The 66,256-nt window shown below is 35.5% G+C and overlaps 5 protein-coding genes and 1 pseudogene across 7 annotated transcripts; 4 read left to right on the forward strand and 2 right to left on the reverse strand.

The window, feature by feature from the left end:
• Nucleotides 1-2,806: 2,806 nt before the first annotated feature.
• On the forward strand, nt 2,807-7,129 carry LOC108328095 (GDSL esterase/lipase CPRD49). Its single transcript, XM_017561890.2, has 7 exons — nt 2,807-2,882; nt 2,982-3,094; nt 4,393-4,470; nt 4,770-4,910; nt 5,622-5,698; nt 5,804-5,953; nt 6,717-7,129. The coding sequence occupies exons 1-7, from the start codon at nt 2,837-2,839 to the stop codon at nt 6,928-6,930; spliced, it is 819 nt and encodes a 272-aa protein (XP_017417379.1). The 5' UTR covers nt 2,807-2,836; the 3' UTR covers nt 6,931-7,129.
• A 9,524-nt stretch (nt 7,130-16,653) lies between these two features.
• LOC108329661 (F-box protein GID2) lies at nt 16,654-18,138 on the reverse strand. 2 transcript variants are annotated; one of them, XM_017563986.2, is made up of 2 exons: nt 17,444-18,126; nt 16,654-17,085 (listed from the first exon to the last, which is right to left on the reverse strand). In XM_017563986.2, exons 1-2 carry the CDS (start codon nt 17,900-17,902, stop codon nt 17,071-17,073), a joined length of 474 nt encoding a protein of 157 aa, XP_017419475.1. In that variant the 5' UTR covers nt 17,903-18,126; the 3' UTR covers nt 16,654-17,070. The 2 variants fall into 2 exon arrangements, with proteins under 2 accessions (XP_017419475.1, XP_017419474.1); XM_017563985.2 differs by lacking the exon at nt 16,654-17,085 and having other exon boundaries at nt 17,138-18,138.
• Nucleotides 18,139-18,320: 182 nt separating this feature from the next.
• Nucleotides 18,321-21,092, forward strand: LOC108329660 (GDSL esterase/lipase WDL1-like; annotated as a pseudogene).
• A 6,015-nt stretch (nt 21,093-27,107) lies between these two features.
• LOC108328280 (DNA replication complex GINS protein PSF3) lies at nt 27,108-31,352 on the forward strand. 2 transcript variants are annotated; one of them, XM_017562116.2, is made up of 8 exons: nt 27,108-27,394; nt 28,507-28,605; nt 28,798-28,866; nt 28,989-29,089; nt 29,528-29,620; nt 30,095-30,234; nt 30,332-30,460; nt 31,175-31,352. In XM_017562116.2, the coding sequence occupies exons 2-7, from the start codon at nt 28,558-28,560 to the stop codon at nt 30,439-30,441; spliced, it is 561 nt and encodes a 186-aa protein (XP_017417605.1). In that variant the 5' UTR covers nt 27,108-27,394; nt 28,507-28,557; the 3' UTR covers nt 30,442-30,460; nt 31,175-31,352. The 2 variants fall into 2 exon arrangements, with proteins under 2 accessions (XP_017417605.1, XP_017417604.1); XM_017562115.2 differs by lacking the exon at nt 31,175-31,352 and having other exon boundaries at nt 30,332-30,751.
• Nucleotides 31,353-33,796: 2,444 nt separating this feature from the next.
• Nucleotides 33,797-34,523, forward strand: LOC108328510 (protein ELF4-LIKE 1). The gene has a single exon (XM_017562387.2). The coding sequence runs from the start codon at nt 33,812-33,814 to the stop codon at nt 34,313-34,315; it is 504 nt and encodes a 167-aa protein (XP_017417876.1). The 5' UTR covers nt 33,797-33,811; the 3' UTR covers nt 34,316-34,523.
• A 587-nt stretch (nt 34,524-35,110) lies between these two features.
• Nucleotides 35,111-37,817, reverse strand: LOC108327701 (peptidyl-prolyl cis-trans isomerase CYP19-4). Its single transcript, XM_017561389.2, has 7 exons — nt 37,590-37,817; nt 37,407-37,485; nt 36,660-36,707; nt 36,531-36,554; nt 36,189-36,371; nt 35,997-36,072; nt 35,111-35,552 (listed from the first exon to the last, which is right to left on the reverse strand). Exons 1-7 carry the CDS (start codon nt 37,725-37,727, stop codon nt 35,414-35,416), a joined length of 687 nt encoding a protein of 228 aa, XP_017416878.1. The 5' UTR covers nt 37,728-37,817; the 3' UTR covers nt 35,111-35,413.
• Nucleotides 37,818-66,256: the final 28,439 nt, after the last annotated feature.

The following is a 66,256-nucleotide window of genomic DNA, read 5'->3' on the forward strand; positions in this document are numbered from 1 at the left end:
TAATATTCTTTGAGTGGAAAAGTATCACGAAATCATTGTTTTATCATTGTAGATATTTTCTTGGATAAAGATTTTAAGTTTTTAAAAATAATATTATTAACATCATTTAACATATATTAGTTTTATAGGTTAAATATGTTTTTATTGTATAAACTATAAAAAAAACTACATTTTAATAATTTTTCAAGAAAATCTACGTGTGTACTAATTGTTACCACGTACGATGACACGTTGGGATCGTCATCTTCCTAACTTAAATATTTATTTGTTTATTCAAGTTTTCTCGAAATCAACCTTAAATATCAAACAATGAGTTTCTGACTTGATCCATTACTTCATTTACTACTATAGTATACATTATATACAAAATTTATTAATTCCTCTTAAAAATATATTTTGGGCTTGATGTCTAACATTTAATAACACTTTCTTCAACCTCTTTACTTTACTAGGATAATTTGGATAATTTTATACTCATAACCCATAAAAAAAAACACAGGCCTATAACCCCTTGTCATTTTTGGGTTTCTTACCTTTTGGAAACCAATGTCACCAAAAAAGGTTACTTTCTATTGAAATTTTTCCTCCAACTAAAGATCATTACGTTACCATTTTAAATCTAAATTTATTAACAAATTTTAAAATTTAAATTATCTATAAATACTTTTGTTGTTAACTAAAGTGTTAATATGATTAATTGATAAATTAAAATTTGTGTTATAAATGAAAATATTTGTTGATAATATATTCGATGATCAATTTCATATGTAATTTGTGATTGTTGTTACCTGTTTATATTTCTGTAGTTAAATCTTGGAATAAAATGAACCGATTAACTTATTTGATGTCATTAATAATTATTAATGGATTTCACAAAAGTCTAATGATTAAGTTTTGGATTTAGATGACTAATGATAATGGAGAAGGTAAAGAGAAGATCTTAAGTGTCTATAACATATTTTATAGATATGAGATGTCATTATGGTAGCCATAAAGGATAACCTACTCACATCCTTTCCATGTCTCTTTTATTGTGCCATTCATTCATTCATTCCTAACCTCCCCACCTAACCTACGAATCATTTTTTTAGAAAACTCAAATTTTGTGAGCAGTGATGCTATTCATTCATCAATGGTTATATATGTATTTCACCTTTAATTTCTTTACACATGGACCCTCTTTCTTTTCCTAACTTCTTTTCTTTAAGTTTTGAGACGTTTGGTGTATCCAATATTTAAACTCAATATGTTCATCGCTTCATTACTTGGATTTGGTGAGAATCTTTAGGATAGGTAAGATATAAGTAATACTAAAAATAATCATAAATATATATTATAAAGTTTCATAACTTTCTTTGTAAAATTCATCCTATATTAATTGCATTTTTCATCCTATATCAAAATTTTAAACACAACTGTAAAATATAATACATTTATTAAAAATATTAAAGAAATTAAAAGTTAAAGTTGAAAAAATAATTAATAATTGGAATCTAAGTATTTAAAACGTTATTATTAAAGTAATGGATTAAACATAATTAGCTTATATTAAAAATATGTGTTTTTGTGATATTAATATATATATATATATATATATATATATATATATTTATATATATATATATATATATATATATATATATATATATATATATATATTAATTGAATATTTACAGCAATTCATTCATGGTTGCTTTTAATTTTCAAAAGAATCCCTTCCTCTTATTAATTTTTATAGTTCTATCCTTTTACCCTCTGTCAATTTGAAATATAAAAGTATTTACATATTTTTATTTTATTTTATATATATTTTTTATTTCTAAAACAGTTACTAATTAATTTTTATAATGTAATTCATAAATTTTTAAATTATACGCCTGATTTGATAAACCATCTTATCATAAGGCTTAGCCAAATAAATTACTAACTCGTAAAATTCGAGTCAATAAAATTTTTTATTAGAAATTAACTATTAGTCAATATCTAAAATTTATAAAGTTTAAAGTAGGTAATATAGTAAATATATAAGTATACAAAAGAATATAATTAAATAAATTTTTATTATAAAATTAAATTTTATATTTTTAGAAAAATATATTATTATATAAATATATTTTAGAACTTTTTAAATGAGTAATTACTAAATATTTCCGTACTTTAAAAGTTATATATGATTCTTTTAAACCACAAGTAATTTGTAAATATTTGTTTTTAATATTAGAATTAAATTATTGGTAAAAGTTTAATAAATCAAAGATTTTGATATTAGGTTAGGAGAACATTTTCAATTCAAAACCTTGAATTAATTTAATAGGTTAAACTCTGACAAGTCAACTGGTTGAACCAGTTTGGTAACTTAATTTCATTAAAAAAAATATTATAATTTAACACGTATTCAATATTTAATATAATTCAACCAAATCTCATCCAACTTAATGGATGTCTAATATAACTTAGTCGAGATTTAAATCAACTCAAATAACCATCCTTTTAGCTTGAAATTCCTCATAATAAAACCTTATTAGCTTATTTTTATGCAATAAAATAAAACAATTCAGTCATATTTGATGACAAAAAAAAACAGACGCCAATATAATGTTAGACGGTATGAGATTATAAAATTTAAAATTTAATCCGTTTTTAATTGATAAATTAGTCTAACCCAATCTATTTTTAACAATGGAACGTAAATGGGATGGATTGTATTGTTCCCTCCTTGCCATCCTAAAATTTTATCATTAATATATTTTTATATTATATATACTTTTCTTTAAGAAAAATGACAAAACCATTTATAACGATAACCAAACAACCTCTTATTTGTTTGGTTTAGAATATGACAAATACAAAGTCTTCCTTGACCCTCCTCCACTCCTGTACAGGTGCAAACACTCATTCCTCTCTTCTATACCCGACTTCTCATATTTTATATCCTTCCCTTCTATTTTTTTTTTCTCTCATTCTTAATCTGAACCTCACAGACATGGTTGCACCTGCCAGACCTCAGTTTGTTCTCTTCGGATCTTCCATCGTTCAGCTTAGTTTCGGCCATGGCGGTTGGGGCGCCCATCTTTCTGACATCTACGCTCGTAAGGTATCTTCCTTCAACTGCATTCATTTATTGTCTTTTCTTTTACCTCTCAGCGCTGCTTTCTTCCATTGTTGCTCCACATTACAACTCCATCATCATCACATGCATCCTTCTATCACATCTATGATATCGTATATGTCATGTCACGTCGTTTTCTCAACGAGCTTAGTGCCACTTTTTTTTCACTTTTCTGTGGAGAGGCGGTTGCTAATTCTTCAATTTAAAACGCTATTACATTCTTGTGCATATTCCGACCACATATACATGATCTGATGCCTCTATAAATTCTTTATGGGAGGCAAGGTTTTAATGAAAATCCTGCCTCTGAAATTTTGGCCTCAACTCTTTTAAGGTTTTTGGGTGTCTGTCATTGCAATTGTGGCTGTATCTCTTTGCAATTTCCTGTAATACAAACCGCAACTGCAGCAGGAATTGAACTTTTTAATCCCTCAATAATGAAAAGTAGCATAAAAAATAATCCTTTGCGCGCCAATTAAAATGAGATTGAGGGGTTAAATTTGTATCTTTTTTTCTAATGTTCATGTCATTTGCTCCAAAGGATGCCAGTTTAGTCACTTATCTTTGACTTTTTTGTCTCATTAATTGAGTATAATATTCCAAACAATGAATTTACTTCAGTGCATAAATTCTTGTTGATTCAAGTGTGGCACCACTATTGACTTGTAAGTATTGCCATCATTGAAAGTATTCCCTCATTTTGTTAGAGGCAATTCGGGCAATGTTCTTTACTTGAACTTATAGGAGAAGGAAATAAGATGAAGTAATGCAGTAAAATGAACCTACCATCTCTGTTTGTTAAAACAAACTTCCAAAAATTAGCTTATGAAAAGGTCCAACACCATCCAAGATTGTTGAGATCCATAAGTTGATGATAACTTGTGTGAGAAGATTGATTTATAGTTTTTCGTTTCGTTTCGTTTCTTTTCTTAGACGTGCTTATGAAAAGTTTATCAAAATTGAGCCCAATGAAATCATTTTGGTTGGCTTCCGTTGTGGTTACAACTGTCTTTGTCCTAGTCATGCATTCGAATTTTTATATTTTACCCTTTTTAAGGGCCTCCTAAACGAAGCTCTGGATGGTTACAAGTAGAAAGCCTGTGCAAAGACTGTATCCAGGCATTTATATTTCATAAGTGTGTAAAGAGGAGATATAAGTATGCACTCTCTTCTGTGCGAGTGTATCCATATCAAGAACCTTTTCTTTGTTTTTCCTTCACTAATGAACTATTCAGAATGGTCATTTTTAGACTATGATGATACAATTTTAATTTTTGGTGTAGGCTGACATAGTGTTGCGAGGATACTACGGATGGAACTCTCGACGTGCCCTCCAAGTGTTGGATCAAGTTTTCCCAAAGGTATTGTACCTAAAAAGAAACCATTCACATGACAGAACTCAATCAAAATTATGCATATCGTGTAGCTATTCTTCACACTATCTGATGTTTGATTGCCTTATGCTTTAGTCTAAAATGGCGTATGGGTCAAAGAACACAGTTTCTTGAAATAATGCACGATCCTTTTCTGGTTCTTGATGTGATTTCCATGTGGGATATGTTGCTAACTTTATGCTCTCTCAATTCATTCTTGAATAATTCCTTTGATGTAGTCTATTATCCTTCCTACGTTATATAATTTGATTTATGGGACTTCCCAGGATGCTGCAACCCAACCTTCTCTTGTGATAGTTTATTTTGGAGGTAATGATTCCATGGGCCCTCATTTGTCTGGCCTAGGCCCTCATGTTCCTCTTCACGAATATATTGAAAACATGAGAAAGATTCTGATTCATATTCAGGTACTTCTGCAGCTATGTTAATCATTTGGTTCTTTTTTCATAAGTGCACACTTCCTTTCAATAGAAACTGATCTGCTCACTTCAAGACACAGAGCTCTACAATCTTGATTTTCTCAATATGAAGGCTACACCATTTTTTTAAAACGTGAAGGTTTAGGAAATAAATTGATATATTGAAGGACCTTTTGTTGACAAACATAATGTAATGCAGATAAGAAAACCAGCCAGCATCACATTGTTTTATATCTTGCCTATTCTTGGTTTTTTAAAGCTGTTTCTCCAATGTTTCTCATAACATAAAATTAACATAAATCAACTATGCATTCGTATTCAGTTATGAAATTTAGTTTTCTTGAGAACGCCGGTTGCTGAATTAAGACGAAGAGGTGTCAAGAAAATATAGTCTGTGGATAATAATGGCCACCCTTTCAAATGGGCTGCTTATTGTTCTATTTCATAGTCTTTTCCACATATTACCAGGTCAAATGAATCGGGTAAAGATGAAAGAGAAAACAACTAAAAGAAAAAGGATATCTTTGAAATATCTGAAAAATGATTTGCAGTTATGCAGGAATGCAGCAGATTGTAACTTCTATACTGAAGAAAAATAGATCTTACGCATGATGTTTTTTGCCTACTGTGATGATCATAAATGCGTTTTTGGAAGTGAAACTATTACTTGTAATTTAATGTGAGAATCTTGACTGTCAGGGTCTTTCTGAAAGGACACGGATCATCGTTCTCAGTTGTCCTCCTGTCAATGAGGAAAAAGTGCGTGGAAACACTAGGTAGCCTGAAGATATTTTTTTTTTCACATTTTCAATGCTGTAGTTTACTTATTCAGATAATTATTAAGTTCCAATCTTATCTTTTTATTTCCATTTCTTAATCAGTGGAGTTCTTAGTGAGCTGGTAAGAACGAATGAATTGTGCCAAAGCTATTCAGAAGCTTGTATTAAGCTATGCAAGGAACTGGATGTCAAAGTTGTTGATCTTTTTAATGCATTACAGAAGAGAGATGACTGGAGGAATGTTTGTTTTACGTAAGTTTCATTACCTCTACGACTTATCTTTTATTTTTCTAAAATATTATGAGATTTCAGAATGGTGTCATATAGAAATCTAATTGTTTAATACCCAAATCCTTTAGTTGCTCTTTCCCGGTATCTTGCTTTCTTTTCAAGATCATTCTGCAATCTTCCATCTTAAAGGCATGTTGACTGATGCTATCTTTTGGTTAATTTGAACTTGCATTTATCTTCAATTCACTGGGCTTTCATGTACATAAAATTTAAACCATTGATGCTTGAAAGATTATATGACATTGAATTGGCTTTTGGATCTTAATAATAAGTGATATTAATGTAGATAAATTTAGATACTCATTAAAAGAAAAATGACATCAAATTAGTCCCTAAATGCTGCCTTTTGTGCATAGAAGGATGATTTCTGTCTTAATTTCCACGACCTGAGGCACTAAATTGATGCACATATCTCTCAGGGAGTTAGGGGCCAAAGTGATGTAAACCAAACATTCTAAGGACCACATGGGTTTTTTTCTCTAGAATTTATATGCACTCCATATTTAGTTTTAAAAAAATCTAAAATAGAGTTAACAATAAAGTCACACCAGTGCTAAAACCAAAGTTCATACAATTCTTCTTTTTATCTCCTTATGCTTGAAATTGTTGCTTGTTCTGATCTCTTGTGAAATATATTAAAGAACATGTGAATGAGAATGATGTAAATAGACTAGTTTACCTAAAAAATATCTATAATTGTTGTCATCTTCAATGAATTTTGCAGTGACGGTATCCATTTAGCAGCGGAGGGAAGCAAAATAGTGGTGAAAGAGATACTGAACGTGGTTAAGGAGGCTGACTGGGAGCCATGCCTCCACTGGAAATCTTTGTCCACTGAATTTGCAGAAGACTCACCATATGATCTGGTTGCTGCTGATGGCAAAACTACATTGAATCCTTCTGAGTGGACTTTTTACAGAGAGATTCAGTGGGATTAGGTTGTTTGCTTATTGACTTTAATAATATCTATTTGCTCTCACCTCCATCCAGGAGTCAACCTGTCTGCCAAATCCTAACAGTATTTAGCAGATTCCTATATTATTTAAGTTTTTTTTATCAGACATCTTGATTGACTATTGGGTGATAGTATTGTCCTATATTTTAGATAATATGTTATTTCATGATGGTTTAGTTGAAGACAAGTTTAATAGAATTAGACATTGGATATGACTATTATATTTGGGGAGGGAAAGAGTAGCCACTTATATTTAATCATAAGAAAAATTGAATGGAACTTTTACAATAACTAGAACTTTTATGCATTGCACAAATATTTCTCAAATTCTAATTGAACATATAAAAAATGTTAAAAATATAGTAGACATATGTGAAAATATTTAATTATAAATTTATACTTACTTTTTAAAAGCAATTATATTTGTCAAAGTAAAAAAGTAAAATAATGGAGACTCCCTTGTTGGACATGTAGGCCTTGTTAGTTTTTTAGAAGTACGACGACTCTATTGCTCTTGACGAATATCTAAGAATGTTCATGAATCAAATGACATTCTACACCTTGAATGATCCCTTCTTCATCTCGTTGAAGGGAGAAGTGTTGGTCTAGTTCAATTTCTTTCCACTCAAATCTATTGATAGCTTTGCCGCCATTCGTTCTAAGTTTGGGACACAATTCATAACAAGCAGTCCACAACACTTAATGTCCATTGTTTTAGTGAAAGTTAGATAGGAAAAGAAGGAATAGCTTCAAGTGTTCATGGAACAGTTTGGAAAGGTGGTGTCAACACTCAATTTCGTCCGGATTGACTAAATATTCTTGTTTTATTGTATTCTCCTCATAAAAGGAAAAATTTTAAAAAAAAAATGTAAATAAAAAATAAAAATAAAATAATAATAAATAAAAAAAAAAAAAGAGAGATGAAAACGTTCGTCCAAACAGTGACCGTTCGTCCTTTTCACTATTCAACCGTTCGTCCGGTATTTCAGCTTGTGAGCGTTCGTCCTCTTTGATCAAGCGTTCATCCTCTACCGTTCGTCCGTACCTGACCATTAACGCTCGTCCTGCATCATGGCGTTCGCTTTTTCCTCTTCGAAACGATCGCCCTCCATGTGCGTTCGGTTTATATTTGTCTTATGAGCGTTCGGTCATCACTTGAACACTCGGTTGCTCACTTGAACGCTCGGTTTCACTTTTGAACGCTCGTCTCATACCGTTCGGTCATTCTTCGCCTCAAGTATTCAAGCTAACGACCGTTCATCCCCTAGTGTTCGTCCCCTTACCCTACATGCAATCCGCGTTCGTCTTTTCTCAGCTTAAAGCGTTCGTCCTGCTCCACTGCGAACGTTCCGTTCCATCTTGTGACTGTTCGACCGTTCGTCCTCTTACCCTTTCTGCCGCTCGTCCATAAGTGACTATTCAACCGTTCGCCCATTCATGCTTGTTGGGACGTTCGGCAATTCTTGTGCTCAACGTTCGGTCTCCACTGTTTGAACGTTCGTTCTTAATGTGGTTTTGTTCTGAGTTTAGCGAGCGTCGAAGCCGAGCGTTCGGTCTGTTTGAGATATCGAGCGTTCGGGTAGTGACTGTGAGCGTTCGGTTTTTCGTTGGTTGACCTTGTGAACGTTCGTTCTTTGCTACGGTTTGCGTTCGGCCTGTATCAGATTGTTTTACCTCGTGAGCGCTTGGTTCGAGCGTTCGTTCATTTAATGTGAAGGTTCGTTCGTTTTCTGTTTGAACGAGCGTCCGAATAGTGGTGGCTGCACTTTAAAAAATGGTCTGAACTTTCCACCGAAGAAAACCACCTCCAGCTGCCACTGTTCGCCATTAACGGTCTGACAAAGCATCCACAGTATGGGTTTCTGGCAATAAAAAAAGACGGAGAATATTTTGCTGGCTTTTCAGAGTTCATGGGGCACCACTTGTTTTTGTCCTCCACGAGGCAGCCCCAAGGACCATCGGATTCTCAATAGAACAGATGATGAACCTTCATCTCCTGGGGCCCCCACACACTCACTAAAAAAGGGATTCCCACCGTATCAGCTGACACTCACCATTACCAACCTTCCCATAATATTCCACTATTCCCACTGTATCAGCGGACACTCACCATTACCAACCTTCCCATAATTTTCCACTATTCCCCACCATATCAAACTCCACTCACCATCACCAACCGCTCACTTCATTGAGTGCTCCACTGAGTCCCACGGTAACAACTTCCACTATCCCCACTTCCCACCTTTCTCCATTGGAAGCTTGCCGACAACTTCATCATCTTCTGCCAATTTAAGGAATGCAACACTGTCATTCGCGAGGGGACCAGGGCCGAACTCCAAACTCTGGACATATATCATCTCCAAACACCCATCATGCTACACTCCTGACCATTCTTCATTCATTACCAAGCACAGGGACCAATTTTCATTCATCAAACACCTGAAATGATGATACCATGACCGAACTTCAAATTCTGGAGGAGTCTTCATCTCCAGGAGCCCATCATCTCCCTTCATGACGGCCAACCCCTATCATCACCTCTCTTTACTTCATTTTGATCTCCAAGTGTTAATGACCACGGCACAAAGCACTGGCTCCTCTCACCCGTAACTATCCCAACCATTTCTTCTTCACAACTCATTCACTACCTTCACTACATTTCCCGTCACAATCCTTATTCCCTCACCCAACCTTTAATCTTCATCCATTCCCAACAACCCAAATACACCCACGGCTACGGGGAATACCTCTATCTTCAACCATAATCCATCTCTTCATCCCTACACCTTCATGCTACTAGTAACTGCCCATCATCCATATCCACCCACTGTACCTATCATCCTTCAAAAACGCCATTGACACATAGCCCATATCACCATCATCAACACTTATACCTTCGAGACGGCCAACATCCATCCTCCATATTCCCACACAGCCAACAACTCACGGGACCTAACACCACTACTGGCCTTCATCTCCTCCCCTCACGCTACTCACCTGATTCACCCGGAACCATCAATAACCACTCGGCCAGAGACAAGACAGATTTTGAGAACCTGAAATATTGAACCAACAGTCATGGGTTGAACCAATTCGTTTTTGCACTCTAATGAACATTGCACCACTGTAACTCACCACCGTGACCGGTCCAACACCGTCATCATCTTCCTCGAAAACCTTCCACCCAAACCGCCAAGTTGCTGCCTCCATGCTTCAACCGCCGCTGTCATCCTAGTCACCGCCACACTATCACCTTGCCTCACTACTCCCAGCCAAACTTCTCCTCCTCTTAAACCGCACCCCCATCTTCATCACATTCCCCATCTAACCCAACACTACAGTGGCAGTCACCGCATGCCATCACCTTCTCAACCCTGTTGCCACCGTGAAACTCCCTATCACTGCCTGCCTCATATCTCCATTCTCCATCACCCATCCTCTTCCCTCTCAACACTTATCATACTCACCAAACCAGACTCAAGCTCCAGCTTCAACCACAATCCATCAACCACCGAGAAAGAGTCCCAGCAAGTAGCTCTCATCCAAGCTTGAAAGAAACTCACCACCATTGCAACTTCCAGAAGTCGGTGCAGCAACTCTCATGCATGCAAACTGTCCAGGAGCTTCTCGGCAGTAGAAACACCGTCCAGTTGGTTATGGGGAAAGGAGCTTTCACTTGGAAGGATGATACGGACAGCAGCTTGGAAAGGAAACACGGTCCAGCCACCAACAACAAGTAGAAGCGTGAGAATCCAGCAGCCACCCTCCGTCCCGTTACAACAGAAGAACTCGCCATTTCTCCAACCTGCATCCTTATACCTCACGGCCAACATCGATCTTCAGTCAATACTCCCTCACGCTACAACACTCCACATTCAGAGGGTGGAGCACCTTATCGAAAAAGGCAAGCTAGCCATGAGGTTAGTAATGCTTCCCACTCCTTGTTCTACTGAGTTTGGTTACTTGTCTTTGAATATGTTGGTTACGTTGCCTTTGAACGTTGTCTCTCTGTCATGTTGTTGCTAAGTTTGCATGGGTTGAGTTTGCATGTATTGTTGTTAAATAGATGTGTTGTGAATATTCGTACCAATCCATTGTTACCGAACAACCATCACACCCAACCTTCTTGACATCCACGGCCACTGTTAATACTTCACGGCCACTGCCTATCTTCACCCATCATCATTTATCCCCGCCAGCAGACTCATCTTCCATTAGCAACCATACACCTCTGGCCTCCATCTCTGCTGAGACTCACTGCTATATCCCTTCCTGATCATCAACCCATCGTCTTCATCTTCATTCACCAGATATCACGGCCTAACCTCGAACATCATTATCCATCCCTTGCTGTACCTCCCCAGATACTTCGACCTTTATCATTCACACACGGCTAACATCCATCAATCTTCATCACCTTCACCCTTACACCTCACAGCCGCGGTCCAGGGGCACTGACTCCACCCTTCTCTCTTCTCATCTGTAACCATCTCAACCATCTTACCCTATTCATTCCTAACCCCTTAACACGGAACCCATCTTCGAGTCATAGTCATTATCATCTCGAATCCTCCATCACCATTGTTCTCTGTCAGCCACCGGTTATCACCACCGGCCACCGTGAGTGTCATCAATATCCCTGTGGCACCTTCACAACCAATGTAACAGTCACCTTTTTGACCTCCCCCTCCACCGTGATCATTTCGCCATCTCAGTCCAACCCAATACCACCGTAAAAACCAACAACCATCACGCTCGCATCAGATCTCCAAACCGCCACTCACAAGCCACCATGGATATCACCCAACTCACCGTTTCTTTTTCAAATCTCCGCCACCCACTCTGCACCGTCGTGAAACCCTGACCTCCCAGCCGTCGTCGTCTTCTCCCTGCCACACTCTCAACCCCAAAGCATCCACCGGCGTCGGCTATCGCCGCCATATTCCCAGCCGTTACCACTCCGCCATCTATGCTTGCCATCCGAATCTTCAGTCAGCCGGTCTCGCGGCCAACACCATCATCCTTATTCACCTGCACACCCCATATGTTCGTCTGGGCCATGGCCCAGTTTGCTGTTGGAATTAAAATTCCATCCTTGCACCCTTATTCATGTTCGGTTTGTTTTCTTGCTTTATTTTTATTATTTAATGTATCCCTTGTACAGTACCCGCCCCTTTGTTTTGTTTATATTTGTTAAACTTGTTTTATCATTTTACATAAAATTTACAAAAAAATGAACAAAAATAAAATAAAAATAAAACAATAAAAAATATATAAAACTTTAAAAAAACATTTAATGTAATAAATCGGTATGAGTACTCGTGCGATCGTACGCATCAGCCTAGTACTTATTGCCCAAATATAAAAAGAATAAAAAGCCGTGTGAGTGCTCGTGCGATCGTACGCATCAGCCTAGTACTCATTACGCAAAACAATAAAAAAGAAAAAGCCGTGTGAGTGCTCGTGCGATCGTACGCATCAGCCTAGTACTCATTACGCAAAACAATAAAAGGAAAAAAGCCGTGTGAGTGCTCGTGCGATCGTACGCATCAGCCTAGTACTCATTACGCAAAAAATATGTTTTAAAGGTTTAGGCACATGTGTGATCACACGCATCGTCCTTGTGCTAATAACCTCTTCATTCTTCTAAATAAAAAATACCAAAAAAATGTAAAATCATCAAAAACTAAAAAAACATCTACTTTTCAAAACAACGATCAATATCGCCTAGGCAGAACTACGTGATCCTTGATTCTCCACCAAAAGTGGAGATACGTAGGAGCAAGGCCAGTCCTTGTCAGGCTCACTCTCCCAAAAATCCAAATCATTTTCCAAACAAATTCTCAAACAATTCTCAAACAAATTTCCAAGCAGTTTCTAAAAGAACTACGTAACCCTGATTTCTCACATGAGAATACGTAGGAGCAAGGTCAATCCTTGTCGGGCCCCAAAAAGCTAAAAAATATTGTTTGTTTCTTTTGAGTTTTATTTTAAGGGAAAGTTAAACATTTTGAAAACCACATCCACATTCGCGCATTTAGTTAAGGGTACTGCCTTAGGGCAGGCGTTGTAGGGTGCTAATACCTTCCCTACACGTAACCGACTCCCGAACCAAGAATCTGGTTCAATTTGACCGTGCCTTATCATTTTATGGTTTTTCCGTAGTTTTCCAGAATAAACTATGGTGGCGACTCCAAAATCTCTTTTCAAAATATTTAGCTAATTTTTTATTGGATCGTCGTCCCGTCGCGATTCCGGTTGCGACAGGTGGCAAGGCATATCCAAAACCTCAGTCATGAGGTGACCATGCATCACATGATGACGACCTTACGACCTGGATCTTTCGTTGATAGCCTTTGCATGAAGCCAACAGAGAACATGGACGAGCTGAGGTAGAGAGTCGCTTGGTTCATGCAGGTGGAAGAGATCTAGGACTTTTGGAGACAGATGAGACAAGAAGCCTTGTCCAGTGATAAGAAGGCATATAAAAAACCACACAGGAAATGGTATGATACCTACTCTAAGGAGCCAACCAAAGGGCCATGCTTTTATTAGTATATTCATCTCAATAGGGCAAGGATCCTCGAAGAAGCTTTGAGTGCCAAGTTGTTGCCTCCTCCCTAGAAGAGGCCTACTCCTTGAAATGTTGATAGCAATAAGCATTGTCTATTTCACAAGAATATGGGACATACAACGTAGGAGCGCACCACCCTACACGACAAGATAGAAGAGTTTATCAAAGCGAATCACCTGAAGAAATATATCAAGATTGAGCGGGAAGAGAGGAGCCCACCTAGCAGGCCCAACCTTGAAAGAAGTTCGCAATGCGAGTCGAGAACAGAACGTCATAAAAAGCCTTTTAGGCGTAAGAGCTTAAGTAGAAGGTGAGATTGTCCGCACAACAATAGTGTCATCGTCAAAATTACATAACATATCTTCTCCTTGGTCGTTCGCTTAATTGGGAATGAATATTGTTTGGCCTTTTCTGATCGACCAGACTCAGAAGAAGTTTATGCTTATCGCTATAGACTACTTTACCAAGTGGGTGAAGGCAGAACCTTTGGCGACCATAACAACTTAGCAAGTGCAAACCTTCGTATGAAAGATCATATGTCGCTTTGATCTTCCCCACACGATCATTACCGACAATGGCTAATAGTTTATCAACAAAAAGTTGGAGGAGTTCTATAATAATTTGTGCATTAAGCATGATACTAGTTTTGTTAAGCATCCTTAGATGAACGACCAAGTTGAAACGCTCAACAAATTTATAGTGGCTGAGCTCAAGTGACATTTAGAAGAGGCAAAAAGAGCTTGGGTAGATGAGCTACCTGAAATTCTATGGGTTTACCAGTGTTCCCTACATGGTACAACTGGAGAAACACCATTCAACTTGACGTATGGTATTGATGTCATGTGTCCCATAAAGGTTAGTTAACCTTCTCTTAAAAGACAAGTAAACGACATAAGTCTTAACGATGCACAACTAAGGGTGAAGTTGGATAACTTAGAAGAGCAAAAGGAAGTGGTCGTCGTCCAGGTAGAAATGTACAAGAGAGTGATAGCACGAAGATACAATACCAAGGTTAAGCTGAGAAGCTTTAACGTAAAAGACCTAGTTTAAAGGAAAACCAATGAAGCTCATAAAAAGTTGGCACATGGTATGTTTGCGTCGAATTGGGAAGGATCTTTCAAAATTATAAAAGATATAAAGAATGGAGCATAACACCTTGAACACCCGAACAACAAGAGCGTCTCCAACACTTGATCACATTTAAAGTTTTATTTGACTTAAAACATTGTAATGTATGATATTTCCTACCACTAGCACTTTTCCATGAAAGTTTTGGTTGATAAGGTTTTAACGAAATATCTTAAGTCTAGTTCTAAATGTTCAAGGAAGAGTTCGCAAAGAACCCTTACCGACGTTCTAATTGCAAACGGTTAAAAAAGAGTTCTGCATACCAATCGCTCTAATTTCCAACAATAAAGGAAGAGTTATGAAAACTACCACTTGAGAATTAGATAACTTCCTCCATATCCACCGGAGAATTAGATAGCTCTTTTTTAGCCGCTTGGCTTGTGCTTATAGTAATCTTGATGTTCAATAACGCACGCACACCTCAAGAGACTAGTTTCTTTCTAAATTGTAATCACAAACTCTAAGTTGTTGGAGCAAGTTTCCACGTTTGAATTCCATGGCTTCATCCCATTGAAGTCATTAGTTGGGCTTCATCCCATTGAAGTCATTAATTGGATCTTTCTTGCCGAGAACTCGGTGCAAAGCAAGTCCTACACGCTGTTGGGACCTTCAGGCTATTTCTCAAAGTATTTAGGGTGACACCTCTGCCTCTCGTTTCCGTTCACACAACATTTATTGTTTATCTACTATTCCCATTTCAATTGTTGAGTGTTGTGCCTCGGTTGCAACAAAAAATCTAAGGCTTTGTTCTTTTGGGTGTATTTGGGGGAGATGATTTGAATGAATTTGAGTGGATTTAAGGGTAATTTTTTAGTTGTTTTTTTGAGTGGATTTGTGGATAATTGAGAGTGGATTTGGAAGTAAAGTTTGTGAGAATTAGTGTAGAATTTGATTGATGTGATAGATTTTAAAAATTAGTTTAATTGGTAAAAATTAAAGATTACCAAAAATGTCCCTAATTATAAAAGTAATATAAAATGTTATTTATAAATGTTATATTTAATTGTAAAAATGTTTATAAAGAGAAAAAAAATTATGAATAATTTATAAAATTAATGTTTAAAAATTATAAAAATTAAATAATCAACTTATTTTTAATAAATTAGAAAATATAATCCATTCTATAACATATTCATATCACGTGAAATTGAGAGTATAAAATACAACAAAAAATATATTTTAAATTTAAATAGTTGAAAGTATATACCTAATTTTATTAAGATGTAGATCTTTTTAAATTATAATATTAAAATAATTATACAAAAAACTGAAAAATAAAATAAAGAGGTGTTAGTTTGGAAAAGGAAATGACCTTGGTCAAACTTCATACCGCTGTAACCGGTTACGACTCTGCTGTAACCAGTTACGTCACCCTCGTCGTTCTGTAACAATTGAAGGACACATACGACTTTTTCGCAACAATCCACTCAAATCTCTTCGATTTTGCGAGTGACCAAAATCGAGGGTATCCCACAAATCCATTCTCGACGATCCATCATTTTCCTCTCAAACGACAACACAGTTTGTAATTCATCACCCGCAATTTCGCTTGAACAGTATTATCTGTTCATGCGAACACAACCTAAATGATGTTTGACCCAACATTAAACACATTTTCCTTTTAGTCTTTCACAGTTTTTCCCATCATATCATGTGTTGCGCTTTTTTTAATGACAACCGAACACAACCAACGCCGTAAGGTCATTATTACAGCTGGAAATTTTAGCTGTAAGGAAAATAATTTTGTTAACCTGTATCGGACACCGGATTGCTTCTGGTCCTAATGCCTAATGAGAAAGGAACATACATAGTTATTCCTGTAAGTATTGTTATCTAGTTGACCAAATTGTCTCATCGCACTCCTCCAACATAAATCGATTTCATCATTTAGATTCCGAATCCTATTTCACTTGTTTACTGCCAGAGTTTTTGTAAACAGTGTAACGTAAACGCCCTTGAAAACATGAAAAGAGCAATAGGTAGGTACAAGCGGAGGAAAAAACATATTCGTCCAAGAGAGCGTGTCTGTCCGTGTTCAGTTCACTGATCTAATACTACAATATCGCTAAAGCATGAAAAAATACAGTGGGAAAAACAAATAATAGGGATCCCCGTAGCGACAAATATCGTCCCTCAAGAAAAAAATTGGCTTTTGCAGAGGCAATAGAAATGCAAACTCATTCGTGTGTCCTTTACCCATTGGGCCGAAGTAAGAGCCAGAAAACATAGGCAGTAGCAGACATTTATTACAGAACAAGAAGACCTCAGCCTCTGTCTCCTTGTGCGTATTCGGAAAAAACACCATCAGGACCGCCAATCACTCATCCTTCCGCTCCTTTCGGCAATTCCCCCAACCTCACCCAAATTCTTGTTCCGCACACTCCCAAATCCTCCCTTTTCCCCTCAGATCCACACCCTAATCTATTCTTCCAACCCCTAAAACAAGAAATTTAAAACACCATCGTAGTCATAATCATGGAGATACAAATACATTCCAATATTCATATATATTATATTATTAATCAAATCAAAGTACATACATACAGGTTACAAAACACATCCAGCTTAGACTAATTGCCTGAATTAAAAGCAGATCTGGCAACTGAAATCTAAAAATCGCACCAAATAAAAGAAAGTGTCGAAAGCCGAAATTAGGTTTAGAAAAGGTAACACATCGAATGGATTACGGATTATAGATTATGGATAGCAGAATAATAAGGAATCATCTGGTTCTGTTATTGAAATTCATCTTCTCGTAGTAGCGAATGGAGAGAAGCGAAAGAGAGAGGTGAACCTCGTCCTTGCCCAAACGTAGGGGCTTCGATCGAATGACCTGGGGGATGGTGGGGCCCCAGGGAGAGGAGGAGCATGATGAAGATGAGGAAGATGTCTGAGGCTTGGAAAGAGGGAAGAGATAAAGCGCGTGGAGGCGACGGAAGCCACCGAGAGCGAGAACTACGGATCGTAGCTGTTGTTCCCCACATCCAGTGTTCGCCCACTGCTTCGTGCAGATCAGTTCCCACAGCCTCTCGTCCTGCGCCGTCTTGTGCCACTGTTTGTTCACACACCCTGCCATCGCTAGGGTCCGCGCGTCCACGTGCTTCAAAACCTCAAACAGCAGGTTGTCGTCGAAACGCCCTAATCCCTCCACGTGATCCTCCTCATCCCCATCTTCTATCACCACCATCTTGGCCTTCTTCATCTTGGTCTCGTCATGGTGGACGGTGGCAGCGGACAGAAGTGGACGCTTCATCGGTGAGAAAAAGAAAGAGAAAGAGGGTTTTGTGGTTTGTGTGTGGGGGTGACAGAAAGTGAGGTGCTTGATGGAGGAGGAGGAAAGGAGAAAAAGAGAAAGAGAATAATTAAATAAATGGAGGTGAGAAGATGACGGTAACGGAATTGAGAGGGTTGGGTTTTAGTGGGAAGAGAAGGGATGGAATAATGGGGCAGGTGAAGTAAAGGTTAAGGTTAGGGGGGTGCACCTGCTTTTGGTGGTTTTCGAAGACGACAAAGAGAAAAATGAATGCGTTTGGATTCTTTTATGTGATGGACAATTTTGTCCTCATCTTTCTGGCCTTGTCTTTATGTTCCCATTCGCCTTCTCAGAGGGGGAATCCATGAACTAATGAAATCAAAGAAAAGTAAAGAAAAGATAGTGGTCGCGGTGGTGGGTGGGTATGAATTAATGTATCCAAGCATTTATATTTCATAAGTGTGTAAATAAGAGATGCAAGTATGCACAGTGTGTCCATATCAAGTACCTTTTTTTTTTGTTTTTCCTTGACTAATGAACTATTGAGAATGGTCATTTTTATACTACGATGATACAAATTTTTTGTGTGTAGACTGACATAGTGTTGCGAGGATACTACGGATGGAGCACTCGACGTGCCCTCCAAGTGCTGGATCAAGTTTTACCAAAGGTATTGTACCTAAAAAGAAACCATTCACATGACAGAACTCAATCAAAATTATGCATATCGTGTAGCTATTCTTCACTTTATCTGATGTTTGATTGCCTTACGCGTTAGTCTAAAATGGTGTATGGGTCAAAGAACACAGTTTCTTGAAATAATGCATGATCCTTTTCTGGTTCTTAATGTGATTTCCATGTGGGATATGTTGCTAACTTTATGCTCTCTCAATTCATTCTTGAATAATTCCTTTGATGTAGCCTATCATCCTTCCTACGTTATATAATTTGATTTATGGGACTTCCCAGGATGCTGCAACCCAACCTTCTCTTGTGATAGTTTATTTTGGAGGTAATGATTCCATGGGCCCTCATTTGTCTGGCCTAGGCCCTCATGTTCCTCTTCACGAATATATTGAAAACATGAGAAAGATTCTGATTCATATTCAGGTACTTCTGCAGCTATGTTAATCATTTGGTTCTTTTTCATAAGTGCACACTTCCTTTCAATAGAAACTGATATCCTCACTTCAAGACACAGAGCTCTAAATCTTGATTTTCTCAATATGAAGGCTACACCATTTATTTTTAAATGTGAAGGTTTAGGAAATAAATTGATATATTGAAGAACCTTTTGTTGACAAACATAATGTAAATCAGATAAGAAAACCAGCCATCATCACATTGTTTTATATCTTGCTTATCCTTGGTTTTCTAAAGCTGGTCCTCCAATCATAACATAAAATTAACATAAATCAACTATGCATTCGTATTCAGTTATGCAATTTAGTTTGCTTAAGAACGCCGGTTGCAGAATTAAGACGAAGAGGTGTCAAGAAAATATAGTCTGTGGACAATAATGGCCACCCTTTGAAATGGACTGCTTCTTGTTCTATTTCATATAATGTCTTTTCCACATATTACCAGATCAAATGAATCGGGTAAAGATGAAAAGAGAAAACAACTAAAAGAAAAAGGATATCTATGAAAAATCTGAAAAATGATTTGCAGTTATGCAGGAATGCAGCAGATTGTAACTTCTATAATTGTAATTTAATGTGAGAATATTGACTGTCAGGGTCTTTCTGAAAGGATACGGATCATTATCTCAGTTGTCCTCCTGTCAATAAGGAAAGAGTGCGTGGAAACACTAGGTAGCCTGAAGATATTTTTTCTTTCACATTTTCAATTCTGTAGCGTACTTATTCAGATAATTACTAAGTTCGATTCTTATTTTTTATTTCCATTTCTTAATCGGTGGAGTTCTTAGTGAGCTGGTAAGAACGAATGAATCGTGCCAAAGCTACTCAGAAGCTTGTATTAAGCTATGCAAGGAACTGGATGTCAAAGTTGTTGATCTTTTTAATGCATTACAGAAGAGAGATGACTGGAGGAATGCTTGTTTTACGTAAGTTTCATTACCTCTACGACTTATCTTTTATTTTTCTAAAATATTATGAGATTTCAGAATGGTGTCATATTGAAATCTAATTGTTCAATACCCAAATCCTTTAGTTGCTCTTTGACAGTATCTTGCTTTCTTTTCAAGATGATTCCTGCAATCTTCCGTCTTAAAGGCATGTTGACTGATGCTATCTTTTGGTTAATTTAAACTTGCATTTATCTTCAATTCTCTGGGTTTTCATGTCCATAAAATTTAAACCATCGATGCTTGAAAGATTAATATGACATTGATTTGGCTTTTGATCTTAATAAATAAGTGATACTAATGTAGTTATGGAAAGTTGGAGATTACATGTCCTCTAAATAAATTGACATAAATTTAGATACTCATTAAAAGAAAAATGACATCAAATTAGTCCCTAAATGCTGCCTTTTGTGCATAGAAGGATGATTTCTGTCTTAATTTCCACGACCTGAGGCACTAAATTGATGCACGTATCTCTCAGGGAGTTAGGGGCCAGAGTGGTGCAAAGCAAACCAAACATTCTAAGGACCACATGGATTTTTTCATATGCACTCCATATTCAGTTTTAGAAAAATCTAAAATAGAGTTAACAATAAAGTCACACCAGATTGTAAAACCAAAGTTCATACGATTCTTCTTTTTATCTCCTAATGCATAAAATTGTTGCTTATTCTGTTCTCTTGTGAAATATATTAAAGAGCATGTGAATGAGAATGATGTAAATACACTAGTTTACCTAAACAATATCCATAATTGTTGTCATCTTCAATGAATTTTGCAGTGATGGTATCCATTGAGCAGCTGAGGGAAGCAAAATAGTGGTGAAAGAGATACTGAGCGTGCTTAAGGAGGCTGACTGGGAGCCATGCCTCCACTGGAAATTTTTGTCCACTGAATTTCACAAGAGACACCATGTGATCTGGTTGCTGCTGATGGCAAAACTAAATTGAATTCTGAGTGGACTTTTTACAGAGAGACTCGGTGGGATTAGGTTGTTCGCTTATTGACTTTAATATTCAGATTCACCTGTCTGCCAAATCCTACAGTATTTAGCAGATTCCTATATCATTTAAAGTTTTTATCAGACATCTTGATTGACTATTTGGTGATAGTATTGTCCTATATTTTAGATAATCTGTTATTTCATGATGGTTCAGTTGAAGACAAGTTTAATAGAATTTAGACATTGGATATGGCTATTATACGTGGGAAGGGAAAAAGTAGCCACTTATATTTAACCATAAGAAAAATTGAATGCAACTTTTACAATAACTAGTACTTTTGATGCATTGCACAAATATTTCTCAAATTTGAATTGAACATATAAGAAGTGTTAAAAATATAGCAGACATCTGTGAAAATATTTAATCATAAATATGTACTTACTTTTTAAAAACAGTTATATCGGCTTTTGCACCAAACTAGGCAAATATGCCATCTTTATTACCAAAATGGGCAAATTTTGACTCAAAATGAAGTCGTGGGGGGCCAAAACGACTTCAATTGAAGAAGTCGTGCCCCCCTGCACGACTTCACCCTGTTCATTTGATCAGGGTTGAAGTCGTGCACCCCAAAAACGACTTTAGGGTATGGTAATCGATTACCACACATGTTGTAATCGATTACCATACCGTTTTTAATAAAAAAAATAAAAAATTTTGAAATCGTAGGGGGGTTCACGACTTCAATAATAGAAGTCGTGCACCCCCAACACAACTTTACTTTCTTATTATTTTTAACTTTTATTAATTAAAATCATTTACAATTTCTAAAAAATATTTTAAAATGTATTTAAAATAATTAAAATTATATCTAATTAATAATAAATAAATTTCAATATTATTAAATAAATAAATTTCATACTTTTAATTATTTTTGTAATTAAATTAAACTTTTTATAAAAGAATTTCAATTAAATAATTTATAACTATAATTATCTAATTAAAAATTCAAAAAAAATTATATTTTATTATAATTTATTGTTTTTAATTTTTATTATTATAGTATATTTTTTTACAAAATTATAATTAATTAATAATAATTTCTTTCATTATAAACTATTTAAATTAATAAATTTTTTAAATATAAACTAATTAAATTAATAAAAAGATTAAATAACTAAAATCTAAAATCGTGGAGGGGGTTAACGACTTCTTTTACTGAAGTCGTGCTCCCCCCACACACTTTCACTTTATTACTTTTTTTAATTTAAAATGATTTATAATTTTTAAATTATATATTTAAACGTATTTAAAATATTAAAAATTTATATAATTAATATTTAAAGTTTCTAAATATTATTAAATAAATAAACTTATTTTGGTTATTAAATTAATCACATTTTTTAAAATTATTTTAATTAAATAATTTATAACTATTATTATTATAATTACATAAATTAAAATGCATAAATAATTTATAATGAAAAAAATTATTATTAATTAATTATAATTTGTAAAAAAATATACTATAATAATTAAAATTAAAAAAATAAATTATAATGAAGTATAAAATTTTTTGAATTTTTAATTAGATAATTATAATAATTATAGTTATAAATTATTTAATTAAAATTCTTTTATAAAAAATTTAATTTAATTACAAAAATGATTAAAAGTATAAAATTTATTTATTTAATAATATTAAAAAACTTTAATTATTAATATTTTTAAATGTATTTAAAATAATTAAAATCATCTTTAATTAATTATATATAATTTAGAATATTTTTAAATGTATTTAAAATAATTAAAATCATCTTTAATTAATTATATATAATTTAAAAGTATAAAGTTTATTTATTTAACAATATTTAGAAACTTTAAATATTAATTATATATAATTTTTAATATTTTAAATACATTTAAATATATAATTTAAAAATTATAAATCATTCTAAATTAAAAAAAGTAATAAAGTGAAAGTGTGTGGGGGAGCACGACTTCAGTACAAGAAGTCGTTAACCCCCTCCACGATTTTAGATTTTAGTTATTTAATCTTTTTATTAATTTAATTAGTTTATATTTAAAAATTTTATTAATTTAAATAGTTTATAATGAAAGAAATTATTATTAATTAATTATAATTTTGTAAAAAAATATACTATAATAATAAAAATTAAAAACAATAAATTATAATAAAATATAATGTTTTTTGAATTTTTAATTAGATAATTATAGTTATAAATTATTTAATTGAAATTCTTTTATAAAAAGTTTAATTTAATTACAAAAATAATTAAAAGTATGAAATTTATTTATTTAATAATATTGAAATTTATTTATTATTAATTAGATATAATTTTAATTATTTTAAATACATTTTAAAATATTTTTTAGAAATTGTAAATGATTTTAATTAATAAAAGTTAAAAATAATAAGAAAGTAAAGTTGTGTTGGGGGTGCACGACTTCTATTATTGAAGTCGTGAACCCCCCCTACGATTTCAAAATTTTTTATTTTTTTTATTAAAAACGGTATGGTAATCGATTACAACATGTGTGGTAATCGATTACCATACCCTAAAGTCGTTTTTGGGGTGCACGACTTCAACCCTGGTCAAATGAACAGGGTGAAGTCGTGCAGGGGGGGCACGACTTCTTCAATTGAAGTCGTTTTGGCCCCCCACGACTTCCCCATTTTCGTAATTTTGGTTGACTTTGCCCATTTCGGTAATATTAAAGGCAAATTTGCCTATTTTGGTGCAAAAGCCCAGTTATATCTGTCAAAGTAAAAAAGTAAAATAGCATTGGTTTTGTTTTGTTGAATGTGATTTAAGTTGTTTGAGTAGCAGGCAAGACAAGACAAGTGCTTGAAAAAATTGAGCATAAGCCATATGTCACCACCACACAACCATACAGAGACTGCACCATTTGAAAATGGTGATGACTGTTGCATGCATGGAGGGGCTACAAATGCCTTGCATAAATAGCTTGGTCTAGGTCTAGACCTTTGTATCCATACCAACTTGATCGTGGTTAAATTCATTGGTGTCTTCCTCATCCAGTTTCTGCAGTCATCATCGGTATGTCTTTCTGTTCCCACCAATGATAATATCCTATTCCATCTGTCTATTTTTTTTTTTAATTGCTTCTTTAGGTGGAGAATTAAACAATAAAAGATAAACAACCAATAAATAAATAAAAAATCATATGAAACAATGAAAAAAATTAAAAAATAAAAAAGATAAAAGAAAATCATAAATTAACTTTAGGCACAAAGATGAAGAAATTTACAGAAAAACTTATGTATAATCAAATTATATGAATTCATATTCTATATATATATATGTAGAATGTCTAGAAGACCTGAATTTGATTAGGGTAAATAATATTTTCCATAGCAATTCTAATTTTTCATCAATAAATTTTGCTAAATCAGTTATTGAAATGCTAAGTAATTCTGTCATATTGATGTACCTTTATATATATTCTAATGACAAAATATAATTTTAGTTTTTTACAGATTAAAATGTTATGATTAACCTTAGCGGTTTCATATTGGAGGAGCATGTTGTTAATTTTTTACACATCATTGGGAATAATGTGAAAAATCATAATGTCATTTTTCTTCTGTCAAGATTGATTGTTAGCATACATTTTTATGTGTTAGATGTAATTTTAACATTGAAGTAAGAGTTTTTAATTAAGACGTGGGGATCATATCTTCAATAATAGTCGATCAGACACAGTGATTGTATTTATATTTTTACAAATTATATGAATGAAACTATCTTTATTTATATTTTTATTTTTTTGAAATATGATTGTCTATACACCATAAATGGAACTCAGATTCGAGTAAGGGTTTCAAGATCTGAAGCTTCCAGATATCGAGGAAGGAAAAACTAACAAACTAAAAATATCATCGCCACATGTGATTTTGATGGACAATATGGACAAGTTGACAAAGATGCATGAGATGGTCGGTATGGACAAGATGAATGGTCTGACGGGATGGACAGATTGATGGAAATGGTTGGGATGGAGCGAGATGACTTGATGGCCGAGATGAATGGGTTGACCGAAACAACAAATGAGTTGAACTTCTTGACCTTCCTTGTCAAGTTTTTCAACCTTCTCCTTTGTTGCCAACCTTGACTCCATTTCTTAACAATGCTTTCAACAAACTATGAACATGAACCATGCACACACACTTGCCACACAAATTCTGGAACTCACCTGGTTTTAGCAAACACCAAATTATCTCCAAAGTTTCCAATAAAGACCACAACACATAATGAGACCAAGCTATGTTCGAGGAAACACCATAACATAGTTCCCCACCATCACTGCTCAACTAATAATATACAACAATTTACCAACCAACTATTTAACGGCGTATCCAATGCACAAGTTCAAGACTTACTTATGCTTGGTTAATAATTAAAAGTTGTATGATCACCTTTAAAGTAAGGGATATCTCTATACTTCGACAATCTCTCTACTACATGCGAAAAAGAACCATGTATATTAAAAATAGATGTGGTCGTTGACACGTGGAAAGAAAGCAAACCAATGATAATTATGTAAATACACAATAATCACTCTTAAATCTCTTATTTGCAGCAGGATGTGAAATTCGTGTTAATCTCACAAATGCTCTCTTTGCATAGCTCGCTTATCTCAGGAAAATAAGACAAAAAAATCCTTTGAATCATCACCCTCTATTTTTTCTCAACAGTAATTCATTTCAAGAGAACACGATTTAAAAGTTATCCAGGGATGATAAAACTGAAATTTAGAGGATCTTAAATAAAAGATGTACACCTATAATAAAGATATATAAATTTTGATTAAGAATTTACTTTTCTTGTAATAATTTATTTTATTTGAGTTATAAAATTTTAAATTTGATTTTATTAGATTTTTTTTATGAGTGTTGTTCTTGATATTAATCACATTACATATTACTATCACATTATATAATTAAGTTATTTTTCGAAAATAATTATTTTTCTATTTTCTCATCAATTGATATAAGAATTTTAGTAATTGATATTTTGAGGTTTTTGTTTTCGCTGTTAATTTTTTTTATTTAAAAGGATTTTCTTATAATTTTCTTTAAGCAATATCAACAATTTTCTTATAATTTTCTCATCAATTGATAAAAGAATTTTATTATAATTTTCTTTAAGCAATATCAACAATGAGAGTTTAAGTTGGTTTTGAGTCAGTTATGCTCTAACAAAAAACATTTCAATTAAGTGAAAGAAAAGTATGTTTCTTTAATTTTATTTTAATGGTATATTTTTTTAATTAAACAAATTTAAGTGTTTTAAAGTCAAACATTTTCAACATTAATTTTAATATTTGATTTCACTAAAAAAATCAAATGAAATAAATTAATTACATAACTAAAAAATACTATGGAATAAAAAGAAAAAAAATAAGCTTACAATAATAAAAAAAACTTGTTTAAATTAAAAAAATGAAGCTTCCAACATTCCAAATACACTACTGGTGAGCTAAAGTAATAAAAGTGAATAAAACGTACTAACAAGTAATGTTTTATTTATTTATTTATAGAAATTAAGTTTTAAACATAACCTTCCTAAAAATAATGAAAATAATTTTTAACAATGAATACATTATAAATTTAATATATTTTACTCCTCGTGATTACATTTATTTTAAATTAGAAAATAGTGCCCTATTTTTACTTCCTAAATATTTACAAAAATTTGTAAATAGCACCTTGAAAAGAAAAGTTGTTTCCTCAAAATAATTAAAAATAAGTGACGATTTTGTAATTGAAAAATTGAAATAATAAGTACAACAAAACTATTAGATCTTTAACTTTTATAAATTACCCTGAATAGTTTGGTATTCTCTAGTATCATTTTTTTTTTTCATCACTTTAATTTTGGTTGTCATAATTTTTATTTTGATTTTATAATATTTCCATTTGATTAGATGGTTAATCTAATAGGAGAATCTCAAATCAAATGAGATAAAAGTAGAAATAAAGCTATACATACACTTGTGAAATAATTTTACTCTTTAGGCACCATTATCATCAAATAAAAAAATCATTATCAAAATATCGAGAAATGGATCTTTATATAGTTTTGCACCAGAGGAGGCCAATCTGTACACTACAAATTTCGAAGGCGCCATCACTAAAACTGAAATGTTGAAAACGCGCCAAGATTCAAAATCACAAAATTTCCAAGAAAAACAAACCCTAGTTTTCTTCCCCAAAATCAAACGCATTCCCTTTTTCATTTTCCTCTTAATCACTTCGTCACTTCATTCTTTCATTTTGATTTTGTTACTTCGATCTCCAATTTCTTACCCTAACTCACTATCACAGTAACCCCAATCAGCACTCCGCAGTAGCTATCGTCGCTGCTCACTCTGTCAGTAACTTGTGGCGGCACGATTCACTCCGTCATAGCTCAGGTCATTTCCTTCTCTGAGATGTTACGCGTAACCGAACCAATGTATTCTCATTAAAACTGTGTTCAAGTATTTATCCAATATTCAAATCTTCTACATTCTATTATTCTCTGCTTCTTATCTCATGGTCCAAAATTTTGTACAAGTAAATATGTGCATACGAGGTAATTTGAAACTTGATTTTTTCCATGTTGGTTATTGTGCTTTCTAGAAATTGGGGCGGTCGTCCCCTGTGCACAACCACAAACAGCTCTGTCCTTTTTTTTTTTTTCTTTCTGAGATCGAGTTCATAAAATCAAGCAATCATGGATAGCTTGACGAAAAATAAGTGTTGCAAAAAGACGAAAAATGTGATAGAATGAAGAAGTATTATTCAAGGAACCGTGATTTTTGGTTTTGTGAGATTTTCGGCCTTGACTTGTGCAACTGGTCTGGGTCTCGGCCTGGTTTTATATTGATGGCTCGAATTGAAAAGAAGGATTCTTTTTTTCTTGCTCAAATTTCTTCTCTTTCACAGTAATGTGTTCCACCACTTCAGATTGAAGTCCTAATTGTAGAAACAAACTTCCACTTTCAATTAGGAGTTAGATTTTTGCTTTGCTTGATTCACCTCTCCACTGTTTCCTATACTATTATTGACTCTTGTTTTACTATTTTTTGACAGTTATTATTCGCCCCTATCTGTATGATACGCATATTTCAATATTTCGTGGTTATGGATTTCTTTTTAATTGGAAGTGCAACACCAGATACTGTGGGCGTGTTTCATACTGACAGTTTATTTTAATAAAACATCAATACTAATAAATGAAATTTTGTCATTTGAACTACGGATTCGGGTTTTCTGTGCTGATTGGTTTTGTTGTTTTTATTGTTAGTTGAAGAAGAAATATTTTTTTATTTAATGAAATAATGAAGAGGAGTTTAGTCATTCTAACAGTAGCTCTAATTCTCACCTTTGATTTTCATAAGATCCAATGATTAAAATTGGTTACTCGTTAAAACCATTAGATTTTAAAGAAAACGAGTAGTGATAATGTTAGAGTTACTCTTTTGAATAACTATCTTATATATTAAATGTATGGCATATTTCAAACGCTATTTTGAATTTTCAGTTCACTCTTTCGATGAGTTAAGTGAAGTGCGGAAGCAGCAGGCAGGAGGATATGAATACTAAGTACTATGATATTGATGATATTATTATGGAGGAAGAGGTAGGTTTCAGATTCTTAGTTTTTTTGGAGGTGCTGTCAATTGATATGCAAGGGAATGACATCGCATGATGTTTTACGCTGTTGCTAACTTTAACAGAATCAACTATCAATTCATCGTCTTTGCAATTAAGATACAGAATACAACCTGAATTTCTTATTCTAATACAACGGTTTGATATGTTGTGGTCACAGACTGTGTCAGTTATATTTCAGAAGACTGCATCTGGAGTGGGAATAGATCCCAGTTCTGAAAAGGACTTTGTAAGAGCTATTTTCACTCGTCTTTAGATTTCCAAAAGAAAAAAAATTATTTGTAGTGGCACTAGATACGTGCTCTGTGGAGCTTAGTAATTTGGCCTGACATTACATTGTTTAATTTTCAGATTGAAACTGGTTCAAAAGTTGAATTGCCATTTTGGCTTGCTCATGAGTTACAGATGAGACAGGCAGTATCAGTCAACATTCCCTCTTGTTTTGATAAAACGTAGTGGTTATTTAATGTCTTTTTGTTACTTATGAGTGCTTTTTATCATATAATTGATCATTTCATGACGCTGACGAGTTCAGAGGCACTTTTTAAGTGTACTTTTATTTCTGTTGCGCCTGAATTTTTTTGGCAGACCTTTCCTGTTAGTATCTTCCTTCATTGGTTTTAAATGGATTTTGGAACCAATTTTTTTTTTCTCATCCTTAATTTTCTTGTTGGTTTTAATAATTAGTGCATGTTGTGTGGCATGGAACTTTGGGTAACAACAAATTCAATAATCAATGTACATGGCTTTCAAAGTAATAGTTAAAAAACGGATATTGGCTTACGCACGCTAAGTTGCATTACCATTTATATCGAATTGTACTTCAGGAATTTTTGATCTCTTGAAAGTGTCACATTTTTTATCTTATAGAATATGATTCTTAACTTCAGAACAAGGCTAGAGATCCAAGCTGATTCGGCCGGTGTGGATCTGAGGTCCAGATGTCCATTCTTTTATGAGTTTGGTTGCAAGATAGCACCCATGTAAGTCTTGCTTATGCTTGTATTTTCTTGCTTGTATGAAATAGCTTTTTATTTCTCTTTTGGTTTAAATTTTACTGACACATTTTACTGTTTTCTTATATTTGGTTGATTAAATATTTTATTGCTGTCTCTGAAGATAGTATGTGGCTGTCAGAATCTTTCTTGTATTACATGGTTCATGCAGCATCTCATTCAAATATTTATTATCATAAATTTCGTCATGAGTTCGGTCAACCTAATAATTGTAAGATAGCCAAATGTTCAAAAATTGGATTTGGTCCAGCAACATCTCTGCCCTTGATTCGTAATAACACTTTAATCAAACAGGAGAGATAACATAATATATGGTCATAATTTTTGAGGGAGAATCCACAAATTTATCTTCCGACTTTACCACAAATTCCCTGAACCATTTTTCTCAACATTGGCAACATGTTTTGCGTATCTTCCTGATTTATTTTTCATTTATGGCAGAGTTGGCGACCGAACCATTGGGTTTCTGTTGTTGTCTGCTTTTAAGAGTAGGTACAAGGAAATTCTCACGAAGGCCCATTCTGTAGCATTTGCTGCTGGTTCCAAATTTTGGTCTATTCTGACAAAAGAAGAGATCAACTGTGAGACGTGTTATCCTTTCTAAATGAAACATGTGTGATCACATCTCTTTTCCTCTTGAGACATTCGTTTTAATTTTTGTTCTAATCCTTTATGTAGTGTATGAGACAGCTCAATCCGAAATGGCATCCTTCAAAAAGTGGCGAATGGGAGGGCCCAGATTTCAGATAGCTTCTGTTCTGGGAAAAAAGAGAAAATCCACTGAATAGTCGCTTTGCTTTAAACCTTGTAAGCATCTATATGTCCCAATGTTATGCTGTTCTGAATATGTATAAAAAATGTCAGTTTTTTTGTGTTCATGTAGACTTGATACAAATATAATGCGTTGTAAATTTCCAATTACGGATACATAAACGTAGAAGTGAATTTACTGACCACCTTGTGGCTATGTTGTGTGCCAGTGAGTCATAGTCGAATCATCTGTACCATAACACTGATCACGGGTTGTGCCTATAGTGTACTAAGTTGCTCGGGTGTGATTTTTTGAATTTTTCACACACAGCATACTTTTCACCAAAATAGCATTCTGATGGTTTTATTTATCAAGATAAAACATTTTTACTGTGATAGTTCAAAATTTAGTTCCCGAAAAACTAAATTCTGAACTTGTTTTTAGTGTTTCTTTCAAAAATGTATGCTAATCTAAAATCATGTTGAGAATTTGGTTTTCTTCTTAACTAGGACAGTAAAAGTGTACTATCGTGGTAAATAAAATCTACATACATATTATTTTGGTAAAAAAAAGAAAGTCAGTCAGTTATATGTGTGAAAAATTCGTGATTTTCCCCCGTAAGTGGCACTTTTTAAAAAAAAATCTGCAGCTGGACTCTTGAAATTTAACTTCCTAATTAGCACCTTTTACTGTTTATGATTGAAATTTGATCCTGAGCAGCTGAATTTCGACATCCAATATGCGGTTTTTCTTGTTTTTTTTTATGCCAGGTGAGGGGAAGATTGTAGCACTGTAACATGTCAGAATTCAGTCTTTGAGAAGTTGGGTTTTTACCTTTGATTGTGTTCTTCTAACCGGAATTTGGTCTTGTAACTAGAAAAGCAAAACGGACGTGGAATTTGGCTCTTTGAATATTGAATTCCCACTGTGAACAGTAAAAAGTGTTAACTGGATAAATAAAATCTAGATTGATTAGAAACTTTTTTTTGTGAAGTGTCACTAAAGGAAAAAATTCACAGGTTGTTGAAGTTTGAATTAACAAACACGGCTACAAGCCTAAGAACGTTCTTTGAATGGGTATATAAACTAATTTTAATTTATGAAAAAATATATTTTTTAGAAAAGTATTTATACAAAAGTTAGTCCAATTTTAATTATAAGTAAATACAACCGATAGCCTGAATTCAGCATGAAAAAACAAAGGAAGAAACATGTAAGAAAGATAAAAAGAGAGAAGACATTAAAACAAGAAAGAATAAGTTCAAAAATGCTTGATAATCCTTTTTCGATGCTCATACAAAAATAATATGAAATATTACAAAATGCGTAGTACTCTTGTAACAAATAAAAAAAAGTTCTAGCAATATGAAAAGACACAGAAAAGCAAAAAAGAAAAGTTTATGAAGATATTTTTTCAGCTGATCCAAGATATTTTGGTTCAAATGGAATCTAGTTGATGAAGTTAACGATGGCATAGTGAAATTGATAACATAATTTATCCCTAAAACTAATAATGTTATGTTCTCTGTTGGGACCAAATGTGTTCCCTTTTTTCATTTTTCGTTTGTAGGTATATATTCGTCTTCGATCGTGCTGTGCGTTGGAATTTTGTTTTTCCCTTTTTTTAACTGTGGGAGATATTTTGGTGTATCTATCTTAGATGTGTGGCGCGTGACACATGAAATTAGATATTTTCTGCACTTTCTATCCACGCAGGCAGAAACTTGGTTCTTTTAATCGTCGTGGCAATGCACTTTTCGCTTTTTGCATCCAATCCTCTAGATATTTTCAACCTAATGCTTTCCCCACTCTCACCTTGCCGCGTGCATCTTCCTCAACATTTTCTTCTGTTGACTATCCTTTTCTTTTTTCTTAATGGACCACGGATACATTCATTTCCACTCTGTTTTTAATATAATTAAGAGAAACTAATCAAACTTTATTCCTTATAACTTAATTTTAATTTACATTACTGGAGTTTTAACTCTTATTTTTTCTATTTTGGAATCGATAGATTTTAGTCTTTATCTACAATTTTCAAATTCTTATTTATTCTTCAAAATGCTTTCGAATTCAATTGCTAAATTTTTTAATTTTTATTCAAAAGTCACCAACTAAAACTTTGTGCCAAAACAGAAAATACCCACTTTTTTCCTTTTCGAACCCTAACTTTACATCAAAATGCCCACTTTTCCTTTTTTTCAAACCCAAACTTTACATCAAATCCTTTAAAATTTACTAATTTTATACTACTTTTCTAACTTCTAAACTGTTGCTACATTTTGTGTTCTAAACTCGTTATGAAACGCTAGATATTTGAATTAAAATTGTAAATTTGGGAAGTTTAGATGAAATTTTGATAAAATGGATAGACTTGATTTTAAAAATCGGAAAATTTTAGTTGAATAAAAAAATTTAAAACTAAGAGGTGAAGAGATTTTAAAAAAATTTATTTAAACCTTTTTTAGTTCAGGGTTCACAAAAATATATATTTTAATAGCTTTGACGCATTATTTAGTTATAAGTATAGTTACAATAAATTGTTGGCACTTATAATAATTTTTTAAATTAATATAATTTATTTTTTTATGTGTCTTATTCTTTTTAGAAATTTGATTGTGTAATACATTATGAATTAAATTGAATACTTATTTTATTAAAGATTTATCAAATATAAAACTCCTATGTAAAGTTGGCCTAAAATAATATTCTATTGCACTTTTGACTTTTTCTTTCAAATCTATCTTTCTTTTCCTTACTTTATTTGCATCTGTAAAGTTGTGCTGCACGCGCCAATGGATAGTCGCGTAAGCTCTTCATATGAAACGTATCACGGCACGTGCGAATGTGTGATTCTCTCTGTAGATCCAATTGCTAAATGGGGCTCATACTGTTTCATATCCAAATTTGGCTAAACGCCACTTATCATAGTTTATTATGTCTCTGCGATATTAAAATAATAATATTCCAAACAAAATATATATTATAATAATTAAATTACTTTTAATTTTATAAAAAAATATATAAGAAAATGAGAAAAATGCAAATTTTAGCAGTCTTCACTGTTTAATAAACTTGAAAGAAAAATCTTAAAAGTAATGTATAATTGAACCAATTTAAAACAAAATGGGATACTGTGAAAGAGATTTATAAAAAAACTTGTATCAAAAAACTTTCATAATACCCTTGCCCTGATTTAAATTTAAATTTAAAATATACAGACAAGTGAAGTACATTTTTATTGTTTATAATAATACCATACTATTCAAATTAAATATCTTTGATAAAACGTAGAAATGATTATAGTAAAAAGAGAAAAATAATGGCCTTGTTAAAAAGACATATTTGATCTGAAATCTGTGAAGTTTTGAAGAATAACATGTTTGCCCTTGCAGTGCTGTATATATATGGCATTGCCCCTTCCTCGTGAAGTCACAAAAAATTTGCGATGTCTAACCCAACAAGACTTGGTTGAGTCGTCTCTGTGTTTCATGCACACATCTTGCTCCGCTGCAGACTCCACCATGGAAGATCCCTCCAACCACCGCCGCTCCAAGAAGCACCACCGCCGCCACAACAGCCGCCACCCCGCCGCTACCAACACCACGGTGAGCACGACCACCGGGGAGTCAGACGGGGAGGTGGAGGAGGCGGAGGACGGCGACCCGGAGGTGTGGGCGAGCCTGAACAAGGGGTTCCGGCAGGTGCAGTCGGTGCTGGACCGGAACCGGCAACTGATTCAGCAGGTGAACGAAAACCAGCAGTCTCGGATGCACGACAACATGGTAAAAAACGTGTCCCTCATTCAGGAACTCAACGGCAACATCTCCAAGGTTGTCTCTCTCTACTCTGATCTCAACTCCAATTTCACCAACGTTTGCCAACACCGCTCCAAAAACCCTTCCAAATAAAATCCAGTCATGTTTCCTTCTTTTTTAATCGTGTCTGTCTCTCTCTCTATTTATGTATGTGTCTGATGTTGAAGTTGAAGATTTGTGATGGTAATTTTTGGCTTTGTTTCCTCATCAATTGTCAACAAGGACGGTGAAAAGCGAAGCATACTATCGTCTTATTTCCTTCTTTCTACACATACTATTACTGTTGTCGACTCTAGTCTTACTTTTCTGTAACTTCACTTTCTCTGTACTTCTAAATCAATAAATTAACTTTTTATTGGATAATAACGTATTCTTGCTCATTGCATGTGAATGGAAGATTCATCTGAGTTGTAATATTTACTTTTGTTCATAGCGAAAATATCAGTCTTTTGCTCTTTACTTGACCATCATCAGCACGTGAAGTTACAACACAACAGTTTTGAAAGATCTGATATTCACAGTGCCCAACTAACCTCATTAAGACTAAGTTGAATAACCTGAAGAAAGTAGTCTCTTATAATGTGACAAATCAAAACTTTGAATCTCAATTCGAAGATATGTTAATATTTATTCATTGGTTGAAGCAGTTTGCTTAGAAGGAAAATAATGTAAAAAAAGTGACCATTTAAAGGACTACAACACTCTTGGAGTGGTGCAATATCATTTGTGTAAAATCTGGATAATGATGAGCTCTGCCTTTTTCACAGGACAAGGTAAGAGATAACATTTTGTTAATATTATTTTATTTTATGATGGTCCATTTGTACTTTGGATTTAAATTGCAGTGGTGGAAGTGGAGAATGTGGCAGAGGACACGACATGATGCACTTGAATAAATAAACTATCCTCGTACCTATTACATAAGAAAAGTTCAGATAACACAATACAGCCTGATGCATATTGTTGATGAGTATCCCCACTCTGGCAATCTCTAATTTTTTTCCATTATAGCAAGACTAGTGTGGACAAACAAACATGCAAAAACAACAATCCAGACTTAAATTACACTAATATCTGCAAACTTATTCATCTACTGAATGATGAAATATGCAGAGTTTGTGAATCATGGTGTTGGGCAAAGATGGCTCGTTAACACAGTAGAATAATCTCAACTTGTATAAATAAACCATGTCATGAAGTTAATTCTCCACTGTCTGATATGACGACCTTGTTCTTAGGCGAGCCACTTTCACTTCCTTCTGCTTCAATCTTGTACAATACGTCCATACCAGAAAGTACCTTGCCAAATACAACATGGCGTCCATCCAGCCTTCCAAGAAACAATTGGAAGAATGAGTTTGTTGAAAAGGGACCCAACAATAGCCATAAAAACTTGAAAAGTTACCTTTTCATCTCAGGCTCTTTTTTGTTAGACATAAATGTTTGAAAGCGTGTCTATTCTATATTAGGAAGTTGAATCATGAATGTATAAGTTCAGCTTTATACTCATTTATGTTCAAAATAAAATACATTCTTGATAAGTGAAAGGAAAATGGACCTTTCTAACTGAGATTCTGTTTGTGCAGAGAATGGAATAAACTTTTCCTTTCAAACTTTTCTTTTCCACCAAAACCAGAATCGCATTTTATTCAAAGACAATAAAACCATTAAGAAAAACAAAATCATATTTATACCTGTCACAGTAAGGTTTTCACAATTTAATTCTATTCAAATTCAAGAGTATGCAAAATAAGTAAAAATAAATAAAAAATACCAGCTGGTTTTAACTGTGGTTATGAAAAACTGGGAGCCATTGGTGTCTTGCCCAGAATTCGCCATAGATAAATATCCTGAAAGGTGACAATCATGCAAGAAGGGTGAAGAGGTGCAATAATATAAATTATATCAACATTGTCATAATAATGAATATAAATATAATGCCAGTAACAAAGAGATAAAAGTTCACCTGGTCCAGAATGCTTCAGCTTGAAGTTTTCATCAGCAAACTTTTCACCATAGATTGATTCTCCTCCTCTCCCATCACCACGGGTGAAATCACCACCCTGGACCATAAAGCTTGGTATAATCCTATGGAATGTGCTTCCTTTATAATGAAGAGACACCCCACTTCTTCCCTTTCCTTTCTCTCCTGAAATGAGATGCTGTTCAAATTTGTAACCAAGAGAATTTATACAGATCAAGATTGATTCCAACTGATCATATATATAAGGGAGAAAACTATCAGCAACATAAGTAGTGGCACCACTTTAAAGTCAAACAACCAAAGTAACTATAGTTGCAGAGCTACCCGTACAAAGCGCCCGAAAGTTTTCTGCACAAAAGGGATAACACGATCAATAACCAAATCCTGTACATGACACTAAAATCTTTCTAAATAAACATCTTAAGAATTTCATTATAGTATAGCATGCCTTACCTACAGTTTTCGGAACTGTGTTTCCAAAAAGGCCCATGACTATGCGACCTGAAGTAAGAAACAAGATTTTTACCGATGAGTGACCCATTCAGGATCATAACGTAATGCTATAATAATTAAGCCCTAAACCGTAAAAAGAACACAACAACTGAGGCAGAAAAGAAGGGGAAAATATTGCACAAATTAAAAGTCAATTTTTCAAAAAGTTAGCATAAGAACACTATTACAAATTAGCTGATACGTTAACTAAATTTAGGATACGAAGAAATTGTTTTCATCTTTTTTGCTTCTTACTTTTCTTTCATACAAATGTTTTGGAAACTTGTATCTAAACATATCCTAAACCATTAAGATGGCAGCTGGCTTAGTGCTTTGCTAAAGTTTGCATTTTAGACTGCCGTGAAACAGAACTACCCATCGAATCATCCATCACAATGCGAATGCGCTTCCATCACGTTCAATTCCACTTCAGAATGAAATAACCCCTTTTTTCCTTGTACCATACCTGAGAATACCATGGCACCACTTCTGATGCACAATTCATTACATATAATTATCAAAGGAGTGCCTCCTAACACAAACCATCTTAAATCAGCGAGTGGGGTGTCGATTTAATGCAACTAAAATCCCAGCCAACACTCAATCCGCTATCACATTCCAAATCATAATATAAAAATAATTGCCATAATCCAACAGATGCAAATAAATGCGAAACAGTGAAATATCTTTCTAATGAATGAGGCATACCCGCTAATTTCCCATGGATCTCTATGTCGAAATACACCTTGTGAGTAACACCCTCCAAATCTTGTCCCAAAGGGATATCCTAGAAAGCAAGGGAAAGGGCTAACATGCATCAATCGATGATTGACCCACTAGACCTAAGAGAAGGGAACGAAGGAAAATAGTGGCAGAAAGATGAATTCTTACCGAGCGCTGATCACGAGAGGAAGGTTGATTGGTTCTGTTGTCTACCAAGTGGAGCTGAAAGAAAGCAATGGTGGCGCAGAGGAAGAAAAGCCATAACAGACACACCCAAATCAGCGTTCCAGTTCCTCTGGAGGCCATTGCAGTCAGCTGATGCAAAACCTCGATCAATTGCTAAACATAGTTCGTGTTAACCAATTACAATTATAATTTATTGATGATATACAAGATTTTGGATATTTTGCTTTTGTTCTTCATTTTTATACTATATCTGCTTTTAGTCATTTTCCCAACCGTAAAAAACAAGTCTTTTTAGTTTCAATAATTTTATACTATTCGAAGTGTCTATTCACCTAAAGTATAATTTAATACATCTAATCAGTGAAAAAAATAGATTGGATCATTTAGTTAAATGTAAATAGATTATTTTAAAATAAAAAATATCATTGAATTGAGGATGTATTCGATTAGAGTTTTATTAAAGACTCTTTTTTTTATAAAAAAATGTAATTTTAAAAGATTTTGCGATGATGTAATTACTTTTTTTTGATTTTTTAATTTAAATTGTAAAGAATTATAAAATATGAACTTATAAGAATTAAAATTTCGTAAACTTACAATTATTTAAAAAAAACTGTAAAAAATAATCATAAATTATTTTTTATTTTACTTGTTTATAATTATATATATTGAGTGTCACTAATTTTTTATTACAGAAAAAAAAAAGTTTGCGGAATCCAAATTATCTTAGCAAATAGCGAAATGGATCAATTGAGTCCCTTCAGTTCTAACCTCTTATTGACTTATTAATAATCGATCTATTGACATATCAACAAAAAGGAAAAAAATGCAAAATAAAACTTCAAACTTAAAAACTGTAGTATATTATTCATTTATTTTTATTTTTAAAAGTGTGAGTTAATAGGTTGGTCTACTCCAATGGTTTAAAATTATAAAATAGTTTAAAATGTATAAAATAATTTAATCTGACAATTACATAATAATGCTTTTCTTTTTTTATCTTTAATGAATGACTCCATATAATATTTAATGTTATTCAACGATCAAATTGACATATAATACATTAATTATGATATTTATTGGATACAATATATTCATTATTTCCATAGATATATTACTAAAGTGTATTTTCTATAGAAATAATATACACATTAAAAATCACATAGAAACGGTTTCTTTTATAACATGTATTTTAAAATAAGAAATTTCGAAAATATACCAAAAAAGAAAATATACCTATAACATGATATTAGTTTATTTGTTATGATTGATTTCGTACTGTATTTAGTAAACATAAAATTTATTTTTATTGGAAAATCAACAAAATAAAAATGTGATAATCTAGAAAATAATATAAAAATGGCAGTAATTTTTAAAAAGATGACATTAAAATATCTTAATGATAGGTTTTCTAGTAATGAAAGTTTATTTTATAAAAACAGTTATTTTTCTAAACTTCTACTTTATTTTTTTTTAGACTTTTAACATAATTTTTCATAATTGTGAAGATTAAGGACAACATAATATGTTTATTTTGTATCCTTTTAAAGTGGTTTTTTTTACTCTTTAAGTATGCATGTGTGCTATATCTCAATGTAGTTCAAATATATTCAAAGTGAATATTTATTCCTTTGTGTGTCATGGTGATATGTTTAGATTTCTAATTAAAGTTTTCTTTGTTTAATTATATCATCTTATGATAAATAAAGCTTTAAGGAGCAAGTGTGAGAAAAATGACAATTTAACTAAGATAAGGGAAGCTAGTTTCAATTTATAATTATACTAATGATATATGAATTCTATTGAATGATGATGATTAACAAGAAATTGGCTGTTTGAAATATGTTGTAGATTGACATGTTATAATTGATTGAGTTGTATGATGAATAAAAGAGATTGAATGTGAAATATGTGTTGCATGTTAACTTGATCTTTGATGTGTGAAATTTAAATTGAAACTATAAAGTAGTATCGTTGCTACTAGTAAGTCATTTTAGAATTGATATTGTTTTTAACTTAAAAAGATGATGAGGACACTCATTAGAGTAAAATGTACCATCTGTTATGTGTAAGATCCGTGGAAAATAGGAATTTTAGAAATAAAGTAGTTTTAAGACTTTGAATATTTGTTTGGAAATTAGTGTTTTTAAGTGTACATTTTTGTTAGAATATAATTGTTATGTTATTTATTTTATTTATATTTTTGCCTAGGGAAAAAATTGTCTTTTACTTTTTATTATTTAGGTGCAAGAAATTAAAATAAGGGGTGTAGAAAGGAAACATATGCAAGTTAAATAATATGAAAAATTAATAAAAAGATATTATGTAAATCTTTTAGAAGATTTAATTGTTGTTATTTTAACAATTATTTAAATAAAAAATAAGAGATATAATCTTGGTGAGTTTAAAGATTAAAAAATATTATTATTAGAGAAAATCACTATTAGGTATTGTTAGATGATTTAAAAGATATTTTGAGAAATTACTAATTAAAAAATATTTTAAGATTATTGGATGTAATTAGATATTATTATTAGATAATAATAATGATAATGATAAAAATAATAATAATATATTATTGATAGATTCATTATAATTAAAATAAAATATATTATTATAAGTGAGAAATATTAGAGATAGAGTTGAGTTACTTATAAATAATAACATAGAGAGAGGGGTAGTTTTTTGTGTGTTTGAAAACTCTAAAAAACTCTAAATCAAAGCGAGAAAACATAGGAAGAGAGGAGGTTGACATTTTGGGAGAAGAAGAGAGAAAACAACATAAACTCTTAGTGGAAAGGAAGATTGATGGTGTTTTGGGATTGTAGATAAAGCCCTAGTATTGACCAAGGTATGGGGAAGCTTACCTTTGTTTGCTTGTTGTTGTATGTCATATGTGTTCTTGATTATCTTGATTGATAATCTTTGTGTTGATGCATGTATATATGAATATCGTTATGATTATTTGTGATTATTGTTGGATAAGAGTTTGTGTATGCATGAGGATATAATTTATGTAATATTTGTGTTGGGTTTTTGTTATGAATGTATGTATGGCTTGTTGGGTTATATATCCCAACATAGGATTTGATGCTAAGGAAGAACAAAGTTATTATGCTTGGGGGTTTCCATGCAAATATATGTTGTAAGTGTTTGGTTATTGAGATCCCTTCTTATGTGGAGAATAAGCCAAATAATGTGGACCATTATGTCTCACTTTGTTTTAGTGGAGGTGAGTCAGATAAGTATGACACATTAGAGTCATTTGAAGAGAGAGAAAAGCCAATTGAGAGAGAAAGGAAGAAAAAAAGTCATTCTCGCATAACATAAAACTTGCACTAGTGTTTTCATTGTTGTGAAGTCGTTCACGTTGGATCGATCTGATTTTTGGATAGTGAGTTCCAAACATGTGGTTCGTCATTCTGACTGTTCGGATCGTTAATCGGAGGTTTAGTTTGAGAGAAAACAGGCTCACATCAACAACTCTATTTTGGAGAATTTCATAAAATCTTCACTGGTGTTTTCGTCGTTGTGAAGTCGTTCACCGTTGGATCAAGCTGATTTTTGAACACTAGGTTACAGACGTATGATTCTTCATTTTGATTGTTCGGATCATCAATCGGAGGTGTTGAAAAGAGAGTGGTGACTCCCTTTGACATTGATTGTTGAAAAGAGAATGGTGTTCTCTTTGGCAAATAGTTGTAAAAAAGAGAATGATATTTGAGTGGTGAATCTTCTTTGGTGAGGGGGATAAATGTTTTGCCTTGTATGATAGGAGTACAGGTCTGAAGCCAAAAGAATGATGACTCGAGTGTATCTGTATGGAGAATCTACAGATTGGACTGTAGGAGCGGCGATAGTCGGTGAGGTAAGGTACAAGAGTGTGACTAAGTCTTGTCATGATGGAGTTCATGGTTTGATGATGCTCATGGTGTGATTCATGATTGGGATAATCATGATGGTGGTGTATCTATGATGATGACATCAAGGATTAGGGATAAAGGATCAAGTATGAAAGCTTGAGGATCAGGGATCGAGGATCGAGTAATTTATTATGATTGAATTGTTTATGTTAGAAGATTAAGAATCCTATTGTTATTAGTTCTATGTATTGAGTATTCAATTATGGTTGATATAATCAAAATATATGTATCTTGTTATGTGTTTGATTATGGTTGATATAATCAAAATGTATGTATCTTGTTGTGTGTTTGATTATGGTTGATATAATAAGTATGTATGTATCTTGTTGTTATGATTGTTTTATCGGTAACTTACTCCATACATCTGTGTTTTTGGGTTTGTGAATGAAATTATCGACGAATATCGTATAACGTGTTATGCGTGAGCAAATGATATTACATATGTTCCAAAGACATGATATATTCGTGAGATGACAGGAAAAAGATTTGAGTTTCTTTAAAAAGTTCTTTTGGTGTAGACTTTTGAAACAAGTAGTTGTTTTATTCTCTTAGTTATTTTAATTACTTTTGGAATAATGTAATTGGACAAGACTTTTGAAACTATTATGATTTGAATAAATTATGCATGTTGAAAGATTAAGGTTTTTTTGAAAATACGTTTTCGTGAAATGATAAAGTTTTAAAATTTATCGATTTTTGTAAACTTGTGACATCCCAAAATTTTGGGCGTTACATTACTCAATTTTAAGTGTTCGGGTTATTGTTGAGACTTTGGCAAGTGTACCAAATCGTTCAAGTAATAAAACCGGTAAGACCGGATATCGTTTCCCAAGAGACTCGTGTCCTAGACAATCGTATAATATCTAACTAATTTAGACTAAAGAATGATTCCATGTTTTTGTGGTTTTAGTGCAATTAAATTAAAGAAAAAACATGAAGTGTAAAAATGATCTTTGATAATGCAAACACTTAGGAAATGCAAGATTAGAAATGATATGGAATGGTATTGTTGGGGATATGATTTCACCTACTTCACTCTTATGTATAGAAAATCACTTCCTCTTCATTAATTAGCCAATGTCAATCTTCTAATTTACTCAAACCCAATCCCTTGGTAGAGAGAGCCTAGACTTACTTCTTAAACTCCAATCCCTTGGAAAACCTAACAAGTTCATCTGCTTTAAGAATTGAGATTCAAGACAACCAAAGGTCCTAGTTCTATCCCTAGATACAATTTCCTTTAGGTGTTTAATCCAGTTCTAGATTCACCCAATATTTCCCAATATCAAGCAAACCCTAAAATCATGAAATGGTTGAATCAATCATACAAGCTTTAAGCAAAGGAATTAAACACTAACAATTAATCAAAGAGGCATATAATCATTCAAAACAACTGTAATTTACATAAGAGATCCGTGGTTACATCAATCCCCAACAATAATGAAACTAGCTCTCCATGAATGGAGAGCTTGATCTTACAACAAAGGTGGAAATGGAAGAAGGAGGAGGACCCAAGGATGAAGAAGGGCTGTTCCCACAGCTCCTAGCTCGCCTCTGGACGCTCCAATTGAGAGAATTTGTGTCTGGGATGCCAAAGATGCAAACCCCTTCGCGTTCCAGAACTAAATAAGCTGTTTCTGCCAGATCAGCAAAAGTGGCGCCCGGCGGCCCGACAGACAGGCGCCAGGCGCGTCCTCGGTCAGCATTGTCACGCCCGGCGCCGCATAGGTCAGTAGGCGCCCGGCGTGACTCTCTCCAGCAGCCTGGGTTCTTCATCTTTTCAGTTACTCTTCTCTCTTTTCTTGGGTTTTGGCAATGTTCTTTGGTGGGTAGCTTCTCCCAGCTTCTTTGAATGGGGATTAGCCATCAAAAGGGCTAATTACAACTTATGATGTAATCACTTACAAAAAACAAGAAATTGAGTTAAACAAGACTAGAAGTAAAGGAAGAGTTGACAATTTCCATCAATTTGATGTTGGATAATGAAGTAAAATTGGTCATTATCAACTCCCCCAAACTTAGAACCTTGCTTGTCCTCAAGAAAAAGGTAAACAATCCTAAAAAACAATCATTCAAGTGCATTGGTTTCAAATTTGAGATATCCTTTAAGCTCATGAAGTAAAAATCATGTGTTTGCATCTAATGGAAAGAACAAAATGGATATATACAGCTTTCATCAATCAAGCACAACAGTGTTGTTCACCTATCAACAATTATGATCACAATGCAAAGGGTGTAAAAGAAATCAACAAACATGACAGAGTGTTTCACAAGATGTATGGAATCAATCCTCACCTGGAAAGTGTTTCGCTCTAGCGCAATGGTGTATAGGGGTGTATAAAGCTCACTCTGCAGTCATAATATCACACAATTTAACTTTGCCTTTCGTTTCAATCAAATCAAACACATCACAAGCAAGTTGATAACACAAGGACTTTGTTTGGCTTGAATTGTGATTGGGCTAAGAAAGAATCATGGTTTTTCTGGAATTCAAAGGATCTTGAGCTGAGAGATTAAGTAATTCACTCCATGCATATAAACTTCTCCTTTTGCTCCTCATGTACTATTACCAATTTCAAACTTATACCCAACTGTTTTTTCATTAAGCTCTTTTCTTATTCTCTTTTTCTTACTTTTCCATCTTTGTCTTTTTCTCAATACACCATATTTTCCCCCCAAACTTGGACTATTCTCCTGTAATGCAGATGCATGTTCTATTCAGCTCAAGGTAGAAAAGTTCAGGGAATTTTCAATAAGCTTAAGGTACAAAGAAGAAAGATCTTTTTACATTTGTGGTTGAATGGCTAATGTGTATGTAAGGTGAGAAAAGAATGCCTTGATCAAATTCAACAAGCAAGTAGATAGTTCAAATTATAGAAACTCAGGCAAAGTCAATTGTGATCTAGCATGATAGCAATCACACAGCAAAAGAATATGAGGCACTAAATCTCACCTGTTAATTAAGATTCCATACTCTGCTAAACACAATGTCATGAATTTTGACTGCAATCGACTCCCCAAGCATTAGTGTCAACACTCAATTTCGTCCGGGTTGTTTAAATAAAATTTATTTTCACCAACAAAAGGAATAAATATCAAAAATACAAAAAAAAGGGTATATAATAACAAAAATTAAAAAAAAAATAATAATAAAATAATAATAATAAAAAAAAAAAAAAAATAAATAAATAAAAATGAAACGTTCGTCCTCAACTGAGGGCGTTCGTCCTCTTTCGGAAAACGTTCGTCCTCAACTGAGGGCGTTCGTCCTCTTTCAGAAAACGTTCGTCCTCAATTGAGGGCGTTCGTCCTCTTTCAGTGACCGTTCGTCATTCCCTACTGTTGCTGCGACCGTCCGTTCTCACCTATTCTTACCTTCAACCGTTCGTCCTCAAGAGTTCATGATTTGACCGATCGTCCATTCGGACCTTTAGGACGTTCGGTCATGCAGAGGGTAAACCGTTCGGTCATAGAGTTTTAATGAACGTTCGGTCCTGGTATTGCTACTCTCTTTTGAACGCTCGTTCATCCATGATCAGCCTTCAGCCATTCTCATTGACGTTCGTGTTACCAATAAGGAGTATTGGTAAATCTTGAAGAAATTTGTTTTGATGATGTTACAAGAAGTTTTAGTTGCAGAAGATATTAGAATTAGTTAAAAGCAATTTGTAGAAATTAAATGTAGTAGGAAATTCTTGTAAACCCTGTAAACTTACATTTTTAACTACAATAATCGATTATGATGAAGCAATAATCGATTATCACAAGTCATACTTGAATAATCGATTATCACTTCATATAATCGATTATCACATCTTTGAAAACCTATAACGGACTTTGAATAATCGATTATCACTTACAATAATCGATTATTCATGGCAGTTGGGAGCTGACCTTTGGCATTCAGTGTACTTGGCTATATATTTTGTTTTGGAGAAATTAGAATGAAAAACGTTGTTTTTGAACTGAGAAAGCTTAGAACACTGTGTGTCAGAGGAACGTTCTCAGAAAGCTTTTTGTTCATTGTTCCCTTGCTTGGTCTTGTGAAAGGAGAGGCTCGCGTATCGTGTGTCGATAGTCGGAGCAGACTCTCTTCAAGTTAGCAAGGTGCTCTGCCTGGTCTTGTGAAAGGAGAAGCTTGTGAATCGTTGGTCGATTGCTGAAGTGGTTCTCTTCAAGTTGGTAGAGTAGTTCCATTCATTTTTATTGTTCATTATCTTGTAATCTGTTAAACAATTTTTAGTGAAAAAGGTTAATCACTATTTATAGTGATTAACGACTGGACGTAGAATCTTTTGATTCGAACCAGGATAAAAATTCTGTGTTGTTCTTCTTATTCCCTATACTTATTTTATTGTACGTACATCAACCGTTTGGAAATTTGTCTCTAAGAAAATTAAATTTCTAAAACGAACCATTAAACTTGATTTGTGACCGTAACACGCTTTCTAAGTATTTTATTCCGCTGCGCGACTCTATAACGATACCGATTGTTCCGACAATTGGTATCAGAGCTTGCTTTGATATTCTTTCAAATCTTTTCGAAAATGGCCGGTCATCAAACTCAAGTATATGCCGAGGGTGCTTCCATCAACAGACCACCACTCTTTACTGGTGATAACTATGCATTCTGGAAAGTCAGAATGGAAATTTTTATGGGGTCTGTTGACAGAGGCATCTGGGAAGCTGTACTAAATGGTCCCTATATTCCTAAAAGAACTGTTGATGGTGTAGAAGTAGAAAAACCATACTTTAGCTGGACTCCTGAGGAAAATAGAAGAGCCCAATTTGATATTAAGGCTCGTAATATTATTTCATCTGCTGTTGTACTTGATGAATTTTATAGAATTTCAGTATGTAAGACAGCACAGGAAATGTGGGAGGTCCTCAGAGTCACACATGAGGGTACAGACGACGTGAAACGTGCAAGGAAGAATACACTCATCCAGGAGTATGAGATGTTCAGAATGCAACCTGGAGAACCAATTTCTGATGTCCAGAAGCGTTTCACTCACATTGTGAACCACCTAACAGGTTTAGGTAAGAATTTTGACACTGATGAATTGAATGTGAAAATTTTGAAATCATTAGACAGGTCTTGGCAACCAAAGGTGACTGCCATCTCGGAGTCTCAAAACCTCACTCAGATGTCAACGGCGATTCTCTTTGGAAAGCTTCGTGAGCATGAGCTTGAGTTGAGAAGATTGACGGCTGAAGAAGATCAAGGCAAAAGAAAGACACTAGCCTTCAAGTCCGAGATCTCCAAAGGAAAGAACTCTAAAAGGATTGAAGATGATGACTCCGATGATGATGAAGAAAACATGAGTCTTATGATTAAGAAGTTTGCAAAATTTATGAAAGCCAAGGGAAAAGACAAATACCGTGAAGAAAGGAAAGAAAATCATGGATCTTCTTCAAGCATTAAATGTTATGGATGTGGAGAAAGAGGTCATGTGAAGACTGACTGTCCAAAAAATAAGAAAAGTGAAGAAAAGAAAGAAAGAAAGTTTCCAAAGAAGAAGAAAGCTTACATAGCTTGGGAAGAGAATGCTTCTAGTTCTTCAAGCTCAAGCGTTTCAGATGAAGAAGCAAATTTGTGCTTAATGGCAGACCTAGAAGATGCAGGAAGCCAAGTAAGTGATTCTAGCTTAGAGTCAAGTAATGAGTTTGACTTACAAAAGGCATTTCTTGATTTGTTAAATGAATCTGAAAAACTTGATGTTGCTCATAAAAAGCTAAAGAAAGAGCATAATGAATTGAAATTGAGATATGAAAAAGTTCTAGATGACGAAGTTGTTTTAAGAAACAAAGTTAGTAATTTGGAAACTAAATTATCTGAATCTGATACTATTGTACATCCTATTGAATGTCTATCATGTAAAAGTCATCTATTTGATATTGACATTCTTGAGCACTTACTTGCAAAGGCAACTAAGTCTAAATCATATGCCAAAACAAACTTTGAGAAAAGCAATGCAAGAAGTGGAAACACACATCTACACAAAAAATCTAAAGTGATAAGAACCCGTAGAGTTTGGGTAGAAAAAGGGACTTTTGTGAAAAATAAAGTGTATAAGGCTTGTTGTTTTTACTGCATGAAACTTGGTCACACCTCAAACAAATGCAGCATCAAACACTTTGGTGTTCCAAATGGTAAATATGCATGGGTTAAAACTGTAAAATGATGTATGTTGGCATAAACTAACCCCAAGGACCCATAATAAGATTGGGGACCTAAAGTCTTGCTCAAATTTGTTTTGTAGGAACTTATTAAGTCAAAAAAGTCACTGTGGTATCTTGACAGTGGTTGTTCAAGACACATGACCGGTGACAAGAAAAAGTTCATTTCTTTTGAGAAGAAGAAGCAAGGCTTTGTGACTTATGGAGATAACAACAAAGGTAGAATCATTGGAAATGGAGACATTGGAGGAGGAAACACATTGACTATAAAGGACGTATTATGTGTTGAAGGTCTCAAACATAACCTCCTAAGCATAAGTCAATTATGTGACAAGGGTCTCAAGGTAACTTTTGAACGTGATAGATGCACCGTATATCTTAAAGATTCTACTGAAATTGCTTTGCAAGGTGTTAGGCATAATAACATTTACTTGATTGATATTGAAAATGCATCTAGTCATAATATAACATGTTTAGTTGCTAAAGAGGAAAACCCTTGGCTATGGCATAAAAGAGCTGCACATATACATATGCAACATTTGAATAAATTGATTTCAAAAAATCTTGTGATTGGTTTGCCAAATTTAAAATTTGAGAAAAATAAACTTTGCTCTGCATGTCAAAAGGGAAAGCAAACCAAATCCTCATTCTCATCTAAAACTATGATTTCAACATCAAAACCTTTAGAACTTCTGCATATGGACTTGTTTGGTCCATCTAGAATTAAAAGTTTTGGTGGAAACTACTATGCTCTTGTGATTGTTGATGATTACACTAGATTTACTTGGACATTCTTCTTAACCCTTAAAAATGAAGCTTTTAAAGCATTCAAATCGTTTGCAAAACGTGTTCAAAATGAAAAGGAATTGAAAATCAAAACCTTGAGAAGTGATCACGGTGGTGAGTTTGAAAATGAATCTTTTGAAAAGTTTTGTGAAAAACATGGAATTGCTCATAATTTCTCTGCTCCAAGAACTCCCCAACAAAATGGTGTTGTTGAAAGGAAAAATAGGTCATTAGAAGAACTAGCTAGGACTCTTTTAAATGAATCAAATGTGCCAAAATACTTTTGGGCTGATGCAGTTAGTACTGCTTGTTACGTGTTGAACAGAATGCTAATTAGGCCTATTCTTAAGCTAACTCCCTATGAACTGTTTAACGGTAGAAAACCAAATGTATCTCACTTGAAAATCTTTGGATGTAAATGTTTTGTTTTGAATAATGGTAAAGATAATTTAGGCAAATTTGATGCTAAATCTGATGAGGCAATCTTCTTAGGATATTCTTTAACTAGCAAAGCATATAGGGTGTTTAATAGAAGAACCTTGACAATTGAAGAATCAATGCATGTTGTCTTTGATGAAATTGTGGACCTTGAGGTGAACCCTCTTGAGTCAAATAAATCAATTGCAGGTGATGAGGATTATTTGAGGGAAGCTCTTGAAGAGATGTATCTAAATGAAAACTATCCACCAGAAACTCAAAATGAACATCAAGTAGTTGATCCTAAAAGCTATCAACAACCAAGAGGACTTTCTCTGGACAACATCATCGGAGATATATTAAAAGGGGTAACTCCTAGACACAATCTTAATAATTTCTGCTTAACAGTAGCTTTTGTGTCTCAGGTAGAACCTAAGAACATAAAGGAAGCTCTTCAAGATGATAAATGGTGTGTTGCTATGCAAGAAGAACTTAATCAATTTGAAAGGAATGATGTTTGGCAACTCATTCCTAGACAAGATGATCTTCAAGTCATTGGAACAAAGTGGGTGTTTAGAAACAAGCTTGATGAAGATGGAAACATCACAAAGAACAAAGCCAGGTTAGTTGCAAAGGGCTACTGTCAAGAGGAAGGTATCGACTATGATGAAACTTACGCTCCAGTAGCCAGGTTAGAAGCAATTAGATTATTACTTGCTTATGCCTCTTTGATGAAGTTTAAATTGTACCAAATGGATGTGAAAAGCGCATTTTTGAATGGTTTTATTAAAGAAGAGGTATATGTTAGTCAACCTCCTGGTTTTGAGGATTTTAAATATCCTAATCATGTTTATAAGTTAAAAAAGGCCTTGTATGGTCTTAAACAGGCACCTAGATCTTGGTATGACAGACTTAGCACCTTCTTGATTGAAAATGATTTCTCTAGAGGAAAGGTTGATTCCACCCTATTTATTAAGAAAGTAGGAAAACATATCTTGATTGTTCAAGTATACGTAGATGACATTATTTTTGGGTCTACAAATAATTCATTATGTGAGGGATTTGCACAAATCATGCAAGGTGAATTTGAGATGTCTATGATGGGTGAGCTTACCTTCTTCTTAGGGCTGCAAATAAAGCAAATAGATGGGGGGACTTTTGTCTCTCAAACTAAATATTGTAGAGAAGTACTTAAGAAGTTTGGTATGGATACTTGTAGAGAAGCCAACACACCTATGGCAACGTCTTGCTATTTAGATAAGGATGAATCTGGTGAAGGGGTAAATGAAACCATGTTTAGAGGAATGATAGGATCCCTACTGTATCTAACTGCTAGTAGACCAGACATTATGCAAAGTGTATGTGTGTGTGCTAGGTACCAAGCTAATCCTAAAGAATCTCATCTAATTGCTGTCAAAAGAATTTTGAAATACCTTAAAGGAACCACTTCTTTTGGACTCTGGTATCCATCTGATGCTTCACTTAGTTTAATAGGTTATTCTGATGCAGACTATGGTGGCTGTAAAATTGATAGGAAAAGTACTAGTGGCACTTGTCATTTTCTGGGTTGTTCTTTAGTGTCTTGGCATTCAAAGAAACAAGCTTGTGTAGCATTATCTACTACTGAAGCTGAATACATTGCTGCTGGAAATTGTTGTGCCCAAATCTTATGGATGAAACAGCAACTGGAGGATTTTGATATCTTCCTTGATCACATTCCTTTGAAATGTGATAATACTAGTGCTATCAACCTAACTAAGAACCCCATAATGCACTCAAGAACTAAGCACATTGAAATTAGACATCATTTCTTGAGAGATCACATTCAAAAGGGAGATTGCCAAATTGAATACATTGACACGATACATCAATTAGCTGATATCTTTACTAAAGCCCTGCCTAAAGATAGATTCTATGAGCTTAGAAGAGAGTTAGGGGTATTAGACATGTCTTAGACTCCACATTTATGGTTCTTTGCAAATTTTCAAAATATCAGCGTTAATAATCGCTTATCATCAGGTCATAATCGATTATTCCAAACCTGGGATACATCCTCTACACTACCATAATCGATTATGAATCTTCAAACTCATCCCTGGAAAATCATGAGCAAATAATCGATTATCTTCATACATAATCGATTATCGCACAATTTCTGGAACGAGACCAATGAGCAGATAATCGATTATCACTTATGATAATCGATTATCACGCTACCAGTTTCAAAAATAAAGCCGTTAGAGACTCCATAACGGCTCAAAACGGTCATAAACGGCTAGTTCTTCCCTTTTCTTATAAATAGGCCTCGATAATCGATTGTTAGCCATCTCTTTGCACCTAGAAACTACTGAAATCAAAATCTTGAGCTTCAAATCCCTCCAATTTTGCTCACTCTCTCAAACTATCACTCCCTCAACCTTTCTCCATGGCAGATTCAAGGAGACATCGCCGCAGAGCTGTTGGAGCATCCTCTTCCTCTCAACCACGTCCGGCAACGATTGATGGATGGATTTCAGATCAAGAAAGACATGCGGACTATGTTTCTTCCTGGCAAGAGAGACGCATCATGGCAGTAAAGTATATTCGCCTTGATTTTTTCGGTTTCTATGGATTTCAATTTCCAGCGCTGTTTAATGATCAAGGACTCTCAAATCTGGTGGAGCAAAACGGTTGCATTTATCCCGATCTCATCAGAGTGTTCTACTTCAACTTGCGATATCGAGATGGGATTATTTCCACCAAAGTCAAGGGTGTCCCTATAATTTTAGATGATGATGTGTGGACCAACGTTGCCCACCTACCCATCTGGGATGATGCTGTCAAAGTTCATCTCGGACTCCAAGATTTCGATCGCTTATTGACCTTCCAATCCTTCCTACGTCACCCTGAACAACAGACTAATCGAAGGCAATTGCTTGTTGGAGGTTTCAAGGTTGAAGAAAGGATGATTCACTACTTACTTGTCTGGATCCTCTGTCCTAGAGCAACCAATCATGCTCAATGCTCTGAACAGGATCTACTTCTTCTATATGGGATCCTGAATCACATCCACATCGATTGGCCTGCTCTCATTGCTGACACTATGGTAAAAGCTAAGAAATCCCATTCTTATCACCTTCCTTATGCTCTTCTTATTTCTAGAATCTTGGAGTACAAAGGGGTCAATATTGAAGGAGAACTTGTCCAAGCCACTCAAGTTGTTGGCTCGGAAATCGGCGACACTACCTTTCGTCAGATGGGATTCATTACTAGAGGCAGGGTCCTTATTCACAAAGATGATGATCATCCTGATGTAGTTGAAGATGATGACATGGACACTCATATGGCTGACCCCGTAAGTGCCGCTGCTCCGTCTGATGCTGGACCATCCAACATACCCTCCTCTTCCTCAATTTCTATGGAAGAACATTTTGCAAGGTTATCTAAACAATTGGAGGATATGAGTCTTGCACAAAAGACTCACTTTGAGGCGATTTATGATTGGCAACGATCTGTTGATGAGCACATGGTTGATCAATTTCTTGATCTTGATGTTCGCCTATCTAACATCGAGAATCATCTCAACATTCAACCTCCCGAGAGATCTCCTAGTCCTGAGTTTTAGATATAGGTTCTCTGTAAGACTGTTTTGTTGTTTACTTGCCATTTCATCTATGTTATAATTCAGTCTGTTATGTGTCCTCTTCCAATGTAATCTTTATTTTCATAAATAAAATGATCTCTTGATTATATGCATCCTTTGATTAATTAAGGGGGAGATCATATTTAGGGGGAGCCTTTAACATCTGATCTTTTTGCTTCTGATCAAAAAGGGGGAGAAGTATAAATTATTACAGGTATTGCTAACCTTGTTGTTGTTTGTTAGCTTGTATGTTTTACAGATAAGCCAAATTTGCTTTTAAAATTGAATTTTTGATCATCATCAAAAAGGGGGAGATTGTTACCAATAAGGAGTATTGGTAAATCTTGAAGAAATTTGTTTTGATGATGTTACAAGAAGTTTTAGTTGCAGAAGATATTAGAATTAGTTAAAAGCAATTTGTAGAAATTAAATGTAGTAGGAAATTCTTGTAAACCCTGTAAACTTACATTTTTAACTACAATAATCGATTATGATGAAGCAATAATCGATTATCACAAGTCATACTTGAATAATCGATTATCACTTCATATAATCGATTATCACATCTTTGAAAACCTATAACGGACTTTGAATAATCGATTATCACTTACAATAATCGATTATTCATGGCAGTTGGGAGCTGACCTTTGGCATTCAGTGTACTTGGCTATATATTTTGTTTTGGAGAAATTAGAATGAAAAACGTTGTTTTTGAACTGAGAAAGCTTAGAACACTGTGTGTCAGAGGAACGTTCTCAGAAAGCTTTTTGTTCATTGTTCCCTTGCTTGGTCTTGTGAAAGGAGAGGCTCGCGTATCGTGTGTCGATAGTCGGAGCAGACTCTCTTCAAGTTAGCAAGGTGCTCTGCCTGGTCTTGTGAAAGGAGAAGCTTGTGAATCGTTGGTCGATTGCTGAAGTGGTTCTCTTCAAGTTGGTAGAGTAGTTCCATTCATTTTTATTGTTCATTATCTTGTAATCTGTTAAACAATTTTTAGTGAAAAAGGTTAATCACTATTTATAGTGATTAACGACTGGACGTAGAATCTTTTGATTCGAACCAGGATAAAAATTCTGTGTTGTTCTTCTTATTCCCTATACTTATTTTATTGTACGTACATCAACCGTTTGGAAATTTGTCTCTAAGAAAATTAAATTTCTAAAACGAACCATTAAACTTGATTTGTGACCGTAACACGCTTTCTAAGTATTTTATTCCGCTGCGCGACTCTATAACGATACCGATTGTTCCGACAGTTCGGTCATGCCGGGAGTCAACCGCTCGTCCTCAGGCGTTCGACAATTCTCACTCTTAGGTGTTCCGTCGTTCAACCATTCAGCCTCTCAGTTGAACGTTCGGTCTTGTGTGGTTTAATATTCGGTCTTGTGTTTCTTTAACATCCGATCTGAGCGTTCGACCTACAGTGTGAACATTTGGTTACAGCGTTCGGCCATGTAATTTGGACGAACGTCCAGGAGTTGGGGGCTGCATTTTTAAAATGGTCTGAGCCTTCCACCAAAGATTTCCACCTTCAGCTGCTGCCACTGTCCACCATTAACCGTCTGAAGAACAACTGGCAGTATGGGTTCCTGCAAGAATAGTTTTGGCTGGCTTTCACTTTTGAATTTTTTAATTTAGAAAAAAGTTAGATGCATGGCTGGAAGCAGACGCAATCTGGAAGCATGGTGGCAGCGACGTGGGCAGCTCCATATTCAAGGCCTGGCTGGAAGAGAAGCACACCAACACATCACAGAATTGCTGGGAGTACATGATCAAGCACTCCACGTGGCCATGTGAAAGCTGCCGACGGTATTGGGCTTCGCGATTTTAAAAAGGAGAAACAGAGAATATTCTTGGCGGACTCCTTCTCTTCTGTTTGCCACGGGTGCCCATGTTCTGAAAAGTCTGGCGAGATCACTTCCTTCTCCCATGTGCTTCCTCTGGAACATGCGGCATGAGGTGGTGGTTGGACGTCCATGTGCAGGATGGGCCTTTTCCATTTGAATAATTCAGGAGGGATCATTTTGAACCAGATTCATCTGCCTGGGACAGGATACTACGAAGAGGTAACCAAATGGACATGGGGGAATATGGACACAGAGCCAATATCATCACTTTCATCTCCAACATGACGGGACTCACCATCATTTTCATCCCCATTCCACTAGCTCCATTTCTCATCATCATTCACCTTTATCTCCTACTCATCTTCAACTCCCATGGCCATCAACCTAAAAACTCCATTGCCTGCAACCATCATGCAGAGGCATTGACCACATTACTGAACACCATGACCTTCAACTCCAACATCGCGTGACCACCACCCATCACCAACATCTCACGGGTCAGCCACCCAAAGGCCACCTTCACTTCCATATTCATATCCTCACGGCCCACATCACCATCTTCAACATCTTAACTTCACGGTTTTCATCCCTACCTTTCGGCCATCACCCTTACCACCAGCCACCGTGAGTGTCACCATCATCCTCATCCCTCTCCATTCTCTGTCAATACCGAAGAGCCCCAAGAAACAACTCACGATCTAACCTCCGAACGGCCAACATCACCACCAGCCACCGTGAGTGTCACCAACATCCCTATAGCGCCTCCACTGTCAAACAACAGAGACTCCAACCTTTGTTTCCCTCCCTCTCAAGCCACCATCTCCAGCATCTCATCCCTATCCTCACAACAATCACTAACTCCATTGCTTCCAACCCATACTCGACATTCAATCACTACCTCCACTACATTTCCCGATACCATCACTCACCATACTTATCATCATCACCATATCCAGCATCTTGACCTCACAGCCAACCTCCATCATCCTCACCGGAACGAAACTGAATCTCCAGCAAAGTCACCGGGGCATATTCAAACTGAACTCCACCACCAACATCATTATCCATTCACGCCAATCCTTCAATCACGACTTACTCATCAGTCACCGAGTTGCACCTCCACGGGACCACCAGGAACCCATTTTTGAGTCACAGCCGTCATCATCCCAAGCCCCCTCAGCCGCCATTGCCATCCTCAATACTACCGTCTAGCTCCTTCATCACCGTTGCACCACTGTAACTCTCCACCACCCATATTCACCCACTGTCACGGAAAAACCAGACACAAGCTTCAGCTTCGTCACTGCTGATATTCCTCTCGAACCCCATCCACATAGCAACTCTAGCTCCATCACGCTTATCTTCATCCAGCAAGCATTCATCCATATTGAAAACGCTTTACAACATTCCAGCAGGGAGCATCCAACGGCTAGAGGAGTGCTCGGGAGAGGTGTTGCCAGCAGCACGTTACGCCGTCACTCCCAACGACCAACAGACCACTACAACACTCCACATTCAGAGGGAGGAGCACTTTATCGAAAAGGCAAGCCAGCTGCGATGAAGAAGAAGACATTGGACGCACGGGATTAGCAAAGAGTGAACCAAGCTTCAAGAGGTAAGTAATGTATTCCGCTCCGTGTTTTACTGAGTTTGGTTAATGGACCTTGAACATGTCTCTGTCACGTTACCCTTGAAAATGTCTCTGTTATGTGGTTGCTACGTTTGCATGTGGATAAGTTTGCATGTATTAAGTTAAATAGATGTTGTGTGAATATTCGTACCAATCCATTGTTACCGAACAACCATCTTGACACCCACGACCACTGCTAACACCCACGGCCAAACACCCATACTCGTCCACTCCAGCCCACCAACTTCATCATTACCATTCGACCAACTGCATCACTTCCATCTCCAACACTGTTCCAACACTGGACCTATAACTCTTATACACATCAACATCATCATCTTCATCCGGAGACCTCACGGCCATACCCCCTTCCCTCTTCGTTTTCACAGACAACGCCCATTCTCAGCTTCATCCATATACCAACTCCAACATCATCTCTTCACCCTTACCCCTTATACACAACCAACATCACAATCTCCATCCTTACACACGGCCAGCATCTTCAACTTCATTTCCACCTCCAACTCCACTGCTACTGGGAACACCCATCATTTTCATCCTTTCCTATTCATTTCCACCCCCAACACTTGACCTTCAAGCCACCACAACCATCGTCTACACCACCTTCAAACCAAATCACCCAGCCACCTTGCGCCATTATCACTGAGACTACTGGCTCATCACCATTACCTCCCACCATACACCAACCATGAAACCCGATACTGTCGGCCACTAACGCCACCATTGGAAGCCGTCAGCTTCCTTGCGCCACCACGGCCTCACATGCGCAGATAAGAGAAAGAAAAAAAAAAGGGCAGTGTGCGATCAGAGGTGACTCCCTCTCGGCTGGGATGGGAGAAGAAAGAGTTGGTTTGAGTTTGGCCAATGAGAAGAAGAATGGAGGTGTAAGCAGACCCCTAACAGATCCAAAGTTGGAGAAGAAGAGTATTGGCCCAATTAAAGAGGGCCCCCCTTTTTTTAATATTCTCTTGTTTTATTTTTATGTTTTTTTTTTGTGTGTGAAATTTATTGGTTTTTATTGTGTAATCCCCTTGTAAGATAACCCCATCCCTCTGTATTGTATTTGTCTTGTTTATTTGTTAAACACTGCACACACTCACTTTTCTTTTTAATTGAACTGAAATCACAAAAAAAAATGAATAAATAAAATAATAATATTTCTCTTTCTTCAAAATACCAAAAATACGTTTTAAAGGTTTAGGCACATGTGTGATCGCATGCATCGTCCTTGTGCCAAAAACCTTTTCTCCTTTTTCAAAATACCAAAAATATGTTTTAAAGGTTTAGGCACATGTGTGATCGCACGCATCGTCCTTGTGCCAAAAACCTTTTCTCTTTCATCAAAAATACCAAAAAATACGTTTTAAAGGTTTAGGCACATGTGTGATCGCACGCATCGTCCTTGTGCCAAAAACCTTTTCTCTCTCTTTCAAAAAATGCCAAAAAATATGTTTTAAAGGTTTAGGCACATGTGTGATCGCACGCATCGTCCTTGTGCCAAAAACCTTTTCTCTTTCTTCAAAATACCAAAAATACGTTTTAAAGGTTTAGGCACATGTGTGATCGCACGCATCGTCCTTGTGCCAAAAACCTTTTCTCCTTTTTCAAAATACCAAAAATACGTTTTAAAGGTTTAGGCACATGTGTGATCGCACGCATCGTCCTTGTGCCAAAAACCTTTTCTCTTTCATCAAAAATACCAAAAAATACGTTTTAAAGGTTTAGGCACATGTGTGATCGCACGCATCGTCCTTGTGCCAAAAACCTTTTCTCTCTCTTTCAAAAAATGCCAAAAAATATGTTTTAAAGGTTTAGGCACATGTGTGATCGCACGCATCGTCCTTGTGCCAAAAACCTTTTCTCTTTCTTCAAAATACCAAAAATACGTTTTAAAGGTTTAGGCACATGTGTGATCGCACGCATCGTCCTTGTGCCGAAAACCTTTTCTCTTTCTTCAAAAATACCAAAAAATATGTTTTAAAGGTTTAGGCACATGTGTGATCGCACGCATCGTCCTTGTGCCGAAAACCTTTTCTCTTTCTTCAAAAATACCAAAAAATATGTTTTAAAGGTTTAGGCACATGTGTGATCGCACGCATCGTCCTTGTGCCGAAAACCTTTTCTCTTTCTTCAAAAATACCAAAAAATATGTTTTAAAGGTTTAGGCACATGTGTGATCGCACGCATCGTCCTTGTGCCAAAAACCTTTTCTCCTTCTTCAAAAATACCAAAAAATATGTTTCAAAGGTTTAGGCACATGTGTGATCGCACGCATCGTCCTTGTGCCAAAAACCTTTTTCTCTTTCTTCAAAAATACCAAAAAATATGTTTCAAAGGTTTAGGCACATGTGTGATCGCACGCATCGTCCTTGTGCCAAAAACCTTTTCTCTTTCATCAAAAACGCCAAAAATATGTTTTAAAGGTTTAGGCACATGTGTGATCGCACGCATCGTCCTTGTGCCAAAAACCTTTTCTCTTTCCTAAATAAAAATAACAGAAATATAAAAATCCTCAAAAGCCAAAAACATCAACTTTTTCAAAACTACAAACAATATCGCCTTGCAGAACTACGTGATCCTTGATTCTCCACCAAAAGTGGAGATACGTAGGAGCAAGGCCAGTCCTTGTCAGGCTCACTTTCCCAAAAAATCCAAATCATTTTCCAAACAATTTCTCAAACAATTTTCCAAACAAACATCTCAAACAGTTTTCAAAAGAACTACGTAACCCTGATTTCTCACATGAGAATACGTAGGAGCAAGGTCAATCCTTGTCGGGCCCCAAAAAGCTAAAAAATATTGTTTGTTTCTTTTGAGTTTTATTTTAAGGGAAAGTTAAATACTTTGAAAACCACATCCACATTCGCACTTTTAGTTAAAGGTACTGCCTTAGGGCAGGCGTTGTAGGGTGCTGATACCTTCCCTACACGTAACCGACTCCCGAACCAAGAATCTGGTTCTATTTGACCATGCCTTATCATTTTATGGTTTTTCCGTAGTTTTCCAGAATAAACTATGGTGGCGACTCCAAATCTCTCTTTTCAAAATGATTTATTCTATTCTTTTTATTGGATCGTCGTCCCGTCGCGATTCCAGTTGCGACAGATGGCGACTCCACTGGGGAGTATGACAGAGAGTCAGGCCATTTAATTAGATGTGCGAATTTAATGTGGTTTTTCTTTGTGTTTTTCTTCCCTTTCTTTTTCTTTATCTTTGTTTGATTTTTGTCATAATTGTATGTGTGTTTGTTTTGTTTATATTGAACCCTAGGGTAGAAAACATGTTATATCTGCCTGGGATTTTTCTGGTTGTTTTGCAGGTGAGGGTTTGGGGTGTATAATTGCATTCTCCCTTCACACACACACAATATGCATATCATGAGTGGGGCCCTATACCCGGGTCTGAGCGCAACTTAGAAATAGAGGGGTTGTGTAGCGGTGTCATTTGGGACATACTTCCTGTTTGGCTATCGTGAGAACCCCAGCCAGAGTCTGTTCTCTTCATTTGTGTCTCCACATCTAGTTGATTACTCTGACTGTTGTGGAGAAACAGTGAAAAGAGCCATAGCTCTGGTGGCCTGATTTAAGCATTAGGAAGCTATCCTTGTGAGTGCATATATTTGGCCTTAGAACTTCAGTCATCCAACCTTTGATAAGGCACAAAAGGGAGAAATGTGTATTCTTATAACCCTCATGTTCGCTTAATAAAAATCACGCACCTTGTACATATCCTCATATCTCTTTATCTTCTTTCTTTCTTTTGCTTTTTCCTTTTTCTTCGCTCATTGTTTTTCTTCATAGTCTTGTCACGTTTTGTGGATTCTAGTCAAAAATTATAAAGTTGTGATTAAGGCCTTAAGCTAAAAAAAGGGGAATTAACATGGAATTTTGAGTCAAGAGGTATTCGAGTTCATAGATTTTGACGAAAAGATGCACGTCGAGTAAAGGAGGATAATATTGGTGGGGTATAAGAATTTGTTGAGTCTGTTAGAGGTGGAGGTCCAAACATCAGCAATTACTACTTTAGCCCAGTACTATGATCCACCACTAAGGTGCTTCACTTTCCAAGATTTCCAACTAGTTCCACCAGTGGAAGAATTCGAGCAAGTCTTAAATGTGGAAAAAGCTACATACAACTACCTTGAGCAGTATATCCTTGTCTTGCAGTTAGCGAGGATCAGGAAAGTACACCCAATGAAGTTGGAAAGCGAGTTCACAATCAAAAGCAAAGTGAGGGGCCTTCCTCAAAGATACTTATAGGAATACCTACATCGCTTGGCTTAAGAGGAAAATTGGGAAATGTTTACAGATGTATTAGCCCTTCTCCTCTATGGTGTCATGCTTTCTCCTAAAATGTTAAGAACCTCGTCGATTATGCCGCTATGAATGCATTTGTGGGAGATAAAGAGCGCTGTGAGAATCTAGTCAGTGCCATCCTGGCTGAAGTTTATGGGACCCTTAATCGTTGTTACGAACTTAAAGAGGGAAAGATGTTATGTTGTCTACCAGTGGTGTATTTGTGGTTCATTTCCCGTGAGACTGGAGACGCCTTAAATTCCCTGTACCCCATGGACGAATTATTGTAGTATGTAATCGATTACAAGGACATTGTAAACGATTACCCGAGAGAAAATTGGATTTTGTACAAAAAGTCCATCACAGGTACTCAGTCAGGTGAACATGGGTCACCATTGGAAAAAGAAGTGACTTTTAGGCACTTTTGCGCTTGTCTTAGGCTGTTCCTTGTGAACCACATGTGAAAAGAGTAAATGAATGGGCGCAACTTTGTGCAGTTTAAATCAAGAACAAGTTAAATGGTGTGTCCCTTGGGAGCATAGATCGCAGATTACATATCATTCCGGGAGGTATCCTAATGCACCCTCATGGGTATTATCCTGTGTTAGCGCAAAAAAAAATAATTTGAGTATCCTGAGAGGATCGCTAACACCTGCATCTCTCGCCACATTGCAGATCATATGAGGCATGAATCTTTTGCTGAAATGTTTCATCAAGTTAAAGACACTCGGGGAAATGTTGTTCGTTTCAAAGAAAGGTCCAAGATCATGGACTGTTAGTGGAAGTTTCCCTTAGCCAATGAATCACAGAAAGGGTTAAGACAATCAAGTTATAATTAATTTCCCTTACCCAAATTGCGAAAAGAAATTTCAAAATAATGAGCAGTGGATAGAAGCAGCAGTGACAAAACTAGAAGGAATGTTGCCATTCAGCTAAAAGGGGACATAAAGATTGATGAGTCAGATGAAGGAATATGTCGTTGAAGAAGGACAAGTCACTCACAATTAGCTTTCTTCATCAATGAAGTCATTGAAAATGTTCCTAAGCTATTAGCTGATGTTGGGTCTGTAATGTCAATCATCAACCCGCCTAAGGGGATTGAAACATTCCTCAATTGCTGCGAGAAACTGATCAGACAAATGAAGAATGTGATGACTAAAGCCTGCGATGGTTGACCAAGAATTCCTATGTCTCGCATTTTGGGAACTTCTGAATGATGAATCACCTTATTGACTCTGTTTCGTGTTAATTTCCAAAATTATACCGGGCCAAATATTTTCACAGCTTTATAGTTTCTGACTAGAGAATTTGAACTTGGTTTTCTTTTCTTTTCTTTTCTTTTTTATTTTTATTTTTATTTTTTTCTTAATTTGTTTCACAAAAAAAAAATACAGTTAAACATCTAAGACACCCTAAAGGACACGAACCAGTGGCAAAATCATGGAGAACCAAGTAGAAGTTCAAGAGGGAATGAAAGCCGATATCCAACAGCTGAAGGAACAAATGAGACAGGTCTTAAAGACCCTGGATGCCTTACAAAGTCCTGGATGTTTATGCACACAACGATCACAACAAGGAGTTCCAGAAGACACAAACTTTCCCTTCCTATGGTCTTCCCCCGAATTATACTCCACCCTCAGAAATGGACTCGAGACATCTTGACGCTCAAAAAAGTCAAAGGGGACATAGTTGAAGTAGGAAACGAGTTTGGGGGGCAACCGTTTGGATGGTCCTTAGGAGAATTATTGTAAGCACTAGGAGGACAAAGCCACCTGAGTTGAATAAATCTGGTCACCATGTCATCACATCAATGTTGAGGTTGTCAGGCACAAATTTGAAGAACTGTAAAAATTGTGAAAGCCATAGAAGGTGGATGAAATGCCAAGTTTGAAAATGTTGCAAAGTTTGAATAGGCTCAGATCTGATGGTACTTCCAATATTCAAGTTTCCAGAGTTTGACAAATATCGGGAAAGAGCTTATCCCCAAAGCCATCTATGGCAAGAAAATAATGGTTCATGCATGTGATGGAAAGTTATTAATTCTTCTGTTCCGAGAGATGAGCTGGCATTGCCTCTAATGGGAGTACTCATCTCGAACCTTGATGCATCGGCCTAGGGAGAATCTGGTGGATGGTTTTCTTGAGACAGCGCAAATATAACATGGATGAAACATCTCATAGAGCATGATAGAGAAGGAGTATGAATTATTCAAAGAATATGCCCAAGGTAGAGAGAAATTTTCTTCTCAAGTAGAACCACCTCTGAGCAACAAGAAGGTCACTACTGTACTCTACAACCATCATGAACACATGATAAGCAACGAGAGGTTGAAGGTGGAAGAGTCTCTGACAGGGTGCGGAGCTGAACCAAAGTACAGAAACGCTCGACACAAGCACACGGACAATCACCCTATGGACGACAGGGAGTACTTCGCTAAGAGCACAAGTGGACGTTCGCCCAGTGAACAGAAGAGGACGCTCGTCCACAAAGAAGAAGTGGACGTTCGTCCTGTGAAGTGGACGCTCGTCCTTCAGCTAGAAGTGGACGCTCGTCCAAAATGAGGCAGCCGCTCGTCCAACCAATGAAAGCGAACGCTCGTCCTTCAGCTAGTAGATGACGCTCGTTCAAGAAGCGCACGCCCGTCCAATACAGAGAATTGGACGCTCAAGTGGACGTTCGTCCACAAACTGAAGAAATGGAGGCTCGTCCAGCACACACAATTGGACGCTCGTCCGTAAAACTGAGTAGAACGCCCGTCCAAGAAGTTAACGCTCGTCCATAATGGAAGTGGACGCTCGTCCTGCACGTGATCGTCCAGGGCGTTCGTCCTATAAGTGGACGCTCGTCCTTCAGGCTGAAACGGACGCTCGTCTATGCTGAAACGGACGCTCGCTCGAGCACAAATGGACGCTCGTCCAAGCGAAATAGACTCGTCCAAGCTGAATTTGACTCGCCTCTAACGCGCTAGTCCGTCCGAACAGAAGTAGACGCTCCGCCTGCCTTTAGAAGAGAACTCTCATTGACGAGATGGAAGAGGACGCTCGTTCTCCAATGAGAAGATGATGTTCCTCGAGAGAAGCGCTCAATTGACGCTCGTCAAGATATCGGTCCGTTAAAATTTCAGTGAATTCTCGTGCGCGATTTTCCAGAGAGCTTCAAGCCCGGGCGCGAATGAGAAGGTGTCAGGCACGACGTTTGCAGATGTATCTATTTAACCTCAAAACGCGAAGGAAAAACGGGTCTTTTGGTTCATTAGAGGCGCAAATTTTATGAGAAAGATAAAGAGAAGAGCTAATTCACATTTTACTGCCTATCCTCAAATGTCGTATTGAGGAGGTTGCCAACTTCACTCCAATCCCTATGACCTATGCAGAGTTACTGCTAAATCTTCTCCGCAGTAACCTCATAGAGGTTTGTCCAACTAGGCCTACACGACCTCCGTACCCAATACATAAATGCGAGGTGTGATTATCATCGAGGAGCGCGTGGACACTCAACAGAAGCATGCAAGGCTTTCAAACATAAAATGCAAACTTTGATTCATTCAAGATATTTAAAGTTTGAAGAAAGTTAATCCAGCACTGTGGCGAGGCGTGAGTTCATCTCTACGAATGCCATGGACGAGTGAAGAGGACTCTCGGATTATTTGGAAAGCGTAAGCTATTGTCGAAGTTGGAACTGATGTTGTTTTACTCGAGCTTTAATTTGTCTCACTATGAGGTTTACGCTCATTGATATCACGCTTTCATCCATGTGAACTTTCATTACTTGGTATCTCCAAGGTTTACTGGAAATCATGTCCTAATAGGGTGTCGCCAAACAAAAAAATGATGATATAAAAAAAAAAAAAGAGGTTTGTCGAAATTTCAAATTGTGCAATTTTGTTTACGAGTTCTTTGTTCTTCTCCTCCCATTTCTTTGTCTCATATGCATAATGATTTCAAAATTGTGTTCTTCATGCTCATGGCGTTCATTTCATTCGAAGTCTTTTTTCCGTATTTTCTTTGTAAATAATTTTATTTTCTTTTGAACCTGGTTTTCCCTCATTTTGTTTAAATTAGAAATTTTGTTAGACTGAAATAAAAAGAAAAACCATAAAAATATTTTTCATTTCATCATTGGAGCAGAATTACAGTAAGGTCGGAGATATTTTTGAACAATGACATCATTCTGAATACACTCATACGATCTTAACTTTTGATAAGTGAAATAAAAATGCATAAAAAAGAAAAAAACAGATATAACAAAAGAAGTGCAAGGTCACAAATTCAAATAAAAAACAAAAATAAAAGCAAATAAAACAAAAGCAAATAAACAAGTTCAGGGTTCGATCACTGGTGATCGTTAATATTACAGACCATAATGCAAAAAAAAAAAAAACATTCAGCGAAAATATTCCCGAGCTGGTTGCGGTGGTCTGAGGGAGAGCTCCGTCGAGGGAGCTCTGGTCCGGAATGTGAGAAGCATGGGTGGAGCGATTTGTCGTCCGTCCCTATCGTCGTCAATGATGATCGGAACCGGGAACAAGTTCAGCAGCCTCGGCGCCCTCATGATCACCCAGTCGTTTTCTTTCCAAAAAAAAAAAAAACAAAAAAAAAAAACAAAAATTGTCAATAATAAGATGAGGAGAAAATTTTCAAAAAAAAAAAAAAGAAAAAAGATGGAGGTGATCAGGATACTTACCATACATGTATAGCGGCAGTTGTGAAAACTGAGTGCCAGTAGGGTCTATCTCCGCTTGCCAGCGCCTGACCCGATTGCCGTGGTTGTTAAACCAGCAGTGCACATTGTATTCAGTAGCGTCTGCAAAAACTCTTAGTCGAGACGCAATCTCGACAACTTGGGCTCTGCTGGGATGTGTGACCCCGTAATTGTAGATATGGGTCATCATTTTGACCTGATCTTCAGTAGGTCTCCACCGCTGACTGGTGTACCTCTCCATCTCCATCTCGTTCATCTTTCCTCTCTAAGTTTTCTGAAACAAAAAAAATATGAAAATAAAAAGAACAAAAAACAAAACAAGCATAAAACAAAAAAAAAAGTATTTTCAGTGTTTTCTTTTTTCGTTTTTATTTCCTTTTAGTTTATTTTGTCCAGTTGGTCTTTGTTATTTCAGTGTCCGGTCTCGGATCTGTTTCACGGTCCTCGCAAAGGTTCCTAAACGGATCTATGTCCTTTTGTCCTTGTCCATATTGTCCATGTCCGGTTCATCATTTAAATTTATCTTTTTAAGTTTTCTGATTTTATGGGGTACGTGGCGTTGTTCTACCCGATTGTCTCTGCCATACCTTCAAACGAAGGGAGATGAACGTCTGGTTTCCAGCCTATATACCCCTTAAGTTTAAGACAGTTGTGTTTTTAAGTGTTTTAAGTTTTTAAAAATTAAAATAAAAAAAAAGAGAAAAGAGGACTCAGAAAGAAAGGCAGAGAAAGGCGAGAAAGAAATAAAAGCAGACAAAGCGGAAAGCATAAGAAAATAGAAGAGCTTGCAGAAAGGAAAGCAGAAAAGAAAAAAAAAACATAAAGGGGAGAGGGGAAGGAAAGAAAAAACAGAAAGCGAAAGCATAAGGAAAGGAAAAACAGAAAGGGAACAAGAAAGAAAAGGAAGAACAGAAAAGCGTAAAGGAAAGCAAAAAAAAGGAAAGTGGGAAAGCATGAAGGGAAGTGAAGAGGAAGAGCAAAAAAAAGCCTAAAGGAAAGGAAGAGAGATTTAGAGTTCAGATGACTTACCTGGAAGGAGAAGGGCTTGCAGAAGCCTGTCGGAGGACTCAGACGCCTTCGAAGGCACACGGGGACAGAGGCTCCTAGCAGATCCAGACGCTCAGAGAAGAGAGAAGAGAGGAAGAGTGAAGGATAGACAGAGAGTAAAATCAGAAAATGTCGCCCAACGCGGAGGAACTCTCAACTTATACTTGAGCAAATCCACTGTAG

Source organism: Vigna angularis, chromosome 2 (genome assembly GCF_016808095.1).
Source record: "Vigna angularis cultivar LongXiaoDou No.4 chromosome 2, ASM1680809v1, whole genome shotgun sequence".
Taxonomy (NCBI): domain Eukaryota; kingdom Viridiplantae; phylum Streptophyta; class Magnoliopsida; order Fabales; family Fabaceae; genus Vigna; species Vigna angularis.

Bases quoted from the DNA above. Each gene is read 5' to 3' on its own strand.
- LOC108328510 (XM_017562387.2), top strand. From the start codon at position 33,812: ATGGCATTGCCCCTTCCTCGTGAAGTCACAAAAAATTTGCGATGTCTA.
- LOC108328095 (XM_017561890.2), top strand. From the start codon at position 2,837: ATGACAAATACAAAGTCTTCCTTGACCCTCCTCCACTCCTGTACAG. The intron at 3,095-4,392 runs GTATCTTCCTTC...TTTTTGGTGTAG, and splicing joins CTGACATCTACGCTCGTAAG to GCTGACATAGTGTTGCGAGG. The intron at 5,699-5,803 runs GTAGCCTGAAGA...TTTCTTAATCAG, and splicing joins AAAGTGCGTGGAAACACTAG to TGGAGTTCTTAGTGAGCTGG.
- LOC108328280 (XM_017562116.2), top strand. From the start codon at position 28,558: ATGAATACTAAGTACTATGATATTGATGATATTATTATGGAGGAAGAG. The intron at 28,606-28,797 runs GTAGGTTTCAGA...TTGTGGTCACAG, and splicing joins ATATTATTATGGAGGAAGAG to ACTGTGTCAGTTATATTTCA. The intron at 30,235-30,331 runs GTGAGACGTGTT...TCCTTTATGTAG, and splicing joins GACAAAAGAAGAGATCAACT to TGTATGAGACAGCTCAATCC.
- LOC108327701 (XM_017561389.2), bottom strand. From the start codon at position 37,727: ATGGCCTCCAGAGGAACTGGAACGCTGATTTGGGTGTGTCTGTTATGG. The intron at 36,555-36,659 runs GTAAGGCATGCT...CCTTTTGTGCAG, and splicing joins CACAGTTCCGAAAACTGTAG to AAAACTTTCGGGCGCTTTGT. The intron at 36,073-36,188 runs GTGAACTTTTAT...GTCACCTTTCAG, and splicing joins GCTGAAGCATTCTGGACCAG to GATATTTATCTATGGCGAAT.
- LOC108329661 (XM_017563985.2), bottom strand. From the start codon at position 17,902: ATGAAGCGTCCACTTCTGTCCGCTGCCACCGTCCACCATGACGAGACC.